Here is a 72,089-nt window from a genome sequence, read left to right as displayed (position 1 = left end):
CCATGTTGGATATAAATAAATGAGAACAAGAGTACCAAGCACTGCCCACCAGCCCAACCAATTTCATTTCACAGCGAAACTGTCACTAAAATATGTTTCTGAAAACATAACAGGAGAGAAACAGGCAATTCAGTCACGGAATCCTGTCTATATTTGATCAGTGCTTCTAGTTTGACAGTTTGACCGCAGTTCACCCAACAAATTTACCAACTGAAGGTTTAAACTCTGAAATCACCACATTGTTCACAACGATACAAAGTAATGTGTAATTCCATCCAGCAAACCACCCATTGCCACCTTGTGATTCTGTAGAAGATGTCCTTTCCAACATGTGCAGTTTTTTGTTCAAAGTTTCTGCACAGAGAACCTGGGAGTGTCACTACACTCACATCCCATTTCAGTCGATTTTTATCTGTTTACTCATAGCCCTCGGGCACAGAAACATTTGTCTTTATGAGTCACTGAGGTAGATGAGCAGTTTTTCCCAGCTGAGTAAAAAAATCATAGTGTGACTACAGCAGACCACAAATATTGTGAAATTGGACACATATGGAGCCTATAATCAAGACTATTCAGATTATTATCATTTTATTTATTTTTATTTGATTTATTTATGTTTGGCTTTTGCCTTTATTAAATAGGACAGCCCAAGCATAAAAGGGGGAGAGAGGGGATGACATGCACCCCCACACTCCCATGCCCGTCCAACTGAACCACCAGACAACCCATTATTTTTAGAGCTGATACTAATGTTTTTTAAAAGTGATTGTAGCTGATGTTTTGGAACACTATTTATCAGCAAAGGCTTAAAATGTGACAGTTTACTCAAGAATTTAGGAATTCAAGGATTGTGCTACTGTTTTCATACAGTACAGGATTGCACAGTGAAATGTAGCTGTGGCCCCCTCCACACTGCACACAGAAAAACTATGAACTCCTATTCAAATTAATGTAGTTACAATTGAATGTAAACTATAGAATAGGCCACAAAACACGATAAACAATGTAAAAGTAAAACTACACTCCAGCTTTTTGTAACCTTTGTAATGAACCTTTTGTAACATGAGCAAGCTAGCTTGATTTATTTCAAAACATGGAAAGAAGGCAATGAGCAACTTAAGGAGAAACGACCAAAAAATTAATGAGAAATTAGTAAAAATCTATCTAAAAATGTGCACAAAAAAGACTAGAAAAACAAAAGTTACAAAAAAGAACAAACAAAAACTGACTTTCTTAAAGAGTGCATAAATAAATAATAATACATGATACATAAGAATTAAATAAATATACATATACAGTGCGCCTGAATCTCAGGATTTTATTCATTTCTGAAGAAAACTAAATGAGATTATTATTTTTATCATTTATATTATTATTCAAGCCATTAACTTCAAGAGCACAATTAACAACAAATTAACACAACCAAACATCTTAAAGAACAGTGGCTAGGGAGAGGAAAACACCAAATTTGTCAAAAAAGAGGCCTATCATTAGGAATGAATAATTGTCAAAGAGAGAGAAAAAGAGACAGAATACAGTCAGAAAGTTGTATAAAAAGTTTGTAAAAAATATCAGAAAAACTCATCTGGAATGCAATATATAAAAATAATCTGCTCCAACTTCATCCCAATCCCAACAAACTTCCTGCACTTGTTGTGTTTGCTATTTGGAGTCATCTCATCAGACTGTCAGTTGGTCCGTACTGCTACTGTTATGCGCAGTCTGAGATATGTCCACAAAACATATTACTCAGGATGAGGTCCCATTGGGAGAAAGGTAGGGAATCACTGAACTAAATTATTGCATTTTCTTTGATTCTTTCTTTCTTTCTTTCTTTCTTTCTTTGTCTCTCTTGCTCTTGCTTCTGGCTTGCTGACAGATGCATGTGGAAGGTCTGCTGTGGGCTTCTTCCTTTAGTTAGCTTTCTTTCAATCTATCTTTTCTTTTTTAACACTGAGGTGAGTTTTCTTCTATTTTAGTGGTTTAAGTGGTACAAGTGTTGGGTGGTGGAGCAGGGAGGGGGGGTTAGTGTGCTTTGGGGAAGGAGGGGAGTTGGTGTGTTGCAGGCAGTGCTATAGTGGAGGATGTTTTGAAGGCTGTTAGCAAACAGTTAGGATGAGATAATCTTTCGTATGCATTGAGGATGAATAAGTCAAGTCTAGTCAAGTCAATTTTATTTATAGAGCCCATTATCACAAAACATGGTTTGCCTCAGAGGGCTTTACAGTGTACGACATCCCTCTGCCCTTAGACCCTCACATCACCAAAGGAAAAACTCCTGAAGAAGAACCCCTGTAACAGGGGAAAAAAAGGAAGAAACCTCAGGAAGAGTGGCAATAGCAATAATGTAAACAGATGCATGTCATATTACAATAACGATAGGTGCGAAATTATCAAATGCACTCTATGATGATACTGTGGGTCATTGTGGGTCTATGATGATAATGATAAGAGTATCATGCATATATTGAAATTCATGATCACAGCATTGGCACAGCCAGGACTGAGAGCACGATCAGGGCGAGCGGGGGGTACAGTATCAGTGCAGCCACAGCACGAGCACAACCAAAGGCAGTGTCACAACGCCAGCACAGATATCACCACGATCAGGCACAGCCAGGGTTGCGGCCAGGATCTGGGAAAGCTATGAAACAAGGGAGCAGGAATGCAACGGAGAGGCAACGGGATTAGCGTAATGCTGTTCAACAGACCCAAGGTGGTGAGCAGTAGAAAGGATAAGCTCTCAATGAGGATCCTAGAGTCATTGATCAGCAATTACGACTTAAATACGGTGTCTGCCTCCCTAACCAAAACTGGAAGATGGTTCCATAAGAGAGGAGCGTGGTAGCTGAAGGCTCTGGTTCCTATCCTACATTTGGAAACTTTGGGAACCACAAGTAATCCTGCATTTTCAGAGCGCAGTGATCTTGAGAGTTAGTAAGGAACTATGAGCTGCGACAGACAGGATGGAGCCTGACCATTTAGAGCTTTGTAAGTAAGGAGGAGGATTTTAAATTCAATCCTGGATTTTACCGGGAGCCAGTGCAGAGAAGCTAAAACAGGAGAAATAAAGCTATGGTGGTGTTTCTGAAGAAGGAAAGTTTGGTGAGCAGGCTGATCGCGAGTGGTATCTGGGTGAACAGGGTTATGATAGTCATGTCGCTGCTGTCAGCTCCGGTTACAAGGGTTGTTGTTTCCAACGTACCACCGTTTATTAAAGACGATACAAATGAATTTATCTCATTCAATGACAATTTGTTTTGATGAAGGACATGATGGACCTGTCTGGACTCTGTGATATGGATTTTGGGGTAATCTCCCTTTGATCAAGTAAATCATGGATATTTGTTTAATGTGCTTGCTGGGTTTGGGTTTGGGGAGTTTCACCTCTCGCCGGCCGGGCAGAGTGGGGAGGGGGATCTGCCAGGGTTGCCCATTGTCAGGACAGCTATAGATATTAGCCACTGAGTCATTTTTGTGTTTATTGAGGAAGAAGTTGATGGGGGTGGGTGATCCTGAGATGGGGATTGACAGGCTGATTGGTGTGTCTGCCTATACAGATGATTTGACCATTTTTGTCAGGGACGGGCAGGACATCAGGGCAATGGAGGTCAGCCTCAGGGTTTATCAGAGGGCAGCTTCAGCCAGGGTGAACTGGGACAAGAGTGAAGCACTGCAGTGTGGGACTTGGAAGGGTCAAGCTTTTCCACAGTTACCAGGCGGACTGCAATGAGGAGAGGATGGCCTTAAGCTGCTGGTGGTGTATTTGGGCGCAGGGGGGTTGGTCAGTAAGAACTGGGAGGGTGTAGCACAGGGAATGGTGGCCAGGCTGTCTAGGTGAACGTAGCTGTTACCTCACTTATCTTACAGGGGGAGGGTGCTGATCATTAATAACCTGGTGGCTTCCTCCTTGTGGCATCGACTGGCTGTTCTCACACACGCCAGTGGCTTACTGGCAGACATCCAGAAAAAACTGGTGGACATTTTCTGGTCTGGACATCACTGGTTGAGGGTGGCAGTGCTCTACCTGCCTTTACCAGAGGTGGGGCATGGCCTCATTGACCTTGAGAGTGGAATGGTGGCTTTTCGGCTACAGGCAGCACAGAAACTGCTGCACAATTCTGAGGTTTGCTGGAGGGGGCCAGCAAATGCGCTGCTGTGGAGGGCTGGGGGTTTTGGGCTGGACTTCCAGTTGTTCCTCATGGAGCTGGACGGACTGAACACCACGGGTGTCTCAGATTTCTACTTGTTGGTGCTGAAGGCCTGGTGTCTGCTGAAGAAGAAGACGAGAGGGGGGTGTAGCACCAGGGCTATGGGTATGGGAGGAGACTCTTTTCCATAACCCTCTGTTCCCTCTGCAATTGGTGCATTCCCCCACCTTAAGACTGCGGCTCATGAGAGGGATGGGGTAGAACCCCCCCCCAGGAGCTGGCTCTGCTGAGCTCCCTGAGGGGAGGTGCTGGGGGTTCTGCCGGACTCTGTGAGAAACAGTGCAGTGATGCCACGGGGGGGAGAAGGTTTCTGCTCTGCAGGTGTCAGCAGAAATTGGAGGCTGGAGAGGCAGTTCTTCTGTTGGTGTTTTATTCAAGAACGTTAAAAATCAAAGTCTTTCTTTCTGTCTTTTTTGGAACAGGGCTATTTTTTAAACACTCAGTGATGATATCAATAAAGATATGGAAATGGTTTGATCAGGTTCCAGTCATGTCTTTCAGGTGACAACATGTTGTTTGCACAAGATAACTGACAGTTTACAGCCCCATAAAAAGCATGCTGTAAGACACTCAGAGGGTTAGATGCTGCCGCGTCAATCAGTTCTTTGTGTGCGTTCCAAAGAAGTGTGCACAAACATGCTGCCTCTCGAGATGAAAGCAGATAGGACACATAGCTGCACAACGCTGACCAGTAGCCAAAATGAGAGCATAGGTGCACAGGGGAAGAAAAACAGTAGTAAGTGATATTGTGTTTGTTACCTGTTATTTTCCTCTGAAGGAGCTGATGGTTCCTCGCAGGCAGAAATGGTGTCATGCTGACAAAGCAGCACCATGTGACGAGTTAGATGAGAATGTGCTATGATTACTGTATTGGACTTGCTTACAAATTTGATTAACTTGTACTTTTCTTGAGTCTCCACTTAAAATATGGTACTTTTTACTTTCCTACGTCTACCTGACAGACGTTTGCATGAACCTGGCACATAAAATATTTGAAGAACTTAAAAAAGTTAAAGGTTTCATTTTAAATTAAACTCCCCAACAATTTATTCAAGTAAAGCCGCAACAATTTGTCGATTAATCAATCAGTTAAAGATCAACAATTAACTAGCGACTATTTAGACAATTGTTTAAGTCATTCTTTAAGTCAAGTCAAGTCAATTTTATTTATAAAGCCCATGATCACAAATCACAATTTGCCTCAGAGGCCTTCACAGAAACCCTCTGAAACCCGAGCATATTGGCTTGATTCTTTTCAAAAACATGGGAAGAAGGCAATGAGTGATGAAAGAAAAAATGATCCAAAATTTCACATGAAATTTGTAAAAAGTACCAAAAAATGATCTGAAAATGGTTAAAAACAAGCACAAACATCATACAAAAAAATAAAAAAGAAAGTTAAAAAAACAACATTACAGAAAAAGATGTGACTAATTTCATAATAAAAACATAAAAATGATAATTGAATGAATATGGTGGGTTGCTTATTGCCTTTTTTCCCCATGTTTTTTTTTTAAAGACAGCACCACCAATTTGTGTTCAAATGTTGAAATACTTACTTGATGTTTGTCCAAAAGCCATTAAACAAGATCACTTGCTCCCAACCTAGGGGTCCCGACCCCACTAGGGGTCACCAAAACTTTACCGGCGGTTATGAGGTGTGCTTGTTTTTAAGGTGTGTAAGAATCAAATAAATATACATATACAGTCGACCTGTATCTCAGGATTTTATTCACTTCTGAAGAAAACTAAAGGTGAGATGGAAGGTGTTGAAAGCAGCACAACAAAAGTACTGTTGCTGCGGATTTCAAAGGGTTAAAGCATTTACATTTCATGGCTCCGGCTTCACAAATGTGAAAATTTGTCGCTTTTTCTTTAAATTTATTTTTCAGTAATTTTAAAGGTTGGGAGTTGAAAAGTGATGTCTGCTGCTCTGATTTCCTTAGAAAAAGTTATTGCAAACTATCAATCCCAATTGCAAAGGACTGGAACCTGTGTGACCTGTATCTGTTCACAGCTAAAGTTACTCACACATTTTTTATAAATAAGTCAGTCAATAATCACCTTTTTCATCGTGTACTGAGCAACCCCAGTCTGATTCCTGCTGCACATGGAGCCAGTCGTCCACACAGCAGACAGACACAGTGAAAGGAGTAGGTTGCTTTGAGGTGCTGGATGTGTATTTTAAAATTAATCTGAAGAGTGAGCAAAACTCTGGCCCCTTACATCTGTGTGTAGGCCTCTTTTGTAAGAGTTGGAGTTAATGAATTGGTCACAAACCTTTACTGTACAGATTCGAGAGGCATACAGGCTTGTGCAGAGCTCTGAAATGAGTACTCCAGTGTAGCCTGAGGTGACAGCAGCCACATCAAACACTTGTGGCATGGCATCCAGACTGTGTGTGCATGCCATTGTGCGGGGCCACTTTTCATGTTAAAAACCCACAAGACTTTGGTAAGACCTCGGGTTAAATTGTGACATTTATTCTGCATGAGAAGGATGTCAGCTCCACTCTTATTTGTTTTCATGAATTATATTGTCATATGTTATGTTATTGTTACTATTATTGTTGATGTTGCTGTGCATCTCTCCCTTTCGCTCCCTCTCTCTCTGTCTGTCTTTTTCTCTCTCTCTCTTTCCTGTGTATAATTTTGTCATCTACCACAATTTTAATGTTCTTTACGACATCTATTGCATGTCTGTCCATCCTGGAAGAGGGATCCTACCATTTTTTCCCCCCATCACAGGGTTTTTTTGCGGGGAGTTTTTCCTTAGTTGATGTGAGGGTCTAAGGACAGAGCGATGTCATATGCTGTAAAGCCCTCTGAGGCAAATTATGATTTGTGATAATGGACTTTATAAGTAAAATTGAACTTAACTGAACTGAATCTTTCTTCATTCAATGAAGTACACATGGTAAATATACAGCATAAAACATTAGTATGAAATAATTTCCCTTACAGTTGATGAGTAGAGTAGTACAGTAGTTTTTATAGCAAAAGTGCATCAGCAGTTCTTATCATAATGTTTCCTTTTTACCAGCCAGGGCCTCAAATTAATGGTATACCAACTACAGGAAGCAGGAATAACAGTTCCTTCTCATTAGAGCTGGAGTCTGCAGTTATTTGGCATCACTGAGCAAAATTCTCACAGTAACATTTAAAGTTTTTACAGGAAAAGCAGCAAACTTTTACATCTGTGAAGCTGAAAACATTAAATGTTTTTGCATGTAAAATGATTTCTAGTTCATATTCATATCTAGCTCAAGTTTCTAGTTCTCTTAGTTCATTAATTGACTAGTAGTCAATCAATTTATTCTTCACATGAAGTCATGTAAAGTCATATTTGGGTCAATAATTAATAGATTATTCAACTATCATAATTGTCTTTAGTTCCAGCTGTAAATAATAAAGCATTATTGTAAACCACACATTTTGCTTACATTTATGTCTAATTAGTTATTGTACAAACCATTTGTGATACACTTGGAGAGTAAGGAGTCACAGAGACAGGGACTCAGTTCTGTCTTTGTACTTAGTATTTTTTTGTATATTTTTATAAGCTTATTAGAGTAAACTTCTTGCTGAGGCAATGTGACTATCATGCCATATCGTATCGTATCGTATCGTATCGTATCGTATCGTAACATAGACTGATGGACTTATGGTCTCCTACCCGCTTCCAGATATCAAAGCTACATTAGCTTTCTTTAAAAAATACCAAAACCAAACTACATTTTTAAAAAAAGTGGAAATGCCATCACATGGTTAAATACCTCCGTGCACCAGTCATGTAGCATCCATGTCTGTGAAAACATGGATGCGTCACACATGTCTTCCCCCTCAGCAGCACAGAAGATCTCTACAATCAGCTGTTTACAGATTAAAGTCAGCAATTCAGTATCTGACCAGATGTCTCTCCTTCTGTTCTGAGGTATAATGTTGAGTAGTAAAAAGAAAAGTGTTTTTGAAGAACATTATGACATCACAGTGAAGTTGACCTTTGACCTTTTGGAAATAATATGTCAGGACTTCATCATTATAGTCTATTAGACATTTGTGTGAAATTTTGTGAAATTTTAGTGTATGAATTCTTAAGTAATGGTCAAAAGCATGTTTTGTGAGGCTAATGTGAATTCTGGTACTTTAAGAAATAAATATCATACATGGGTCATAACCAGTAGAACAAAATTTATTATATCCCGTCTGGCAGCGCTGGTGCTCATTGATGATACCCACTGGGAATCAGAAATACACTGACAGTTTCCAGACTCATTCAAATTAGTCTGGTGATGGCTGGTTCATGGAATATAACTCACCTGTGAAATCATACATCAAGTCTAGCTATAATTAAAACAATATTTTCATTAGAAAGATTTAAAAAAAGGAAGCAGAGCCTGTCTGGATATGTTGAATGGAACATGCTCTACATGTGAGGAAAATAAACGAGCAGTCTGAGGCTCGCGGCAGTAAAAGCACCTCAGCTGAAACACTTAAAAGCATTCTTAGACTCCAGTTAAAACACCCTGCTATTTACAACATATAATTTAGTTCATGTTTGTCCTGTTTAGGTTGTGCTTTAGATTTTCTATAGGATCAACATACACACATATATAGTGTAGTTGGTATGTACTGTACATAAAGTCGGCCAATCATCCCTCAGCTCTCTGGGGTCTGTCAGGAGGAGGCAGTGTCTGGGACTGCACTTGTTTGTTCATGTCCTGCTTTCAGTCTGTCATGTGTGATGGAGACTGATATCTTACATGTTGATACTGGTATTTAGCACCAGCAATACTATAGGAACTGACCGCGACTGAATAAACTGGAGAATTAAGAAAAGACTAGTTTTAAAGGTCCAGAGTGGAGGATTGAGAAAGGCTTAGGAAGGCTAAATTCCAGAGCAAGATCCTGGTTAACTTCTACAGTGGAGCAATAGAAAGCATACTGACTGGAAACATCACCAACTTGCATGGTTCGTGCATGCCCCAGGATAGGAAGGCTCTAGAGCAGGTGATTAAAACTGCCCAAAACATCACTGGTTCCCATCTACAGAGCATCTGTGACCTCGGTGAAGTGAGGTGTCTGGACAGAGCCCAAAGGGTAGAAAGACAGCAGCCACCCCAGCCACAGTCTGTTCACCCTGCTGCCATCTGGAAAAAGATAGAAGTATCCACTGCAGAACCACCAGACTACAGAGCAGCTTCTTTCCCCAGGCTGTGTGACTCCTTAACTCCTCCTTCAATGCCAAAAAGATGTAGAAGGATCAAGGATAAATTTTAATTTATTTTTTAAACATAGTTTAAAAATGACAAATCTACCTTGTACCTTAAGGGGGAGATATTGGTAGAAATTGAATATAGTATAATTTGTATGTTTTCTTCATGCTGTAATCACCTGAAAATAAAAAAGGCTGTGTTCTCGTTTTTATGAAAGTGAGCCATTTAGCTCTCTACAGAGTGATTGACACTGAGTAATCCAGTGGGGCTCCACTGGTGCTGTGAGACACTTTGATAGGTTGAGTGCTTGAGTGTTGAGACAAACTGGATAAGATACCACCAGAGAAATTTCAATTAAAAAAAAGAATGTTAGGGAAAAACAATCTAACTTAAGGAATATTATGTCATTTTACTGAATTTGAATGAAAAATACTTAATACTGAAATTTGGATCGAGGGTACTCAATCAAGGGAGATTTCTGATTCTAATACCTAATTATCACAAATGTTTCCTGTATCAAATGTGCATGTCCCACTTCTGTTAACTGACATATATATGAGAAACACATGATAAAAAGTTTATGAATTTCTCTGTACCTGATTTTAAATCTTATACAGTTTCACTGGGCACTGGTGCTCTTCCTGTGCTGCTGCTCTCTGTACCTCACTGAAGCGTGTTGCACCATGTTGGCTCACTGCAGGCAAACCCTGATCAGCTGGCAGAGCCTGAACACAACACAAACTAGACACACTCACCATCGCCATCTGGTGAGCAGCTCTGTAAGTCACAGCTCTTTGAGACTGCTGTCCTGCTGTCCTGCATTATTAGCGCCCTCCAGTGGATCAGCCAGGGAGGTGAGCTGGAGTCAGCCTGTGAGCCGGATCCCTCAGTCCTCTGGCTCCCTGACAGGCTGAGAGGCGGCCCCCAGCTCTGAACTGGTGGCCGGCAACCTGTACCTGTTGGAGGGAGTGCTGAAACATCTGAAACATTCACTCAACTCACAGAGGATCACAAATCATCATCACTGTTCAAGTCAGTGTCTAAGAATGAGCATATAGATACAATCGCCTTTAATGGCTCTGTTAACAGTTAGGGTGAATTAAGGGTAACTGGGAAATACGGTCAACATGGACAGTATAACTAATGTGGTGGAAATTACAGTTTTTTCCATTCAGAGAAGTGAACAAATAAATGATAAAAAAAAAGCAGATGTCTTTTGTATATTTTAATGAAGTAAAGTAAATCAGGAAGGTTACCTCCGCTGAGATAAGGTGTACTGGAACAAGGAACGTTTGTCTCCTCTTTCCAGTCACAGTAAGTTTCCTCACATAGACATGAAACTTCTAAGGACAGTTGGTCAGATGATTAGCACAAGTTCATATGAGTTGACTTCAAGTCAAAGCAAAAGTTTATATAAGATGATTAAGGTTAATGTATAAGGTAAATATAAGGTGATTAATGAAATATATAAGGTAAAGGACAATTTTTGTCAGTACAAGTCCCCCTGTGGCCATACTATGGCCATAACTTATCTACAGAACTTGTCACAGTATCAGTAAGAGCACACATTTGCATGTTTAAGCAAACACTTCATGAGATGACAACTAGAAATTAGCATTAGCTGTTTTTGTAGAACATAGACATTCTGATGTGGATGAGCAAGCATGGGGAAATCATTATTTAAACTCAACCATCAAGGTCTTCATCAGTTTTTTTCATGATAGTGATAAGTGATAATAACAGTACACATTCCCCCTTTTGCACCAGATTTTGACCAGAGAGCACTTTACTGTGGAGTAGAGAGTGATTGGAGAACAGAGAGAGTTAAGAGTTTCAGTGTAAGAGTTAATTTCAATGGGTGTGTTTAGCAAGGCAACATGGAGGGAATCTTGAACCATAGACAGTAGCTGCATAAGCTGCAGCATTTCCTGTAAAAAAAAAAATTTGACTACCGAGATGGAGGCTGGAAGCTAAATGCAGCTAACAGGCCCAACGTGAGACACAACTTCAGCCTTTACTGCTGCAGCTACAGCTCAAAGACACAGAGCGAGTCCAGCTGCAACAGGACCAAAGTTAATAAAAAAATAAGCAGAGGGTCAGTCTGTGAAGAGCCTTTAAGTCAGTCGAGGCTCTGTCAGTTCGGTCAGTCCAGGTCAGTCTGTCGTGTGCACTGAGATTTAACCAGGAATTATGGAGGAGAGAGCTGCCTCTCTGTCTGACTAATTTGGAATCCATTGTTTACAGTACGATGTCATACCTTTTTTATACTTAGTAATAGGTTTTGAAATCATTTGGATGGTAGTTATGCATTTGGAAGAGATACATTTAACCTCTGCTGTGATCACATTGCCCCAAAAAGGTCACTTGTTGAATCCATTGCAATTTGCTTAAACCAGTTTTGTGACTATTGTTTGCCAAGTGTTGCAACAGTTCTAATGTATTTGTCTTACAGGCCTCTTTTTAATGGTGAACAGATCATTAAATCATAACATATCATTGAAGTGCACCTCCACCTGGCAAAGTTAGGCTTTTCAGGTTTCCTTTTTATCCTGTGTTTTAAATTACTGAACTTTTACAGAAAACCATAGCTAAACGGGTGAAGTATAATTTTGTTGTTGATGTTGTTTTTGAAAGAAACCATGAACCAGTACGGGGAATCTTTGTGCATGGAAATACTGAGAAACACGTTTGCCAAATCAGTGATGGAAAACTGTGTGGCTTTGGGTGGAATCACTAACAAATTGTGTATCGATTTGAAAGTATTGACACACGTGGATGGGCAGAGGCATTAACTGCCTGTAAATGCTGGACAAAACATCACTGTTTTGGCTGTCCGGTATCATGAATTTTCTTTACCAGAAAAGTGGGTGATCGCACAGGGGAGTCATGACAGGGAAGAAACGGTCAAATCAAAAATTAACATAAGATGATTAAGGTGAATATATAAGGTAAATATAAGGTGATTGATTTGAATATATAAGGTAAAGGACAATTTTTGTTTCTACAACTATATGAGGTTTATATAGGTTTATGAGGTTTTCTTAACTTTCTGAGTACTCTGTGTGTTTTACAAACCTTATCTCTAATTTATGTTATGTTGAATGTTAAATACAGCATTCATTGATGACAGGTATACATATAACAACAGTTGTTCTGTACCTGCCATAGAACAAAGAGCCATATAATACAGTAAAACTGTTGCAGCCAAACAACAAGAACGCATCTGTCTGGTCTGCCCTTTCTCCCCTGCTGTGAATTCCTGGTAGGAATGTCAGAGCTAAGCTGACAGACAGACAGACACCATCTTAAAAAGCAAAAGGAATGCAATATTTGACTCTTATATGTGCCTTCCCAATATTACTGCAGGATGTTTGCTTTGATCCCTCCAAGCTCTGTTCAAATCCCTTTCATTACTTGAGCATTTGAGCGGGCATACTTCAGACCAGGTTTGGGTGATGAAGGGTTAACGCAGGATGTTTTGGAAGGTTGTGGGGCCAACTGGGGGGCCACTGCTGGGAGCTGCTGTCCCTCTGGCTTATTAGCCCCTCATCAAGATTACTGCAGACAGGAGACTGGAGGGCAGGACAACAGATTGAGGCCTGACAATCTCTTTATACCATACAGAGAAAATATCATTAGAGCCGGGGTCAGCTGTTTGTCTGAGCGCGCACAGGCTTCACGGGGAACTCCGGGATTTAGCCTTACATCCGCAGAGTTTATTGGAAACAAAGTACAGTATGTTGCAGACAGCCGAGCATGGAAGACATCTTCATCAGAGCCAGAACAGAGCAAAGACCCTCGCACACACACAGGTAGTGAGGAAGGTCCCAGTTGGCGTGTAAATCACTTTATTGTGCTAATCAGGTATTAGAGACAGCCGGAGCAATTAGTGGAGTCACAGCAGAGATTTGTTTTGGCGAGGCCACTGTCAGGCAAGAACATTTCTCCCTCAATGAGAAACCGGAGGGATTTGGTTATGTATCTGGTGCTGCTGCTCTTTAAGATGCTTGAAGGGGTCAGAATCCTCTTACTGGGACTCCCACTACCCACACTAATTCCCAGTGGAGGAGGTGAACTGCTGTGTCGGAGTAATTGCAGCCTCTTTTCATGGCTTCAGCTGTCACTCTGCTACAGTGACACTCCATTTTATTTAACTTATGCTGTGTCGAGGCCTTTGACTAATAACATTCCCCTTGTAAGAAACATTTTCATAGTAACCTGTGGTCACAGATGTGGACTACCAAGGATATTAACCCTTAGGGACTGTTTTTGTGCATTTTACGCGCTTTTCATTCATCATTTTTTGATCATTTTGGCTGTTTTCATGCATACGGCATACATTTTGTATTGTTTGTATTATTATACTTGTATTATTTCTTTTGTATTTTTTTCTCTTATTCCTTGGAATTTTTATATTTTCCACTTGATGACTATTTTTTTTTTTTTACCATATTTGGCCTTATCGTGACATTGCAGTGGAATTTTCATCTCCCTATGACACTCTAGGTAGCTTTCTTCAGCATCTTAACTTGACGCTGTCATATGGGTGTGACAGGTTCCATCCGGCCACGCTCTCAAGTGATGCTGCCCATCCGCATATCATGTGGACGCAGTAGGTGCCGACCGTTCATCTGACTGCGTATAATAACACTGCAACCAGTTTTGTCCAGCCATGTTCTCAACTGATGCAATCCAGAGGCATATCATGCAAACTAAAGAGGGGCCTTTTGGCGTGGGATCGTAAGCCAAATGTTTTTTAAACTTTTTTTTGTCTGGCAATTTTATAATTTATTTAATTAATTATAATTTATTGCTGATTTTTGGGCCATTTCTTTTCAAGTTGCTTGTCACCCTCTGATGTTTTTAAAATAAATCAAACAAATGTGCTCAGGTTTGAAAGGGTCAACCTGGTGTCACTGAGAACAACAAAACTAAATCATCAGTATTTTGTTAAAGTTTTAATGACTATTGGTGTTGTAAGCATTGCAAGCTGCAGTGGCTGATATCAGGTCTGCAGAGCTCTAGATTTTCTTGCAATGTGATATTTTTGTTTTTTAAGTTTGAGTAGCCTCAGTGGGTATTAGCATAAATGCTAAGTTGGCTATTTGTCATTTTTTAAAAGCATAATTGCATTTTTAAAAAAAAGGGTAAACCACACCAATATCTATGCACCACAGATTTTTGGGGGCTTGGAAAGACTCTATGAAGTGTTTAAAGGAGGTAACTGGGGTTTGTCATGTTTATATTTACTACAACATATCTGTGGAGCATAACAATGTTTCTGCCTCAATATATTCTGGATTCTGGTGTTCAACCGGGAAACTTTTTCAAAGTCATCAAGAGAAAAACTTGCATTTAGTTGGATCCAGAGCTGGGCTGCTGTCTATGTGTACCTAAATGTGTGTAATGGTGGATTGGTTCTTAAATGGAGTTTGAATGCCTCTCCATCTGAGCCGGAGCAGCATTCTTTGTTGGAAGAGTTTAGAAGAGGGGGAATGAGGGGTGAAGTTAAGGGTCACAAGGCAATTGGAGCTCTTTTGAGATGCCATTGTTGTGTAGGGTCAGACAGGAATGGATGTTAAGATTTGCAGGGGAGGGAAACGTGTGTGTGTGTGTGTGTGTGTGTGTGTGTGTGTGTGTGTGTGTGCAGGGGAGAGGGAGAGAAGGAATGAGATGGAGTACCCACAGCAAATCTCCTATCTGAAACTTTATAAGGAACCCTATAAATTATAAACAGGCCCATCCCTCTTCTCTTGAGGAAGGTGGGAAAACATTTGCTGGAATTTTCCTTGATGAAAACACAGAATAAGGCATGACACTGTTACACACTCCCTCCACAAATCAGTGTCAATCTTGATTATGTCTGACATTGCTTAAGAAGTAAAATTCACTTTCCACAGTGTCACTGGGGTTGTAGAATTACGTTGTGGTCAGAGTGTTAATGGATGCGCCGCAATGGGCAATGACTGACTGTTATAAACCTCTATTACCATTCAATAGCAGAATTAGCATTGGCTGCCCATTAGCAGCCAGCGGCTGCTGTTCCCACAACTTGTAAAATACCACCCACAGTGTTTCCTCTGTGTCTGCTCTGTACCAGAGGAAACTTGACCAGATGAAGGTACAGACACAACAGTGAGTGCATCTTTCATCTCAGAGATCATACACAGGTTAACTGAATGTGAAAATTTTACTGTAATTCAAAACACACACGGTTCATTTTCTTATTTTTCCCCTCACTGAAACAGACATCATTAAATAACAGAGCCCTGTTAGTGAAGCCTAACTGTACTTTACCTTTGGAAGAGCTTACTGGACCGTATAAAACCCCAGACGATTTGCTGGCTGTATATGACTCCAGCAAAACATTATTATAATTATATCCAACATGTTCTAATCACAAGTTGTCACATATTGCTGCTCTGTCAGCAGACTTCTGAATCTACATATTATGGCCTTGGTATACTTCTGTGTCTGCTATTTATGTTCCGGGATTGCACTACTGTGAAATCAGCACAAGCACATGGTCGAATGATGCTGCACATGGTTATGTTTCGGTGATAACAGCACATGGCAACCAACCCTGGAACGTCAACAAACAATCATGCTGACACAGATAGTTAAGTTTGGGTAATAGAGGCACATAGTATGGTGTAGACCAGAACTCCCACGTGAAAGTCCAGGGTTTGTTGGATCCATCCACCACCCTTCCTGTCTGTCCTATAAGCACCCTTGCGCTCCTTGTATTACGTTGCGACAGGTTCCATCTGGCCGTGTTCTCAGGTGACGCCACCCCTGCATGTGTCATGTGGACACAGCAGGTGCCGTCTGTCCAGCCGCCTGCGTATATCAATACCAGGGTCAGTTTTGTCTGTCCAGCATTCTTTCATGGCTCTGTCCAGTGGAGTTTCATGCTGAAGCGAAAGGTGGCTTTAGCATTATGATCTCACGCCACAAGCACTGCCAAGGCGGTGGTATTTTACGAGTTAGGAATGAGAATGGGCTGGATTGGCAGGAAAAAAGCCAAATAGCACCGGCAAGGGCCAAAGTTGCAGGACACAGCGCAGTGACCAGGGCCATGGACATTCACCAATGATTTAACATTAGGTTTGTTCGAGCCGAAAGTCCTGCACAGAATCGATCACCCACGATCGACATGCAATGCATGCCGGTTAGATTTGTGTCTGAGCTCATCCTGACTTGCTCTGACGTCATGCAAAAATGGATGGTGATAATCTTGTGACATTGAGGCAGGCGCAAATTTTGCTCTCCACCGACTGTAAAACCGAGGGCATGATGGGAAACACTGGCTCTCAGCTGATCGAACAACTGATTGGTTTAGATGTTGACTCAACACTATGTCGTTTCATATAAACATTTTATTTTTGTTAAGTTTCAGAGATTTGGATTTTATTTGTCTTATTTGAAGGTTTTTTCCTGTTAACAGAGTACATGTTGTTGCTGATGGTGACATTTTGCAGTCAGAGAGATTAAATACATTCATCATGAACCATACAGAGAATATTGTATATTAACACTGGACTGTTTAAATTATTTTAAGTGGGATCTGAGGATTCCTATCAGTAGAGATGTGAAGCCCTGACTACAGGCTGTCTGACAGACCTGCACTGAAAGCTGTTGTGCATTTGACTATTCGGCTGATATTTTCCTTTATTGATGTAGTTTGAGGGTTACAGGTTTGCTCTGTGGATTTATATCCAGCAGCAAACTGATATGATGCTGATTTACAAGAGAATATATGTAAAATCAAGACTGAATCATGAACAGAAATGACAGATTGCCTGTTTAATGAATAAATTTGAGCTAGTCCAGAACACAGCTCCCCACCTCTTCACCTGCACCAAATCTTGGCACCTCATCACCCCAGTTTATAAAAAACCTTCACTGGCTCCCAGTCTCCCACAGGATTACCTTCAAGATCCTGGTCCTCACCTTCAAAGCCCTTCACCTTCTGGCCCCCCCTTACCTCACTGCCCTCCTCTACCCTTACCAACCCTCACGGTCCCTCTGATCCGCCTCCGCAAATCTCCTCTCCACCCATAAATCTATCCTCTACAACTTTTGGGGACAGATCCTTCTCCAGGGCTGCTCATAGGCTCTGGAACTCCCTCCCCGAAGAGATCCGTGACTCTGAGTCCCTCATCGTCTTTCAGTCCCACCTCAAAACCCATCTCTTCTCCTCTGCCTATTCCTGGCCTCCACCCCCCTCTTTTTTTTCGTCTTTTTGTTTTTGTTTTTTGTTTGTAAAGTGGCCTTGAGTTTAAGAAAGGCACTATATAAATGTATTATTATAGTACAGTGTCACTTCAGTACACTACAGTTATATATTACAATGTCATCATTATAATAACTGGAGACTGTCAACAAACTGATATTAGGATCTGATAAGATTTTAATGAATTGGAATCCAATCCAACAGGATGTGGGTGCTTCTGTGACTTCCTGTACAGACTGAAGGTTGCTGTCCAGGTGAGGTGCAGTTCAGCTCGAATGAGCCTATTGGCCGATGGCCGACTGTTGGCTTGGTGTGTCAGGGCCTTTACCCCTTATGTCCGGTTTAATCTGGCACTGCTGTCATATGATATTTATTCTTGATCAGTGTTTTGAAATGTTTCCAGCAGTCACAAAATTCTTATGAGTGTTGTGGGTTCTGACCTATTTCCACTGTGGCTTATTTCCATTTCTTCATGACAGTCAAGAAACATCAGTTCATACTTCTATTCTTCAGCAGAGTGTGAGTTGTTTGTGATGTTGTGTGAATGAAAGCCTCCTGTGGCTCACTCTCTAAGTCTCTGTATTATCATACAGTGCAGGTGGAAACAAAGAGGGAGTGCTGGCATCCTGTTAGCAGCTGTAATTTTCCAGGCGTGAAGTTTATAATTGCTTGTGACTGCATTGTGTTTTGCAAACATGTGTATTAACCCACAGATCTCTTGGCTTCCAGCAGACTGCTCCGGATGGCAGCGAGGGACAGATTGGCTTGTTGTCTGTTAATCCGGAATGTAGTTGTTGAGAGATGATGACCCTCTGTCAAGGTTTGTCTGCACACTGGAAGAATCTGGATTTATCTGCTCAGCTGCTCTAAAAGGAATACATCACAGGCTGAACCATCATCCAAGTGGTCAATTATGAGAACATGCAAACCTACTTAATCCTCATGTCGCCTAAAGATCATTAGATTGTCCTTGATTAATTTGGCCGGGAGGTTGTGGGATGGGATGGGTAAAAAAAAAACATGGGAGGAAGGCAATGAGCAATGAAAGAAAGCTGATTGTGGTCTGTTCCTGGTTGTGCCGATGTTGTGATCTTGCCTTTGGACACCTGCCTATCAACATATGCATGAGACTCTTATCATCACCCTCAACATCATCATAGAGTGCAATTAATAATTTCACACCTATCGTTATTGTAATATGACATGCATCTGTTTCTATTATTGCTGTGCCTCTCTCCCCCTCTTTCCCCCCTCTCTCTTTCTCTTTCCTTTTTGCCATGATTGTATTTCATTTGTTATTTACGACATCTATTGCTTGTCTGTCCGTCCTGGAAGAGGGATCCCTCATCAACCTCTACCGCTCTTCCTGAGGTTTCTTCCTTTTTTTTCCCCTCAGGGGTTCTTTTTCGGGAGTTTTTCCTTGGGTGATGTGAGGGTCTAAGGGCAGAGGGATGTTGTACACTGTAAAGAACTCTGAGGCAAACCATGTTTTGTGATAATGGGCTCTATAAATAAAATTTACTTGACTTGACTTGACTTGACTTGACTTGACTTGACTTGAAAGAAGAAATGACCCAAAAATTTGTGAGAAATGAGTAAAAAGTACAAGAAAATTACCTGAAAATTAGTAATTTAAATGAAACAAAACAAAAAACATTTTAAAAAGAAAGGGAAAAAAAAGAAAATATATTGTTTAAGAAGGAAATGGCCTGGAAAAAGTGCTCAAACATTTATGATAATTCTGTAACATAATTATGATAATTATAAATATAATTTTTTCCTAATTTTTTCGTTTTCGTTTTCCAAGACATTTTCCCTAGCTTTCAAAAATACTTTTTTAAAATCCACTAATTTCTTGCAATTTGTGGAATATTTCTTACCAAGTTAGTCATTGCCCTTTTCCCCCAAAGCTTACGAAAAAAAAAACCCACACAAATTCAGATGCTCAGTGTTTGATAATTCATTGCACCACACTTGCAGAGCACAAAGCGTACTCTTGGCACAGATGGAGCAGCAGAACATCAGGCACAGTGAAAAAGAAAATTTTAAAAATTTTCATTTACTTGCCTCTGCAGCAGCTGCTCCCGTCCATTATTCTGATCTGATCAGCTGTGATCAGATCAGAACAAACTCAAACTCAACAAACTGCGGTCAAGGAAAAAAAAAAGAAAAAAAGAGGTGTTACACCTGTGCTGCATTCACAGACCCATACAAGTACAGATGTTGACACATTTTACTCGAAGCCTGTCTACCAAAAACTTTCTTAATATGTAATTTAGGATCTTGTATGCATAATTAAAAGAGTAAAAATGATCAGACATTAGCCTCAAACTAAATTTGAAATATTGTCATTTTAGTTTTTTCAGCTTTTCCTTGACAGGTGGAGGAAGAGATGAACTGAGATCCTGTCAGCATCCTCAGGCCTCAGACTCCATGTCAGCCTATTTCTCTATTGTGTGTCTGCTTTAATGAAAGCAGCAGCCAGTCACTGAGGAATGTAAGGCTTATGGGGCTGCACTGACTCACTACTTTACACATTTGCATGTCGCTTGTTGAAGGCTGCTGCCCCCCCTCCCCCACTCCCTCGCTGAGTGTTTAATTAAACTTTTGTGTTGTTGTGAGCGCAGCAGGTTGGAGTTAAGCCTTACACTGGGATCAGGGTTGTGAATGGGGGTGGGAGAGTGTGTAGGAGTGGGAGTGGGGGTGAGCAAGGCATTCGTCAGCCTAACATAGAGGCCTCTGGCTTACAGATAGGCGCTGGGTACGCTCCCTCTGCCCCTGCTCCCTGTGGTGGGGGTGCAAGTTGAGTGAACTCAGGAGAGCAACAACTTATTGATCTCCAACCTTCACTTAAAGGTACAATGTTACAGTACTTCATTAAAAAGGATAACACTCAGTATGTTAACATGATGTTCGAAAAAAGGCCAATTTTTGAGTTAGTCTGACTGAAACTGGACTTGTAAAATACATGTAGTCATTTTAGTTGAGTTTTTGAAATCTGACTAATACACCCAGATCATTTGATTGGAATTTGAGCTATTCCATCATGTAAACACCTCAGTTGGACTTTAACTGGACTCAATGGTCTGTGCGTGCTCCTCGTCACTGAGCTGGCCTCCTTCGGTGGTTAGGGATAGGGACTGTTCGTCACTTATGAGGGGGGGAAGGGATGCTGCAAAATGGTCAGACTTTAAAAAAATGTAAGCACTGAGGAGGGACTTGTGTTTTTAATTTTTGCTTAGCTAAGGGACATACAGCTTGATGAAAAGGATTTTTTTATTTTATATTTGTTTTGAATAAGAAAGTCACACCCCAGCCACCTCCTCCTCTGATAAATAACGTATAGTTCCACAACATCAGCACAGAAGCTAAGTGATGTCCTGCAGCAAAACATGTGTTAGCTACCTAGAAAGAAATCAGCATCAGTTTAAGTGTACACTATATTTGACTATTGTCCCCTCTTTACTTTCCACAACAGCTGATGGAGGCAGCCGTCGAGCAGCTGCTCCGCTGTTCAGTGGAGTAAAATGAATGTTTTTCTCAGTGGAATCTGGTGTTTTTGATAGAACGGTTTTAAATCCCTGTCGGTAAGGGCTGTCTTATAGCAAGGTAGAGTACTGAAAATATTCTAAATATAGCGTACACTTAAACTGATATTGATTTTGCTCTTTTATTGTAAATCTATATGGTACAAAGTAGAAGGTAGATTAAATCTAGCTTCTACCTTCAACTCAACTCAACTAAAAACTAAACAAAACAAAGCTCAGCAGCTGCTCCGCTGTTCAGCTGTTAAATTAAACTTGACTGAACTTAACCAAACAAAACTGAACTAAACTCGACTCAATTAAAAACTTTTAATTAAATTTAAATTTAACTTTTAATTAAACTTTTTCTGAAATTAAAATCCAGTCAGGGCCAATCAGGGACGGTGCTGTAGCTGATGACAGGAAATGCAGGCCACAGCTTGCAGCAAAAAAAAATGATGGCTCTCAAAGCCACAAGTGCAGCATTAGTAGAGTAAACTCAGTAATAAGTCATGTTAATTCACTGATAAAGTCATTAACAACAATTAAACAACATCAAAAGGATGCACTTACAGAGTTTCTCAATGGAAAAGACTTTTTCGCTGTTCTGGTTTCGGCAACAGCTTTGGCTTGTGTATTGAGTATATTCTGACATTTTTTACACCAAGAAAATAATCTATCTCTATGGAAAATAATCAGCTGATTAAATGACCCAGAGAAGTCTTTGCTGTAGGTAGTTGCAGGCCTAAAATCGTTCATGTGTGGGATTTTCACTCAGTCAGTGAACCTGTGTCAGGATGAGTCCAATCCAGACTCCAGCTCATGTTTTCCTCCCCTCACTTGCTGCTGGGGTGATTACTCTGCTTTACTTCAGCCTAGCTTGGTCTCCCAAGTGACTCACACACACTCCAAAACACACATCCAAACACACACACACATCACACACACACACACACTGAGAGGCAGAGTCCCAGTGGTCAGGCATGTAGGTGCTGGAGCTCAGTGTGAGCAGGCTGATGAAGCGCTGTAGCGTGCTGGATGGAGAACATGTGGACTGACAGCATTGTTTTACACTGAATGGAAACCTCAGCAGCCACTTCATCATGGAGTTTGGAAGAGTTTGGTCCAGATATCAGAGGACGGTGCTGATCACCATGATGATGTTCAAACTGGGTAAGGCTCAGAGTGCAACATGTGCTCTTTAGAAACACAGCACCTATATATCTGTGGAAAACATAGGAACTGTGGGAGAAAACAAACAATTCACACATGTATCCACAGATAAAGGTGGAGTCCTTGTTTGTGTGTGAAGTGTAAAATGTGCTTTTTCAGTATATATTCATATGCATGTCCATGTATTGATGTGTGCTTACTGATGGACCTTCTCACAGAAGTAAAGATGGTAAAGATAGTTTGATAACCCATTATTTTATTTATTTTACATGTCTATACAAATAATAAAAGTCATAATTTTAAAAACAGGGTGCATGTAAATAGTGTTCAAATATTTATTCATATTCTTCAAATTAACCCTTTAGAACCTGGACTGACACAAGTTATGTTGTGCTGCATTTAGGTGCCTTTCTCAAGCATTTAAACCACTATAACCTGAGCGCACTTGTTTGATTTTTTTTTGAAAACTTGGGAAAAAGGCTATGAGCTACTTGGCAAATTTCAAATTTCAAATTGCAAAAAAACCAACAACAACAAAAAAAAAACAAACAACAAAACAACAAAAATCCAAAGTGTAAAAGGTGACAAGAAAATATCTGGAAATTTAGCTGTGGGAAGATTATTAGAATTATGTTTGATATAGATTATCAAAAAAAAAAAAAAAACAACTGAAAAATCTATATTTATATTTCCTATTATATATTTCTAATTATGTTACAGAAAAAATCACACCATGAGCTAATTTTCTTTCTTTTTTTTTGTTCTTTTGTTTATTTATTTGTTTGTTTTTTTGCTTATTGTCAGGTAATCCTCTTGTAACTGTTTTATGATTTAACTAATTTCTTGCTAATTTTGGGGGGCATTTCTTGTTAAGCTGCTCATTGTCTTCTCACCATGTTTCTGAAAGAAATCAAGCCAGTTTGCTGTTGCACATATGAAAATGAAAGTACATGGGTAAAAACTTAGAAATAAGCTAAAATTAAATGATGGAACGTAGATTTTACCTGTAATTAGAACTAAATAAAAAAGTTATTTTCAGGAAACTCTCTAGAAAAGTTAATAGAAATGATGGACCCATCAAATAATGCTCAATCTGTCATTTTACAGTTATTTGCAAGCAAGAAATGCATCTTTTAATACCAGTTTCAATTTTTATGTGTGGGTCAGTTGTGGAGACCACACTGGTTTCCCTGTGAGTCCCTCATGTGCGATGAATCTGCAGCTGGTCCCAGGGTGTGTGTGTGTGTGTGTGTGTGTGTGTTTTTCTGTGTGTGTGTCTGTGTTGGGGGGTTCTTGTTCGACCCCACCACTTTATAAAACCGTGTTGACCCATTTTTCCCGCGACCGTCATTTGTGTGAGGCGTCTGAAGCTCGTTTAAACAGTGGCGCACCAGCAGCAGGGATTGGCTGAGGGTGGCATTGTTGGAGATCACCATGGTAACGAGCTGAGCGTCCGGCTGCACTGCTACACAGCTTTTTTGTCTTAGCTTTGAATTGAAGGAGTGATGGGTAATAGGGAGCATGGCAAGAGACCTGGCACTCTGAGCTCTTGAGGATTTAAAGAAAAAGAGTGCAGAAGCACAGTACACAGATCTCTGTGAAGACAAGGATGCCTTTCTTTTATAATTAAAAAAAAAAGTACATCATTTACCAACTAAGTAACTACGAGGAAACAGTTTCAAAAGTTGAGCAGAGTCTGGATTTGAGTGGGAAAGGTTTTCATACTGCAGGACTGTTAGTTTGAATGAAATCAAGCCGAAACAAAAACTGTTTGAGGAAAAACAAAAGACACCAGAGGAGCCATCCTTCATGAGCCTCTTAACAGATATCATATCAAGATGACACACAAAAATATGGGGGTACATGAGTCTATAGCAAATATATGCAAAAGCTGAACCCTAGTACAAATAAGTATTCCACTTTTTAAGGCAAAACATTTTAAAATCAGTGGAGAGATTCAGCTTATTGCTCATAGGAACTCCTCTGTTTTAAGAGATAGTTTGGATTTTTTCAAAGTGGCATTATGTGGGGTATTTATCCATAGTCAGTTTATTACATTGTGTAGATGTAAGTCGGCCCACCCTGAGTTTGGAGAAGCAGGCTGGAATCTGACACGGAAGCCAAGCAATGCATTGGTCTAGATGGGGATCATAACATATATAACATAACCTATTTTAGACACAAAAAAGTCCATGTAAAAAAAAAACATGTCAATTTAAGTGTATGCTATATTGAGAATATTTCCACCACATTATCTTAATGTTAGACAGCCCATTTCAATGGGGGAGCATGGCTTCAGTCCCCCATCTTTGCTTTCATAAAAGCCACCAGACATATTGAACAGTAATTACATCTTGCTGAACACAGCAGCTGCTGGTCTACTGCTGTCTCCATCAGTTAGTTTGTGTTATTATCAACTGAAAGCGTTTGTAATAACACAAATAACACAAACTAACAAACAGTTAGTTTGTGATATTGTGTGACTTTGGTGAATGTGAACTAATGCTAAAGTCACACAACAACAATATGAAGTAACTGATGGAGCAACAGGTGACCAGCAGCTCCTGTGTTCAGAGATGTAAAATCACTGTCTCAGTGGAGTTTAGTTTTGAAGAGTGACATACAGCTTAATTACTGACTTATTTTCCTGTTTACAATCACTGACATTAAAGTACAGCAGTGAAAATATTTTCAATATAGCGTACACTTAGGCCATGTTTAGACAAGAACGGCCCCACTAAAAATAGAAAAGTCTTTCCTTTGTGTTTCTAAAAAAATCTGCACTCATATGATAAAATTGTGAAAATGAGCCTCATGTTCACAGATCTGTAAAAAGACATGAAAACCCTGTAGTGTGCATGCCAGGCCAGTAGCTGACGGTGAAACTTTGTAATGACACACCATAGAAGAAGACCACACACTTGCACATAAAGACAGAGCAGTGAGTATAAAAAGACAAGAAGATGATGGCGAACGCACACACGTGAACCTCATTAGAGTCAGCAGCACAAACACAGCTTGGTGATCTGCCACTGCTGTTTATGTTGCCCTTCTCCTTATGCATGGCTGTATGTCTTAAATGTAATTCGCATGCATGAAGTGCAGCCATAACATCTCCATTCTCAAAGGATCTGCTTCATACTTCATTCAAGAACAGTAAACGTAAACGGCCCTTTGAATGGATTTTTACATTTTTTGGTAGAACTTTTTAGGTGGCTAAAAAAAATTCTGGGAGCTAACCCCTCCACAGCAGTACATTGCCTGCTTCTCCAACCTGGGGGACATGCTGACTGACAACTACTGTATTTAACATACTGACTATCAATAAGTATCCAATACAATTTCACATGAAAAAAATCTGTCCCTATAAGGGACTGTCCCTTTAAAGGATGCCATCTCCAGATGACACACACAGAGGAGACAAGTGCATCCTGGGCCTTTGCTTTAAAACTGAGATTAAATCGAGGAGGACTCTGAGAAATATGAGGGTACATTAATCTATGGCAAATATATGCAAAAGCTGAACCAGTTTTTAAAAGGTATTGTACTTTTTTAACATAAAAAGCTTTCAAATCACTGGAAAGAGCTAGCTGATAGCTCCTTAACTCCTCGTTACTCTTAATACCAGACAAAACACATTTGGAGTTTCCAAACTCGATAAAGCCGTTGTGTGAGAGATGAAGCAGTCTATGCAGCAGCTCACAGGAGACAAAAGGATGTGCCGCTCGGCCTGGCTCTGTGTGTAACTGTGACTGATTCGGAGAGGATTGCTGTTTTTTTTCGTATAAAGCACAGCAGCCACCTGCTGAGGAGCCTTTGGAGCACAAAGATGAATTTAGGCGGAGCTGCTCGTCTCTTGTAGTGGTTCAATAAAATTCCTCTGAGTGTGTGAGTCAGGGACTTCCCTTTCTCTGTGATTCATAGCTCTGTTGCTTCCTCTACCCTGCAGCGAGACTCTCTGTTCACTTTGTGTCACTGTTTTCATGACTTGGAGTAAACACTCTCGCTCTCCCCTCTGCCTGTAGCACCTGCCAAAAGTGAAAAAAGAACCATCTCATTTAAGAAAATCTGATTAGACATGTTCTTTTAAGACTGTTCTCAACTTTAAGAATTTGGTTCTCCCAAATTACTATTTGTTTAGGTTTTGACATATTTCAAAACAAGTCCAGAGTTATATTTTTCTTATCGTCAACAAATCCCATGGAAAGATCATAACCAAAAATGTGTTGTAGTCGTAATACTTTCTGACTTCGCTATTCTGTCTAGTGGCTCTCAGTCCCAAGCCTGTTGGTTTCTAGTGAAGACATACATCTCAAAACTTTCTCTCTCTCTCAAAACAAAATTTTTTTTCTTCTTCTTTTTGGGCTGTGGAACTGGTTCATTGACAGAAGTATTTACATAATTACTCAGCTAGTTGCTATTGGACCTTCTTTCAGTTGACCTATTATGTCACATATCAAACAAGTTAGTGAACAGCAAATGGTTTGCAAGTCAAATAGTGAAACCATGGACAACTTTTCTGTGCTGTACATTTCGTACATACTCCTCCCTTTACTTGGTACCTTCATCTTGTTTTATTTTCTTCTTCTTCTTTTGTTTCACCTGGGTTTCTTCTATGAATTTATGCTGTTCAATTTCCGGGTCAAAGCCTGGCGCAGGTACTTTGGAGCATGCATAGAACACCAAGGCTAGTTGAGGTCTGATTGAGGCATACACATAATTGACCCCCAAGGGCATTATCTGGGTGTGTTAGTCAGACTTCAAGAAATTCGACTTAGTACAATTTTAGTGGGACAAAAATGTTTACATGTATTTTAAAAGTGCAGTTTTAGTCGAACTAACACAATAATATACCTTTTTTTTTTACATCATGTAAACCTGTTGAGTGTATGTGTAATTGTGTGTTCATGGTAATGAAGGAAAATGTCAGACGGTGCTACAGTGGGCACAGTGATGTTATTTTTAATAGTTTGTGGACAGCAATGGAGCTCCAGAATATCTTCAGGTTTATTCTTCAAATGGCTGTAACGCAGCATTTGAGGTGGTTAACTTCATTTCTTACCTATCTTGCAAAAAAGGAAAATAAGGCGGTTATTTTGCCAAAGTTTAGTTTGAGGTTTTGCTCTGTTTGATCCTGCCTAACAGTTAAACAATGTTACTTCCTAAACATTGCTGCTGCAAACAGATAAAATAACCTCAGTAGGAGGCATGGGCCATTCAGATTGATGAGCAGTGAAAACTTTATCTCACAACATGAAATTTTGCCTGATGAAGGTCTAGTTACTGAAACATTGCAATAAATGCATATCTTTTGCAAGATAGAAAGTGTGCATGAGTTGGTCTGCATATAGTGTCCATAATAGGATGGTTTGACAACAATGAACTTCAGAACTGAAGCATAGAAACATCTCATTTATCACAGGGGCAACTGAATGTACACACTAATCTGTAAAACTAAACAAGTATATTTGAGTAAAAGCTGTTATTGCTTAAGTCCACATACTAAAGTTAAACATTTATGTTGTCCCTACTTTTACTAAAACTAACCCCAGAATGTTCTTTGTTACTACGAAAATCTTTTAGCATACTACTTATTGTTTGGTTATTTTCAACATAGTTTCTCGATCTGGATTGTCCTGCGCATGTTCCAGAAGTGATAAATAAGATAGTATGCCTATGTTAAACTCAGACAAAGACGTGTCATTGGTAAAATGCAGCTACTTGTAACTGCAATTTATGTATTCAGTTTTTTAAAATAAGTACTGGAAAATCCAATTTGTGTTAAAATTAAGCAATGGTTTCAATTACAGAGGAGTTTGTACAGCTTTACTGAGCTTAAAATAGTTAAGTAATTTTAAAGTGAACAATGCTTTTACGTAAAATTTAATATTTTGATTCAAAGGCGATACAATGTTTTAAATTTATACTTTTTTGTAATGGGAAAACAAATACCTAATGAATAGTGCTTCGGTGATGTTACTTTGGCTTAGAAAATTAAGTACGAGTCACTTAAAAATTTCTAGTAAAAGTTGCTTAAATAAAATTGTGTCTGTAACTTAAAAAAATTGAGTTGGTTTTACTTAAAATTTTCATTGGAATCAGTTTCAACAATTCTTAGTAGTTATTTAGTTACTTAGTTATATTAACTTATGAGGTTTTACAGTGTACAAATAAGGATAAGATTATATATATATATATATATATATATATATATATATATATATATATATATATATATTAACAAGCTGTAAGTAATAAAGTTAGTTTAAATGTTGGTCTGTTTGTACTTAATTTAGATAGATTTAATATAACAAGTAAACTGCATCAAACAGGGATGAAGCAATAGGGACTAGTGGTGTGTGCATGTTAAAGCAAAGCCCTGTGAAGAGTCTGTGAGGTCTCTGGAGGGCAGTTTGATCCTGACATCATTCTACCCACCAACAGTCAGAGGTTCTGCTCAGTGTTACGGCTCAACTGAGCTGCTGGTACCAGTCAGTGTCAGGGATCTCCGCTGTCTGGCCATAACTATGATCTATGAAGTGCTCAGAGATGGGGGGAGGGGCAGGGGGGAGCTGTTATCAGCGCCCTGGAATGTGTGAAGTGTTGATTGGGTTTGGATGGAGTGAGCGGTGAAGAGTGAAGAGATCCTCACTCTTGGTCAGGATTCATGAGATTACAAGTAGCGCAGGTCAAAGTGCATGATTCTGACTGAGTTCAGCTCCTCATGCCAATCCAGGAAAAGGATTTTGGTTCTCTTAGACAGGGAGGTGAAGGAAAACAACAATGAGAAAAAGTAAAAGATGATCTCAGTACATGTAAGAGCAAACAGGGGGAGGTAAAAGAAGGAGGTGATGCAAGACTGAGGAAATGACATGTTTGAAGATGAGATAAAGAGGAAGAAAATTGCATAAACAAACCACCTTTACCATGAATCTTAGGTCAATTAACACATGTGAAAGCATCTTGCTCACTTTTTAAAAATGGTTGATCCAGGTTGCATAGAAAAAAGTCATGCTATTATTGTATAAACTCTGTTAAACACAGTTTGCAGTGTTATTATCAACATGTTCACACCTCCACACAAACTTGTGAAATTTCTCTGACGGTTCTCTGTGGAGCAGTGCCATAGGGTTTATAGTTAAATGTATAGAAACTGTGAGATGAATAATTAACAGTTAGCAAATTTTTATTTTATTTTTTTTAATCATTGACCTGTTGACAACTGAATCACATGTATCCCTCCCACCTCAATGAGTAGAGTGTCAAGTGTGCCACTGGGATATTCATAGACTGAGCCTTTTAGGCTATGTTTAGATGAGAACGACCCTACTAACAAAAATAGAAATTTATAAAAGAATGCATTCATAAAAGAAGAATGCATTCATTCGTTGATAACCTAGTGAGAACGTGCCTCGTGTACATGAATCCCCAAAACTTATTTCGCCACTGAGGGGTGGCATTTCAAGAAAATTACACTCTGAAACCTGATTTCAAAAGTTTGCAATTTCAGTCCAGGTCTTAAACAACAATTCCAATAAGAGCTCAGACATTTTTCAAAAGCCAAAAATAAACAGGAAACATTTCTTTTTCAGTCATCATAAACTTACTGGTCTGATCACTTCACCTCTTTCTAACAGTGTCAACATCAGCTTGTAAACGCTGAGTTTGGACTCATTTCCAGCATTCAAATTAAAACAGAGGAAGCACAAGCAACACAACACTTCTCTGGATTCACAGGGATGAAAAGCATCAAGCAGGTGGGAGGAGTGAGAGACTGATGAGAGGAGGTAGAGTTGGTGTTAGAGCAAAGGAAGGAAGTGATAGCAGATGCTTGTGAGAGGAACTGGGGGTGTTAAAGTGGATAGAGTGGGAAATGTAGGTGTTGCAGAGAAGATATAAACACATTGTTGCTGGGATGTTTTTGTTGATGACTTGCTGGCACAGGAACACATTGTTTGTCGATGATTTTATCTGAAGCACCCCGCAGTACCATCATCCCATTCATCTCTCCAAGGTTCGCCTCCTGTGAAGTGTGGAAGCATTCAGGAAGTGTATTGTGTGAAGTCAGAACTTTAGTCTGATGGAGATGCTAATGAAAAAGGCCATGCCAGTCGGATTTATTCTCTATGGACAGAGAATTAACCCAACAGGTTTCAATTCAACCATCAGATACCTTTAGTACACAGCTGACATTTGGATGTTGGGGCCACTCAAAAGGAAAGTTCATAGAGTTTCTAATGGTGCATTTCCACTACATGGTACCGGCTCTACTCTACTGTACTCACTTTTGGTATCGGTTACTTTTCTGGGGGTCGTTTTCCATTAGAAGATAGTACCTCCTCAGTGTAGCTGGTTGTTATAGCAAGGGCGTGGGACACTTCAGTGACGTCAGTTTCAACATGACACACACATACGTGCAGGGTTCGAATTACACAGTGGCTGTCTCTCTCAACCTCAGACCAAAATCCAAGCAAATGGTAAAACTAGGCAGTGCTGATTGAATATTAATCAAGGTTATGTTACTGCACTGCCTATTTCTCACCTCGGATGTTTTCAGAAACATATTTTATTGCCCTGTTTAGCAGTAATAGCTAGAGTTTGTAAGCCGGTAGTGGGCAGCACGTGGCTTCCTGCACAGTGAAAACTGAGGTATAAAAAACAGATATCAAACAGTAAAACTAAGCACAGATCAAATATAAACCAAGATTCTGTCACTGAGTTGCTTATTTCTCTCCTCAAATGATTTCAGACATATGTTTTAGCCTACTGTTTAATAGTTTCTTACCGGCCCGCTGCCATTGTTTTACGCATACACGTTTGCATAATGTCACCCACCAGCAGCTTTCATTGGTCTGGTGTGGTGCAGTGCATTCTGGTACTTGTAGGTTTTCTACCTCTTTAGCAAAAGTCTCTCTTTTCTCTGGTCATGTAGGACCTTTGTCAAAGGTATTCACATCTTTTTACTGCAGAGACATCCCAGTTTCATTAAAAGCCCATCTGTCTAACAGTGAATTACTTCTTTAAACTATCTACCTCTGAACCAGTGTGTTGGACAGATGGACAGACGTCAGACTGAAATAAAGAAGCAACTATGTGGTTCATGTTTTATAGTAATGTTTTTCTAAGATAATCACTGCCTTTTCAGTAATATCACTGTTGTTCTGCACATCACAGCGAGAAGTTCTCAACTGTGTACAAGCAGCAGTGGTAGGAACTTTCATTGACAACCCTGACAGCTGCTACCTTAGTCAAGTAATAAGTTTACTTTTAACACCATCTGTTGTGACCATAAGTCCAGAGGAAAGAGGGGCTTGTCACCTTTTGCACCGCTTAAGGTCAGAGTTATAGGTAGACCACCGTATAAGCCGGGGGGTAATGCAGCTAAAGCTTACGAGGAAAGGGCAGTGTATTGTTGGAGCCAGTTGGCATGCCGTTCTTTCACTCACTTCTTACTGAAGTTCTCATTCACAGGTGTGTACTTTCATGTTACATGAAATATTTGAAGATGTCCGATGACCTATATTCTTGGGGACATATTAGTTCAACTACTGGTACAACTACTTTAGTGTTTTTCAGTGATGAGAAGGTTACTTTTGACATGTAATAGGTTACAGATTACTAGTTAGCCTGTCAAAATGTAATAATATATAATGTGTTAAAATGTAATAAATAATACAGCTAGCAATCATTAATTAATCAAAGTAATGTAACTATTACTAGTAGTGTGAAAGCGCTTTGAGTGGTCAAAAGACCTGAAAAGCGCTATACAAGTACAGCCCATTTACATTTGATTACTCTTCTAACAAATGTTTTCAACTGGGCAATAAAGCTGAAAAATGTCTGGAAATAGTCTATGCCAAAAGAAGGCATTCCTGTATGATGAAAAGATGCAAAGCTACAGAGTGAATGTTTTATTCTCTCTCTCTCTCTCTCTCTCTCGTTTTATATATATATATATATATATATATATATATATATATATACAACATATTCAGATGTAACCCCCTTTTAATCACCGGCATTAAGATTAGTAACTATAATCTGGCTACATACTTTTTCTCAGTAATTGATTACAATTCCATTTTTTTTTGTAATTTAATTATATGTACTAATCCCCAACATTGGCCACTCCTCATGCGTTAATGAAGTTCAATTTTATTTTGATGGCACTCTTGTCTTAAGCCATCGTTGGGAATGTAAACTTCTCAGACTTTTGATCATTCAAACTGAAGACCATCTTGCAACGGGACCATAGCACCATGTTAAAAGAAGGTAGTTAACACTGTACATTAGGAAAAAGGTACAGCCTGCACACTTCATGCCACACAAGTCTATTTTAGACAACATTTGATCCTGCTTGGATCTCGTCAGGTCAAAGGTTTCATCTTTGCAAACATTTTACCTGACGAAGATCCAAGCAGGACTGAAACACTGTCTGAAATAAACTTGTGAGGCATGGAGTTAGTTTGCAGGCTTTACCTTTTTTCACCAAACCACCACCACATTAATGATTTATGATGGCTGCTTCTCTACTGTCAACAACCCTCCTACTTGTGGTGCCCTTTCTTGGAACATACCCATCTTCATACTATTTCACCTGTGTGTTTTATGACTACATCTTGCACACTTTTGATGCTACCACGTTGAAAAAATCTGTCTACAGAAAGACAGACAGACAGACAGACATAAACGTAGAAAAACACTGCAACAACTGCTGCTGGTAGACTCCACTACGATTGGTTTCATCATGACGACATGATCACACACACACACACACACACACACACACACACACACACACAGAGAGAGAGAGAAAGAGAGAGAGACTCACAAGGTGAACACAATACCAGCCCTGGTGTTTTATTGTTAACCAGGCACAGAGATAACAGCTTGTCACAAAATTTTCATGTACTATTCGGAAGAAAAAAAAGGTCTTTATTTCAGCCTGCATTAACTGAGTTTATTTACCATGTGGGTGCAGCACAACAAACTGTAAACATAACACTGGCATATTATCACATAAAAAAAATAATTTCACTAACATGTTATGCAACAGTTGCCTATCTACACCTCCAACAGACACAGAGTTGGGTTTCTGGCCTCTTGGCAAATGTTACTGCAATATATGGGGCGGCTGTGGCTCAGATGGCCACCCTCTAATTGGAAGGTTGGCCAACATGTTGAAGTATCCGTGGGAAAGAAACTGAATCCTAAATTGCTCCTGATGGCTGTTCCATCAGTATGTGAATGTATGGAAGGTTAAAAACTGAGCAGCAGGTGGCATGGTATGGTAGCCTCAGCCACCAGTGTATGAATGTATGTGTGAATGACTGCATGTGACTCGAGTGCGAACGCACTCTGAGTGGTCTCACAACTAAAAAAGGGCTAAACAAGCGCAGATCCATTTACCATCAGCATCCATATACTCTCCTTTTAGCTCCGTTTTGGTCTCCACCAACTTGGATAAATATATCTGTTTCCATAGCTGCTATAAGACTATAGACTAAAGACAACTGCCTGAAAGTGAAGCAAACAGTAAAAAATGCACAAAAGCTCAATGAACTCAACCTTCAACATATTCTACTAAAGAAAAATGTTGCTTATTGCACCATTAATTGCATTAATGGTGCAATTATTGTCTTCTTTCCCAGGCCTCCTGTGCACAGCAGCGGCAGACAAGTGTTTGTCATCTCCCTGCAGTAATGGTGCCACATGTCTGGACCACCTGGGTGACTATGTGTGTCTATGCCCTAAAGGACCGGTGTGGTACATGGGCAAAAACTGTGATGAGCTGTATGACGCCTGTATCATGGCACCTTGCACCAACTGCACCAGCACACCAGGGACTGATGAGTACACCTGCCACTGCCCGGACGGCTTCACAGGGCTCAACTGCACAGAAGATCTAGATGAATGTCAGAGAAACCCCTGCACAGGCATCCAGTCATACTGTGTCAACAGAGTCAATAACTATTCTTGCCACTGCCCCCTGGGGTTGGGAGGGGAGGACTGCAAGGATAATGTGACCACTTGCTCAGAGGAAACATGCCATAATGGTGGCACCTGTGAGGACATCCCTGACACTGGGCACAGGTGCCAGTGTGCGGCTGGGTACCAGGGGAAGAGCTGTGAGGAAAACATTGATGAATGCCAGTCTGAACCCTGTCAAAATGGAGCCATCTGTAAAGACGGGGTTAATGCCTACCAGTGTTTCTGTGTGCCTGGATTTCAAGGCTACCACTGTGACTTGGACATCAACGAGTGTGCCTCCCGACCGTGTCAGAACAATGGCACATGTCAGGATGAAGTGGATCATTACAGCTGTGACTGCTCTCTGGGCTTCAAAGGTAAGCCACTGTGTGTAGTAAGTTAGAGTTACAACTAGGACAACGAATGATCCACACCGGGAATTTTTTTTTGTACTTTTAGTATACATAAGATGCCAGAATGCATAAAACAGCATCAAAGTTGGGCTTGTTTATAAACAAAGTGCCAGTGGAGGATCCCCACATCCACCGACAGAGGTCCTAGCTGAGGCCCTAATGTCCTAAAATCACCTAAAACCCTACAAGTTTCCTAAAATTCTGTTAATGTCCTAAATTCCAGGAAATATCCAAAAACCATAGAGATGTCTTGAAATTCAAGAAACATCATGAAATTCTAGAAACCTCCTAAAACACGAGAAACATCCTAAAATCGTAGTACCTATGTCCTATAATCCTGAAATTTCCTAAAATCCTTAAAATGTACTGAAATCTTAAAAATGTGCTAAAATCCCACTAATGTTCTATAGTCCTGAAATATCCTAAAATCTTAGAAATGTCCTAAAATCTGAGAAACATCCTACAATCCAAGAAATGTCCTAAAATTACAGGAATGTCTCAATATCCTAGAAATGTCCTAAAATCCAAAAATGTCCCCAAATCTTAGAAATCTGAGAAACTCACAAATATCTGACAGATATCCTAATATTTGAAATACTTTCCAAAATCCTAGACTTGTTGTAAAATCTGAGAAAGTTCCTAAAATCCCATCCCAGAAATGTTGTGAAATTCTAGAAACTTAAAGTCATCATCAGGGTCTGGTGTTTCAATTGGTTCTGTCTGAGGAGGGACTGTATGAAAAGAGGTTGCCTGTCTGTTTTTAAGCAGCATTAGTGTGTGTTGCAGTCCTTCATCTGCAGCTGACTTCTTGGCAGCTGCACTGTTATTCTGTTGTATCTGTATGTGTGCTAAGATAATTAGGTGTGTTGCCAATCTCAGTCCCTGGCCCACTGCCATCTCCGCTCCCCTGCAGGGATTAATTGTGAGGTGGAGATCGATGAGTGCGAGGTGCATCCCTGCCAGAACGGCGCCACCTGCCGAGACCACGTCGCCATGTACACGTGTGAGTGCATGGCCGGTTTCCAAGGCCAAGACTGCGAGGTCAACATAGACGAATGTGCCAGCACCCCCTGTTTGAACGAGGGCAAGTGCATAGATGGGGTCAATAGGTAGGATTACATACACATGCACCTTCACACTGTCTGCCAACACATGCAACTTTAGTTCAGTGAGAGGGATTGAGGTTTTTCTTGAATGAACAGTTACACTGGAACATACATATGGACTGGAGACTTTCCTCCTCCAAAATATGACTTCACAGGCAATTTACAAGCAGAAATTACAACTTGTATTTGCATTTTTTTTTAGCCGGTAACCTCTCATAGCAGTTTGTACAGGAGCCACAGGCAACGTGGTGTAAAGAGGCCCTAACTTTGCTTATAGTAGGTCAGGAGGTTTATGGGCCATGTAAACACAGGACTTTCACCCAGGAGAGTTGTGTTCATGCCTTGTTGTGAAACCAAAAGTCAAGGTCAGCAATGTAATTTATTTTATTTATTTTAACAATGTAAATAATGTGACATACTTTGTTACAATAAATGTCACATTTAGAAATGTTAAGCCAAATCATGATCATTTTCTTAACCTAGACAAGGAATTTTGTTGCAAATGCTTCAGCTAAATAACATTAAGCACATGAAACTGCAACGATTAATGGTCATATGCAAACTATTCTGTCCTCCACCAGAGGGGGCGCTAATTTCACTTCTTTGGGTTGTATTACAGGGTAGAAATGTATAAATTCTGTGGTTGACTGGGTTTGTGAATTTGTTGTAATATTTGTGAAATGAAGGGGCTGTTAACCTTTGAACAAGTGAAAAAGGTGAACATTTTCAGAAAAAGGGAATATGTGGTATCAGCAACATAGCGGCAATATGTATTTCATAAACTGTCCGCTGTGACCAGTCTGACTTGTTTCTTTTGTTATTTGTTACTGTGCATGTGTGATACCAAAGTAGTTTTCTCTCTGTGAATGAAATGAGTTTTCTAACGTAAAAAAGAATACAAATTACCTTGAGCTCAAACTGCTGTGAGACTGAAAAAAAAGAATGATATATATATATATATATATATATATATATATATATATATGATCTCAAGATCAGATCATATCACCCTACAAAAACACAGAAACAGTGGTCATAAGCAGAAACCAAACAAATAGGAATGGCCTCTGTCATAATGTTTCTAAAGATAATTATGTTAAAAATTATGGTCCTTTATTTATTTATTTATTTTTTTTTCAAAATGAAACATCTATTAGGCAACACTTTGTCTTTATATTAAAGTACTGTTTCTGACACAGAATGATGTCTTCAGTGAGATTTCTGACTAGGAATGATGTGAAATGTGATCAAATGCCGAATTCTAACAAGGTTACTCTCATACACTGAGTTAGACTCATGGTTGTAAGAGATTATCATCTTATCATATAGAACTAAATTACATACTTAGTGCAAATACATACATGGCTACATGACTTTCTGTCTTTGTCTGTGTTTACCCCCCCCCCCCACCCCCATGTTGAGCCTGATGAGGCTGATGCGTCATCCAGCAGCGTGTTGTGTCAACGTGACGCTGCAGCAGACATTAAAGTTGACCAGGGATAACAATTAATCCACTTACTGTCAGACATTGTGATGAGTTATTAGATGACTGGAGGTGCTGAGAATACCTGGGCAGTAACACAGGAAGAGCAGGGAGTGGGTATGATGGGCAGAATATATATTTACACTTTGGGACAAGAAGGTGACATAAAATGGTCCAGAAAACAGTGCAGGTTTGTGCAGAAGTATGAAGCTACTGGATGCCACTCTGATCAACCGATCATCAGCTGATCACCCTGAGTACCAACTACACACACATTTTATATCTATAATATAAATATTTAACATCAGCAGCTCATCTAGGTTTTTATGTCCTTCAGGCATGGTTGTAGTTTAGTTAACTGGTTGCTTACTTCAGGCTTGATTGATAGATAAAATTGTGTATCATCTGCAAAAAATGGAAGTTTATGCAGTTATTTTTCATATTGTTACCTCAGAGAAAGTGAATAGAACTGGTCCGAGCACAGGGCTCTGTGGAACCCCATAACAAACTTAATCATGCATATAGGATTCATCATTGATAATAATAAAAAATAATAATAAATAAGGTCAACTACCATGATGAGCAAATTAAGAGTGAAGTTTTTCCTTTAATTGGATGAATCAGATGAAATATTGCTGTTTTATTTTTTTCACACTCAACTTTTGTAGAGGTTTTGTGATTTCTGGTTAATTACAGTGTTTGAAATTAGTGCGACAACATTCTATCTGTCGATTTAAAATCTCTTATTTCCAAATATTCTTTTATCTATATAAATCACTTATCAAGTGGCATCATTGATGACTTGGGAATGAGAATAGGCTTCTGAGATACAAATTTGTTGCATGATCCTTGTGGTGCCATTCCACCTGCTCTATTCAGGTCACCGCATCCTGTGGTTTCCACTTCTGTTGACAGTGACAGCTGCTCAGCAAAATTAAGTAGCATTGCAATCCATTTCTATTGGCTATAGGCCCACAGTCCTTTTTCTTTATTTTTCCTTGCTCCACTAGAATATTGATCCATTGATGTAAAAAATTACATTTAAAATGTGATTAATTTTAATAACCTTTTTCACAAAGTAATTTTTTTATCAAAGATGAACCAAACACATGCGAAAAAAATACACATAATCATCTTTCTCTTCCTGTTGACATTCACAGTAAAAGACAGGCTTATTTGTCTCTTTGTGCTTTCTCAGCTATAAGTGTGACTGTGAGGGGACGGGCTTTGTAGGCGACCACTGTGAGGAGGATATTCCTGAATGTGCGTCTGATCCCTGCCAGCATGGAGCTGCCTGTTTGGAGGGGATCAACGAGTACAAGTGCCTCTGCTGGCCAGGTACGCCCTTACTCTGGGACACAAATCTACACTTTAAAACAAACTCCCAAACATTGCAGCAGTCACACATTAATCCACTGTTACTTTATATATAGGCATCACACTCAACATAATGTCAGAAATGGGTGGAGCGTAGCCAAAAAGTGATGTAAAAGTGCTGTAACTTATCAAAAACAAGAATACATACAGGAGTAAAGGTACTTATCAAAATAACTACTAGTTAAAGTATAAAAAATAGTTACTGAACAACATTACTTGAGTAACGAGTAACTTAAGAAAGAAAAAAAGGACAGAAAAACAGCACATTACCCCCCCACCTCTAGTCTTTTATTAGAACTGGATACACACACGGTCTTGTTCTGGTAATAGTGAAGAGGTGAACATACACCTGTGAATCACCTGGAAGGATTTTTTTCTAAAAATCTACACTGTATGAACGGTGCCAGAGCTTGGTCCGCATTGCCGGCAGTAAGTCAAACTCATTTCCGGTGAGGGTTGGACTCCGCTAGGGCTGCCCTTTCACCGATTCTGTTCATAACTTTTATGGACAGAATTTCCAGGTGCAGGGGTCCGGTTTGGTGACCTCAGGATTGGGTCCCTGCTTTTTGCAGGTGCTGTGGTCCTGTTGGCTTCATCAGGCCGTGACCTCCAGCTCTCACTGGATCGGTTCACAGCCGAGTGTGAAGCGGCCGGGATAAGAATCAGCACCTCCAAATCCGAGGCCATGGTTCTCAGCTGGAAAAGGGTGGAGTGCCCTCTCCAGATCGGGGATGAGATCCTGCCCCAAGTGGAGGAGTTTAAGTACCTCGGGGTTTTGTTCAGGAGTGAGGGAAGGATGGAGCGGGAGATCGACAGACGGATTGGTGCAGCGTCTGCAGTAATGTGGACTCTGCACCGATCTGTCGTGGTGAAGAGGGAGCTGAGCCGAAAGGCAAAGCTCTCAATTTACCGGTCGATCTTCGTTCCTACCCTCACCTATGGTCACGAGCTTTGGGTAGTGACCGAAAGAACAAGATCGCGGGTACAAGCGGGCGAAATGAGCTTCCTCTGTAGGGTGGCTGGGCTCTCCCTTAGAGATAGGGTGAGAAGCTCTGTCATCTGGGAGGAGCTCGGAGTAGAGCCGCTGCTCCGCCGCGTTGATAAGAGCCAGATGAGGTGGCTTGGGCATCTAATTAGGATTCTTCCCGGACGCCTCCCTGGTGAGGTGTTGAGGGCACGTCCCACCGGTAGGAGACCTTGGGGGAGACCCAGGACACGCTGGAGAGACTATGTCTCTCGGCTGGCCTGGGAACGCCTCAGGATCCCCCAGGAAGAGCTGGACGAAGTGGCTGGGGAGAGGGAAGTCTGGGCTTCCCTTGTTAGGCTGCTGCCCCCGTGACCCAACTCCAGATAAGCGGAAGAAAATGGATGGATGGAGTATGCTGCAATAAACCTACCAAGTACTCCTTACTCAAAATGTCATTTAAAAACATGTAACAAAGTAAATGTAACTAATTACAACCCACCTCTGGATAACATAATCCCACTGTGAACAATTCATCTGTACATTGCAACAGTCACCAAGCTGCTGCTTAAACAATAAACTAAAATCATAAAGGAAAATAAATGCTGAAATTTTAAGGGGAAAAAAAGCTAAACTGTGCAGACATAAAAAGCATTGTCGGGCTGAAAGTTTCCCACACATAAATCAAACCAAACAAAAGAGTTGGATGATCTGAGCCTTGAGCTTACAGGAGCAGAGGGGACGACTGAGCAGGGCTGTGCTCTGCAACATGCAGCATTCATGGTAGAGAGCTAAAATCCACAAATCTGAATCTTTCAGGGCTGTGATGAATTATGAAAAGTGATGCATGAGCACACTGTGACAGAGAGATGCAGATGTCAGCAGTCTGTGTCAGATATTGCTGTCATAGTTTGTGGTTGTGTTTGTGTGTGTGTGTGTGTGTGTGTGTGTGTATGTGTGTGCACGGGTGTGTGTGCGTGTGTGTGTGTGTATGTGTGCACATCCTAAAAGTATAGTTATACATATTACATTATACATATTTCGCAGGTGGATTTTGGTTTAAAGAAGAGTGTCAGATTTTTCTTCAAATAATATCCTCACATTAAATTACTATTTGTTATTCTGTCCTCACTGGCTGTGAGCTCTGTATGGTCTGGGGACAAAATCCTCAGTCCTTTTTAGTATCACAAACTATTTTCAGGGAAAGGTGGAACTAAAGGGGGCTTGAAAATTGGCAGTATGACTTCACATCAAGTCTCCAGGAAGTGTGCCAGGCTGTGATGTACATTTTATGTACTGGCCAAAGTGGAATTACAATGACAGAATGGCACTATTTAATGAGTTTGGAGTGAGAACAGGCTGCTCTTTGAAGTTACTTGTGCATGTGAGGTTTGTGTAAAGGCAGAATTTTCATTCAGACATGTATTTGTGTGTATGTGCGTGTATCCAGGTTACGAGGGAGAGAACTGTGAGCTGGATATCGATGAATGCAAGCAGAATCCCTGTGAGAATGACGGCGAGTGTTTCCAGCGCTCAGATATTCTGAACTATGGGATGCTCCCTGAACTCAGCAAAGACATTTTCAGCTATGAAGAGGCAGCTGGTTTCATCTGCCACTGTCCACCAGGATTCACTGGTAAGCCTCTTCACAACTACACCCCTTCAGTTTCTTGACATATTGCTCCATTAACTCACAATAAAGTAATGAGGGCATGGATCTGAACCTCATGAATATGTTTCATTTGCAGGAGACAACTGCTCAGTCAATGTGGACGAGTGTGAGTCTGCTCCATGTCAGCACAGGGGAACCTGTCAGGATCTGGTCAACTCTTATCAGTGTGTGTGTCCAGATGGTTTTACAGGTAGGAGACACCTCTTATCTGCTCTGCTGCTCTTATCTGCTGACAAACTAAACCGAGCTGCTCTTCCTCCAGCGACACCCCATAGGGTAATGCCCTGTCCTTGTGACTGTTCATCCTCACTGTCTGCATGAGTCAGTACAAGGACCTGCACACCCTGACACTGTCATTATGGTAACATGATGTTAGAAAACACATCAGTCCAACTGAAATCATGCAAAGTCAAATTTCTTGGGTTCAGACTAACACACCTAGATAATGCGGGTGAGGGTTTCTTTACTCTTTCATGTATACGCCTCAATCTGACCTGGCCTAGGTGTTCTGCATATGCTTTGTAGTCAAACGGTATACATTTGTAAAAGAAAGGCAGGAAAAACTAAAAAAAAAGAAGACAGGAAGACAACAAAACAAGTAAAAGGTACCAAGTTAAGAAAAGAGTACGCATGAAATGTACATCAACAGGAGCACCAACTCACTTCATCCCCGAACCAAAAGGGTGAAGTTCACATGTAAGTCTATTTACCATTGACCATTTTGTCTAACTGAGATTGTCCTCTTTAATGGGATAGTTCCGAATTTTTGAAGTGGGGCTGTGTGAGGCACTTATCCATCCACAGTTTATTACATACAACAGATGTAGGTACGCATGCTGGAGTCCAACATGGATGCTAATCATGGACTATTTGGTTTGTGTAATTGTGTGACTTTGGCACAACAACAATCAACAATCCTTCAATTTTTAGGGAATTGCATTGTTTTATTGGCAGACTTTTTGTAGACTAAACCAGTGGTTCCCAACTGGTGGGCCGGATCTAAAAGTGGGCCATGGATCTATTCTGAATGAACCGCAAGTGATTCATGAACATTAAAGTTTGTAAAATAAACACTTTTTTTAAAGTACAAGGAATTTCTGGCACAAGACTTTTAGTTTGAGGTGCAAAATTTTCAGTTTCAGTTTATTTGTGCAATATTTGTTTCATTTGTTTTTTTGTCGGCCAAGATTTTTCTGTGTTTGATTAAACGTTCATATTTCCTTTTTTTGCTAATTATATGCTTTACCTCCTCATGCATTTCCTTGAGGGCTGCTGCTCACTTTCTGAAAACTACGCTTCATGCATTCATCCGAAATACCTATATCTGGCTTGACATAATTGTACCCCCTCATCCTGGCTTGGAAAACGTGCAACGGAATAACTCAAGAGGCACTGATGAGACTAGATCAAGCCTCACTTTTTTCAGTATTCTGGATTTCTGAATTCTGCTTTTGTGCAGTAGCCCCCAGGTCTCAGAATCTCCTTTGTCAAACAATAAAGGTTTAATCTTCCTCCTGCTGACCATTCCTCATGGCCAGCCAAGTTTATTAATTCCTCATTAAAGGAGATTTGTCACCGCATCACTCAAAAACAGGAGGAGCAGCACCAAAAGCTGACCTTCAAACGCACAATCTGGATTTACAAGTGAGGAATTCGGCCAGACGTTCTCATCAACAACACGCAAGGCTCATTGAATTTGCTAACAGAATTACGGCTGCCTGTTGTGGAGGGCACAACAGAGCGGAGGATAGGATGGGATGAGAGGGCATATGGTACGGAGGAGCAATGCAGAAAACAACAAAGCCAATAAAAGGTGCCATATGTCGGGCGTCCACCCTGGGTATTTAACGGGGGTCTCCTATGAAATTTGCCGGGGGGAGGGGAGATTACAGCAAAGCTGCTTAGGAACCTAATTAAAGCCTGATGAAAAAAAACACCATACAAAACTTTGTAAGCACAACAAGAGCCTTTTTCCAAATGATCTGCACTTCATTTCTCTGGTATGCTATACTGTAAACATGTCACTGTTGTGCAACACCCAGTAAAGAGAGAGGAAAGCTCCATGTGGCTCCAAAATATCTTATTAACTTTGTATGGCACATGCGCAAGAGGTCGACTTTCCACGAGCATGAGGTGGTCATTACAATAATTGGCTGTTTAGCCAGTGAAGATGACCCCCCCATCCCTCCCGTGCCGTCCTTGTTGTGTTTGGGCTGTGCTTAGAGAGTTGAATCTAGAAGTTTTAGACAGTGGAAGCAGAAAACGTTAGGGTAAAGCACTTCTGGGTTATTATGTAGTTATCATGTCAGCGGGAACATGTGTATGAACTTAAAGCTTGATTTTGCAATTATTATGGAGCCCCTATGTAGACATGGGGGAGATAAAAATAGATGAATGAAAAATAAGAATAATTTGCGTCTTGACGAAAATAATATTCTCTTGCAAAACATCCTCCAAAGATATACTGTGGTATGGCAGCTGCCATCTGAAGTAGTGTTATTATACCTCAAGGGCGTGAGTGAAATGTTTTGCACATTTTATATTTAGTTTTTTTTATTATTATTATTATGTTAGTATTAAAAAATTGCAGAAACAACAAGAAAGAAAACAACGTATTTATACATGTTTCAAGACTTTTGCCTTGCTCAAAGGCCATCCATCAGTAAGGACACTGAAAATAGAAATCTTGGTTCATTGGCTGAATAATTCTAACAACAGATCTAAAATTATGATCAAGTACAGTGTATACCATTGTCAGCATTACTCATAAACTGTGTCTCCAGATTTCCAACTCTTAGCTCTTTTTTATGCCCCTCAGCTGCTGATGCATGGGCCTGCAGTAGGCAAAATCCCCTTTAAAATGTCATATCAGCAGATAATGTGAAGGAATGCTGTGAATATTGCCATCATGAAAGAAGACATCTGAGATAAGTCACATGAATAAAGGCAGAACTACAGAATACACATGTGAACAGTTTGACTAGAGCAAACTGTTATTTTAATTTGAGAATTATAATAATATAATAATATAATAATAATATAATATATAATTTAAGCAAAACAATTTCAGTGAAATCTGACAGAATGTCATAATTATATATATATATATATATATATATATATATATATATATATGTATATATGTATGTATATACAGTATATATGTATTTATATATAAGATTTATCTTTGATATATATATATCAAAGTTAAATCTTTATATTAATGTATTCATTTATCATTTATTCAATGATAATAATAATCATTGTAACAAGTTGACTTTTTCTAACATCATGTAAACATACTGATTGTTGACTAATTAAATCAACCAAGGTTGAAGTTTGAAATTAATTTCTGATATTAAAATTGTTTTTCCACTGGCGCTTACCTCTTTCTTAGTCACTAGTAATACCAGAGCACACTGTAACATACTGATGTGTTGGATCTAACTGTCTTGGGATCAGTTGAGGTTGAAGTCTTTCCATAAACCATAAATCTCAAGTGATATTATCTGAGTCATTGGTGGATGAAGCCGACTAGCTGCAGATCCATCTGGGTCTCATGTGGTCACTGTGCTCAGGCCTGAAACCTTTAACCCACAGCACCTCCTGCAGGTTCACTCCAGCACTTCTTGCCGATAGTGGGCGGGGCACCAGCAGGCCGGCACATGGAGCAGGGAGGAGCAGGGAGGAGCAGGGAGGGGATGCAGCACTGCATTCCTCTCGTCAAACACTGACAGGAGCCAGCTGGACACTAGAGGCTTACTGCTCTGCCCGGGCTGGGCTGCAGACAGGAGAGGAGCAGTGGGTGTGAGGGAGGGATTCGGGGAGGGATGGAGGAGGGAGAAAGAGAGGGAGGAAAAGAAAAGGTAGGTAGGGCTGCTTTGTAATCACTTCTGCCTGTTCGCCTGGTACAGAGTGGAGGAGCTCCTGCCTTGTGAGCTGGAGAGAGCTAGACAGAGAGAGAGAGAGAAAGAGAAAACCTGGTTGTGTCACTTCTGTCATCCAGCTCTGTGAGGAGTGTGTTAGCTGTTGCCTCAGTGGATCATGGGGGGAGGCAGATTGATGCTGCTGCTGCTTCTGTACTGCTGCTGCTGCTGTGGGCCCTGGTGGCTGACAGGTACAGTATGGTACAGCACTTTATTGCTACATTAACAAAGAAGAAAGTTGCATGCTTGTGTATGAGGGTGGAGTCTTGGCACAGAGGGGACGAACAGCTTTAGGGTTCCTTGGATGAGTATTTTAAAGGACTATGTTAATGCAAGTTGACTGCTGCTGCTAGGGCTTAATGTTGAATGTGGGTTGATTGGATGGCTTTAACTATTGAAACCAGGCAGACAGACTGTGCAGGGTGTGTGTGTGTGTGTGTGTGTATGTGTGTGTGTGTGTGTGTGTGTGGCACAAGTTTTTCTGACACACATGTAGTGCCTCATTTCAATGTCCAGCTAATACAATCAGGATGACAGACATTGGTTTAATTGCATTAAGGAAATCTGTGCAAATCTAATTGTCCCCTAATTATGCTGTTAATATGTATTTCTCCCACTCATTTCCTCATCTGCAAATGATACTGATGAAAAAAATCATGCCTTGCTTCAACCAGTTTTGCTTGGTCATTTGTATGGGTGCGTGCACGCTAAGCTCTGTATCTGATTAAGTAATTTACTCTAGTTTGACTTTCCAGGCTCCCAGTGCATTGCACTTGTTGTTTGATCGATTATCAGATTTATGTGGTTGAATTATTCATAGATATGACTTCCATTGTCATCCATGGTCTCTTTTGGCTCTTTAGGAGGAGTTAAATTAGTGTGGCTGAAGTAAGTTGTAGTATTAAATGTGAATGTCTCTCCATGCAGGTGTACACTGTGAGGTGGACATCAACGAATGTGACAGCAATCCCTGCCAGAATGGCGCCATGTGTGAAGACGCTGCCAACTCCTATAGGTGTCACTGCCCCATGGCAGAGCCTGGCCAGGAGCCCTGGGGTGGGCTAGACTGTGACGTCCGCCTGATCGGCTGCCAACAGCACCAGTGTCAGCATGACGCAGGTTGTGTCCCCGTGCTGACCAATGATGGAGAGCACAGCTACACCTGCCTGTGTTTGCCCGGTTGGTCTGGAGAACGCTGCAACACCTCCACCACCTTCTCCTTCAACTCCCAGGGCTATGTCCACATGCAGCTTCCTGTTTCCCAAAACAGGACGAAACGAGAGACTAATCATGGGCTCCACATGCAACTCAGATTCAAGAGCACTCTGCCAGACATGGTGCTGTACTACCGCGGCAGCAGGGACCGCTTTCTGTCCTTGGAGCTTGTTGGGGGTTCCCTTCAGGCCAGGGTCAAGTTCGGGAAGCTACTGCAGGTCATTTATCCTGGCCCAGTCAACGACGGGGGATGGCACCAGGCCACTGTGACCATGGACGAGAGACTGGTTCTGGTTGTAAAAGGACCTGGCTGTGAGGAAGAGTGCCTGGTGAAAAATGAGGGCTACAACCATCTGATCTTTCTCCAGCCCAGCTCCTTTCAACAGCTATATATTGGAGGGGCACCGAAGGAATATTTAGCCCACACATCCAGTGGAAGCGGCTTCATCGGCTGCATGGAAGACCTTCAAGTTGATCACAAGCTGCTTTTGCCTCAGGACCTCATCAGAGAGGAGAACCAGGGCTTCGAATTAGGATGCAGCAAAAAAGATTGGTGTCAAGATGACCCATGCATGGAGCGTGGGCAGTGTGTGGACATGTGGGTTCGCCCCAGCTGTCAGTGTCATCGGCCATACTATGGAGAGAACTGTGAGAAAGGTAAGTTTACTTACAGTGTACCTTTTAGGTTGGCAGGAATGCAATGTATACTGCAAAAGCACGAGCTATAGGCCACTCGATAGATTGCTAGTAGACTAAGAACAGTTAGAATGCTTCTATGTGGAAATTCTTTTTTCATATGGCCAATACCCAACACAACCTTTGGTTTTTGAATTCCACTCAAAGTCAGGGTCCTGTTTTCAGGGAAGGTATAGAATCTTCAGTGTATGAATGAAATCTAATTCCCTCCCAATGATCACTCTGCAAAGACCTTGTCTAGACAAATCTGGATATATAAAAGCCTGAGCTTCTTTATCACTTCCACTATGTAAGTTGGCTCTTGCAGCTGTTTGGGGCTACTATAATGCCAAATTACAGTTTGATGCAAAAAACAAAACATGTAAATATTAGGCTTATTAGGCAGTATGTAATATTTTATACCTTCATACCTTCCAAATGTCAACAGGGTAAACAAATGGTGAGTGTGCTACTTACTTTTGGCTCTTTAGAATAGTAAATACACAATAGAAACCCACAAAACTTTAAGAAAAGTAATACTCCCTTACCTATTTTCCTTATTAAACAAAGTAATACAACTGTACACCTTTTGAATTTTAACTTTCTCTCAGTCATGGGAGACTAGTGAGGCTTAATTTCCTCATTGGCTCATCATAAAAGATTGTTACCCGAGTCAAATTATGCCATGCTCAAATCATGTCTGATCAACTACAAATGATTTACACAGGAAATCTGGATCAAATGTTAAAAAAGCACTCCAGCAGATGAGTATTGCACTGTCATGAAGCTGAAGCACCACATAAACAATTAAGAATGGTAAAGGCTAAGCAAAGTTATTTAAAGTACTTTACATGAGATATAAAAATCAAATCAATGCAGCAGAGGCCAAGATATCCTGACATTTATTTCCTACAGTAAGAACCAAGCTCTAGAAGTACTGTCTCCTGCACTCTCCATTCTGCACTCCTCTTACCTAAACTTAACCAATCCAACCAATGAGGGTAAAAAGAACTAGCCACTCACAGAGTGAGCAGGGCGGGTCATTTCTTTGCTGTCCTTGGATTCACAAATTTGCTTTCTGGCCAATGCAGGAATTTCAAAATTTCTGTTAAAAAGCTGTACTGTTCAAGCCCAAGCAGGGACACACTTCAAGACTGATTTGTCTTGAAAATGCCCCTACATAGCCTCACCAGGCATGTAAGACTAGAAGATACTGACAATTTCGTGTTTTTCTACCCATCCTCAGAGTATCCATCCTGGACCTTTGGTCATGAGAACACCACCAGCTACATCGGTTTCAACATCTCAGAAAGCCATGGAGAAAACTTCACTATCTCCTTTATGATGCGCTCTCTCAAACACAGTGGTCTGCTCCTGCAGCTCCGTCGAGAGGAAACACCCTACCTGACAATCTATCTGAAGGAGGGCACTGTTGCTATTTACAGCCCGCACACTACATTGCTGTCAGAGGCCAAGTTTGTCACTGACGGCAACAACAATTTAGTGACTGTAAAGGTTCAATATGGCCATGTGGTCTTCCCTAAAGCAGGGTATCAGCGCGCCTTAGGGAACGTGAGTGTAGAGGCAGGGGATGTGGTGTATGTGGGTGGGCTCCCTGCAGGCATGAGCTTGAATTCTTGGGGTAGACACATCAAGGGCTGCCTGCAAGACATTCGGCTGGACAACAAGCATTTGATCACTGACGATCATCCAGGCAGGGTGGAGTCTTACCAGGCAAGCACAGTGGAGAATGTGTTGCCAGGATGCCACAGTGATGACACATGCAAGGTAAAAGAGAAATGTATAGTCTGCTGTTTGATTATCACTTTAAGTACAGAATAAACAGCAATTAGACAAAATGTACGATCAGGAAATGTAAAGAAAATCTGAGTTGACATTAGGTTTTGCTATGTTGCTGATCATTTAGTATGGGACTACAATTAAGAATCTTTAAATTTGATATTATTTTTATTATTTACCACCACAGCCAAATTATTTTTATACCATGGGTCCCATGCTAAACCCAAGTAATATTTCGGTCAGGGTTTTTTTTTACCTAAACTCTATACATTTTGGCATTGTACATTTCTGCAAACTGCGCACAGGTAACATTTGTACCTTTCATCATATCAATGTTTCTAAAGCGACGTGGTTCTCATTATGTGCATTAGAGCTGACTTACTCATAGTGAGTAGGAGGAGATGGTGGATAGAGTGAGACCTAGGTGAGATGGCTGCCAAGCTACAGACCTCTCTGCAAGACCAACAAACAACAAATCCAGTTAATTTAATGAGACTTCAGCGACATTTCCAATAGTGATTGTAGCATCACAACGTCTGTAGCGTCATTTTAAGCCAAAGTATGAGCTTTTTCTAACCAAAACCAGGTGTATTTTGTGCCTTGACATAACCACACATTTACCACACTGTTGTTGAAAAGTAAAGTTTAAACAATTTCACTTCATAATAACTTTCAAATGTTACATATCCAAAGTTTGCAGAAATGTACAATTTCAACATTTATTTTGGCAATTACATTTGCTAAACTACTGCTCAACTATCACGACAACTACCTATTACATCTCTACTATTTCAGCTTGTACTGTCTACTACTACTGCTTCTGCTACCACTACCACTACTATAGGCACTGCTACTGTAAAACTAACAAAGAAAAAGTTCGCATACATTCATGTGGAATCTGCATAGTTTGTTGCATTAGAAATAATTACATTTTAGGATGAGACTTTATAGTCTCTTTACTTTATCATGATGAGTTGTTCAGTAATGTCTTGAGTCACACTCAAGCAGGCCATGTTGTTACCATAGATACAGAAACACAGATACTGCTAGTAAACAAATACATAATTCTTGATTTCACTACAAAAGTGACTGTGACTCACTTAATTCTGAACTGAATTTCATTAAATGTGTTTTGTTCTAAACACCAGAAAGAGAACATGATAGGGGTTACTTGTTTGAATTAATTTCAGTTACTGAAGATAATCAGGACATCCAACATATCACAAGGTGGGTTTAGATTAACCCTCAAATCGTGCAAATTGAAATTGTGAATATAAAATAAGCCTAATGGAAACACGTCAATCTAAAAAAAAACCCAAACATTTATCACAAAAAAGCATGAGTTGGTATTTCAGATGATTCGAAAAAAACTGAAATGGAAACACTTTTTGGCTTTTCTAGCTCACATGATGCTATGGCAATGCCCTTGTCAGTAGGAACTGGCAGCCTCGGGCATGATGCAGCAGGTTCTACAAGAGGTGTTATTGCATTACATAAGTCTTCAAAAGAGTGGATCATCCAGAAGTTTTAAATCCACCATTCCTCTGTGAAATCATGGACTATCACCTCCCAGAAATCCCTCAAACATGGCCACTCCCATGTATAAGGGGCTTTCCTTTCCATTATCGTGCGTATAGAACGCCTGTTGCCCTGGATTGTAAATAATGATGGCTAGTGTGGTGGCTGCAGTAGAGATAAAGCTGCTAATTTTGATCATCCATCACTATGCTTCTTTGAATGTTATTGCCAGAGGAGAAGTCACATAACTCAACTCAATGGAAATGCATTCATCTCACAATTGTGGTTTTTCATCGTTTGAAAAATAGAGCTGAAGTTTTGGTTAGATCTGTAATGGAAACCTGTCTACAGACTGACGAAACTGTCAAATTAATAACTGTAACACCGACCAATGCTAATTGTGTTAGTGCCAAGCAGTGCCATCTGATAGCTGGGCTGAACTTGCCTCAACTCTATTAACATTGGTCTGGCTATGAGTCTCTCAGATCTGTAAGTTAGCGCTCAATCCTCTCTGCAGCTTTTACCTGTGCCGCCGCATCAGGTGAGAGATTTTACAAGTAATCATCTATCCATCTGTGTTTGTCTGTGTGCAGGATCAGCCCTGTTTCAATGGTGGAGAGTGTCAGATTACCTGGAATGACTTCAGGTGCGACTGTCCCGTTAACTACTCTGGCCGGCTGTGCGAGACACGTCTGTGGTGTGTCGATAATCCTTGTTTTGACAGAGTGCGATGTGTGGACCTACAGGATGGTTATGAGTGTGAGTAATCCTTTGCAGTGATTATCGCTCTCTTTATCAAGGAGGGCCAAGTCAAGTCATGTCAGGTCAAGTTTATTTGTTCAGCTCTTAATTAGACTTGCAGCCTTGAAAAGTGTCTAAAGTGCCATTTAAGGACAACCGGCAAACTTTAGACCCTCACTGACATAAATGGGAAAACTCCTTAGTACAACTACATGACCCTAAAGAGCCTGACTGCGACAGATGCTGAGCAGAAAGATTATTCTATGAACCACCGAATACAGATATGAAGTTTATGGTTGATGCATTTTCCAAGTAGCTGAAATCAAATTGGGAATATGAAGCAACACAGACACAGGGGAAATATGATACTGACAACAGATTTGAAAAATGAAAATCATTTTACTTGTTGCTTATTCTAGTGATCATGATCAGTGGGGCTTTAAACTCTGTCCTTAATTGTTGGTAGTAGATTTTGGACTCATTGCGGATGTGTTGTATGCATAATTTTAAAACACTGCTATTCAAACAATTTGTCAGTGATTCATTTTGGCATTCACATAAAGTTGATAAAAACAGATTAAAAGAAGAATAGACAAAGTCAGTAGCTGATGATTGCCTGACATTTACTTCCTATGATAGATCAAATTGCTACAATGCCTGTAATGCAGGTCAATACTTATGTTAGACCTCGCCTGGTCAACGCTCATGTTTTCTCATGTCCCTATTGTGTTAATGCTTTTAATAAAAAATACTAATCCCAAAACCCAAACGGAGAAATTACCCCTCTTCCCACTGCAAAGAGTTGCCAATTCAACTCTGCATATGGACCAAGTATTTGATTGTTGTGTCTAAGGTATGAGGTATGCAAAAGTCACATTTCAACTGCAACACATTTCACATTTTAACAATCCTCGTGGATTGTGAGAATTGACAAATTAAGATATTAAAATTAAAAATGAAACTTCACATCTGGCTTGTGTATGTAATAGGAGAGGTTACAATCAGTTTGCCGCACTCAAACATTGTTCCAAATTTGTCTGCACTGAGTAAAAGAGTAAATGAATAAGTAAGAGATATAAAAAGGAAATTTTTACTGGCCTTCATGCTGTTTTCTATTGTTTAATAAGTTGTTTTCCAGCCTGCCCATGCTATTGACTATTATGTCACACCAGAAAAACAATACACACAGAAAGGCGAGCTCATCTGCTGCAGAGTCATGCACACAGCTACGCTCTATTGCCAATGGGAGAGGAGTCTATAGCCTATTTTTAGCAGTTTTACCCATGTTTAAAAAAATTGCGTACATGCACTAATTATGGTGCAAAAGGGGTATCGGACTTCAGTCAAAGCAGTCAAAGAAGTCAAAGCTCCTCCAGAGCCACAAAAGATATTATATACCATTTCCACAGCCTGAGTGGTACTCACCAAGACAAGTAAACTGATTCTGTGTTTAACATTAGTGTAGTGCCCCTGCAGCCTCTGTCTCATTCCTTGTGTTGTCAGTGTCAGAAGGTTGGGGAAATAAACACAGCTTTTATTAATCCCATTTGTTGCTGCTCCATTTGGTAATCCAGATGTGTGTGTTATGAATTTTCTGCTGACAATTTTTATTATTGACTTAAGTATGATCAGCTGTGTCAGCCAACTGGCTAACACATCTTTTGAGTGAACACCTGAGTAGGCCGTCTTAAGTGAGTCTGCCAAATAAACTGCCATAAAAGCAAGACTGATACACAATAAACACTTTACTGTTTTTATACCGATATAGTATGAGAAAAAATAGTGCTAAATAGCTATAGATAATAATGGATTCACTTTGAACAGCTGTTTAAGGTTGATCTGATGCTTGGCCTACTTTTGGAAAGTATAAGAGTTATGTACAACTGTACAACTCATGATTGTACAAAGCAACTCAAATAAGCCCATGCACAATAACTACACCAGTGTTTCTTTATACGGTTCGTATGATATCCCACAAAAATGCACACAACAGTTTGTATTATATCCTTCGAATTAGTGCAGGCAGAGTTATGTAATCAAGGGGATAAGTTTTAGGTCAGTAAAGTTACTGTGAAGAGGTTTAGGAAGGTAACATGGTGAAGACTAACCTTAAAATGACTCAGAGTTTAATCAAAGTTTACAAAGCTCCGAACACCTGTCTCCAAGGAAAAGTCCAATCCAACCTACCTCATCACAGACCTCTTGTGACTGCTTCCTTTTTTTGCTCCTGCTAGTGCAGTGATCATGTAATCACAGCCTTCCAAAATCTGTGGAATATGCCAGCATCATTCCAAAGTCTTCAAATACTGCCATCAGAGTGCCTTTGGCATTGATCCAGATGGCAAAAGCTACCTTTTGTGTTCACTTAATATGCTGCTGGATGGCGTCAGGCCTGTAACGTAATATAAAGAGTGCGAGGGCCCTATACAGCAGGCGGGAGGGGAGGTGAATGAATCCAACACACCTAGGACTTTCATGTGGAAGTCCGGTGTTCGCCTCCCATCTGAATGTGATGGGTTTTTTTTCACACACCTTTCCATGTGCCTCCGTACCCTAATCCTAACCATCCATGCTAGTATGTGCTTTTGTTGACATCTTGGCGGTAGTTACCATGTGCTTTTGTTGTCTAAACATAACCATGCACAATGTAATCCCACCATGTGCTTTTGCTGACATCACGGTAGTGGCATCCCAGAATGTTAACAGTGGAGACAGAAGGATACATAGAGCATAACATGTAAACACAAAAGTTCACTGCAAAGAGGCAACATGTGACGACTTGAGATGAGAACGTGTTGGTTTGACTTGCAGAATGATTTGTCGATATTATTGTAGCTGATCAGATCAGAGTGATGGATGAGAGTAACAGCCTTCTACAGAAATGTTATGACTTGGGATGAGAACGTGTTGGATATGTACTGGCTCATGATCACATGGGATATGTACGAACTTGGAATGCAATACCTTTTGTAGGACAAAGTAAGAACAGTTATGAGGCTAGCCTAAATTACACATATCTGAACCTTATACCAAAGAGTACTGTGGTGACTTTTCTTAAGGGACAGCAGATCAGCAGGAGGTTTTCTGTCAATGCATCAGTCGTGTAACATCTACAAATGACTCTTAATGTCAAAGGTTTTAAATGAGCATGTAACTTGAACACAATTCTTGGATTCAGTAACGTTTCAAAAGTGCTCACATAATCTTCTCCTCCCACAGGTTTAACTGAAGCCATTTTTCAGGACAACGCCCTCCAGTATGTTGCCAACAGCTCCATGCTGAGCCCTGTAACCAACATCACCATGGATATACGGACACGGGACAAGAACGGGATCTTGTTTCGTGCTGAAAGCAGAGCTGAAGTCTTCTGCGTGGGTCTTCTCAACTCCTCCCTGCTGGTCAAACTGGACAGCGGGGCGAGTGCAGAGCTGATGGCCTTCACCAGTGACAGGGCTGTTGCAGACGGAGGGTGGCATCACATCCAGCTCACCATGGTCGATCCCACACAGTTAGTGTCCCGCTGGCGCCTAACTGTTGATGGGCAGAGAGTTGGTGGCAGCTACAGTGTTGGTGGCAACCTTAACTTCCTCAATGAAACCAAAATCTGGCTGGCTGAGAAATACACAGGATGTTTAGGGGAGGTGAGAGTAGCTGGAGTCTACCTGCCGCTCATAAATGTGCCAGACGCCCCTCAGATGAGCCGCTTCTCCAGACTGGGTGGGCATGAGCCAATCATTGGATGCCAAGGTGCTCCTATTTGTGATTCCCAGCCCTGCCTTAACCAGGGGGTGTGTCAGGACCAGTTTAATGAGTACAACTGCAGCTGCAGTGCAGGATGGGAGGGGGAGCTGTGTGAGATGGAGATAAATGAGTGTTCTTCAGTACCCTGTGTCTATGGTACATGTAAAGACCTTCTGGCAGACTACCAGTGTGACTGTGAGCCTGGATACACAGGGAAGGACTGTCAGGACGAGGTGGACAACTGTCTGGAGTTCCCCTGTGTGAATGGAGGAACCTGTGTGGACACAGTGGAAGTTCACACATGTTCATGTCCTCCTGGTTACATTGGCAAACGCTGCCAGTGAGTACAGTACATTTCTTGTCTTTCTACAGCACATTTTAGGTCATTTAGCTATTGCTCATATACAAAAATTACAGGACACAAAATCCCCCCAGAGATACAAAACTATTACAAAAAGAAAATAAAATACCAGAAGAGACACAAAACAATCACAAAGAGACTCAAAGGTCTTCAGAGAGACTCAAAGCAATCACAAAGAGACAAAAAACCCCAAAGAGACACAAAAGGCTTTCAAAGAAACACAAAAAACCCCAAAGAGACACAAAATGCCTACAAAGAGACACAAAATGCCTACAGAGACACAAAATGCCTACTAGGAAGCATAAAATAACTTTATAGAGACACAAACCACCCACAAAGAGACACAAAATACCTTTAGGCACAAAACAACCACATTTTATGCCTTTTAGCTTTTGCATATATACATAAGAACGGCCATACATGACCTTTTACCCCCACAGTGATCATGTGATTAAGCGGAAAATGGTTTTACTCAGTGATTTATTTTTTTGTGCAGTCCATTCACCGCAGTGATAGTGATCATTCTCTTTAAGAAATTGTTAATCTGAAAACGTTGACTAGTGCAGCTTTGAGATCACAATTCTTAATCCTAATTAAGGTGTCTTACAAAAAATTGTTATTTCTACAAAAAACTGTAGTATTTTATCTCAACACAAAAGATATAATTAAGTTATACCAGTACGTACTAAGTACTCACACCAACTCAAGTTTTAATGAAGACAGAAACCCAATCATTATCATATGACTGAGAGATTACATGTGCAATGCTTAGTTGCACCTTCACATTGCTTTTATGTCATTGGCCACCCGTGCCCTTTACCTGCATATGTCACTCAAATGAAAACTAAACAACCACAAAGGGACACACAAAGACGATGAAGAGACACAAAATGACCAAAAAGTACACAAAACTGCCACAAAGCGAAACATGACAACCACAAAGAAAAACAAAGTGACTACGCGTAGTCATAAAATTAGCATGGAGAGGAACAAAATGCTTTCATGAGACACAAAACTACAACAAAGAGCCGAAACATGCCCTCTAAGAGACCCACAAATAGACACAAAATGGCTTTAAAGAGACACAAAAATACAACAGAGACAAAAAAATGCCCCCTAAAAGACGTAAGCCAACTACAAAGAGACAAAATGTTTTCAAAGACATACAAAACTACCATAAAGAGACACAAATTTACAACAAAGAGCCCTTAAAGAGTTATAAAACTACCACAAAGAAATACAAAATGCCTTCAAAGAGACACAAAACAAACAAAAAAGACACAAAAGTACCATCAACAAAACAACATGATTACAAGGAGATGTTAAACAAAAAAGAAGCAAAACCACCATAACGTCTGTCTGTCTAGTTCCCCAGTAGAAGACTTAGTGATGCTTTTTGCATGTCTGTGTCTAGAGGACCATTATCCCATAATACTCTGTGTACATACATATTAGAGTGCAATAAGTATGTGTGTGTATGTGTTCAATAGATGGCGTTTCCCTCCAGTGGCTTGCGATGAAAACACGCCATGTCTTAATGGAGGGGTTTGTATTGGAGGTGACATTGGAGGCAACTGCACCTGCAAGCCAGGATACACCGGAGCCAGGTGAGAGCAGCACGCTGCACATTCCTCACCACACACACCTGGGGCTCAGGGGAAAGTGTGTCTGGACCATATCCAAGTGTAAAGGTCAGGAGAGTGTGTGAGCCGCTGCTCTGTCAGTCAGCATTGTGTTTAAACCCTTCTGATGTGTTTCAGGTGTGAGACAGAAATAGACGAGTGTCAGTCTAACCCCTGTCTCAACGGGGCCACCTGTCTGGACAGACTCAACCACTTCCAGTGTGTGTGTGTGCTGGGATTCAGCGGCACCCTGTGTGAAAGAAACGTGAGTGACAGACACATCTTTTCACTGACACTGGCTTTGACTTCATTCATTTTTACAGCACTCGTGCTAAATGAGACCCTGAATCTGAGTGATGGAGTAAAGATTAATGGCTTTAGATTAATGAAGCCTTTCGCTGCCACAGGAGCCATCATCTGCAAACAGAAAACAACAGAGAAACTGTGCATCAAAGTACAGTTTAAAACACATGAGAACCTCCCCATATTGGTAACATTTCAGGTTTTCTAAAATAGCAAAAGGTTGTACAAATTTCAACACATAAGGGAGATTTGTACACTTAAAAATTACTAAAATGAGTTCATAGTGTTGTAAAGTAAGTATTAACGCAAATACTCACAAACTACAGTAAAGAAAATGTAATACAAATTATGGGACATTGTTATGTAAGTCTGTGAGTACATATATATATATATATATATATATATATATATATATATATATATATATATATATATATATATATATATATATATATATATATATATATATATATTTCATTTCATGTTATCTTGTGAAGGGGCTCCAAAGTTAGGCATCATTTTTGGTGAGGGAAAAGTTGTAATTGACATTTGTCAAAGTTTGAATAATTTGAATAATTCTGTACACTGAGGTCCGTAAACAGTCTTGAAATTAAATAAATTAATACATTACAGTGCTTGAGTGGAGTGGATGAGGGGGCTAATTTGGACAATTTTGTCCCCTCTCCATACTTCCTAATGGCTGGCCTGATGGCTTGTTACAAAATGAGTTCACTTGTTCATCATCTAGATATTTGTCAAGATTCTCTGCAGGAAGCTGTCATACTGGAGGAGAATAAATCATACAAACTTAATGTGTTGACTATAGCTGATCTGTAAAACATGAGCAAATGATTTATTAACCATTAAAAAACCCATAGGGCAGCATGGTTTCGTTGTGGTTAGCACTGTTGCCTCACAGCAAGAGGGTCCCTGGTTCGAAACCCGGTTGGAGTGGGGTTCAGCCCTTTTGTGCAGAGTTTGCATGTTCTCCCCGTGTCTGCGTGGGTTCTCTCCGGGGTCTCCAGCTTCCTCCCACAGTCCTAAGACATGCAGCTCAGGTTGATTGGTGACTCTAAATTGCCCTTAAGTGTGACTGAAAGCTTGTACAGTTGTCTGTCTATATATATGTGTCGGCCCTGCGATAGTCTTGCGACCTGTTCGGGGTGTACCCCGCCTTCCGCCTGATGGTAGCTGGGATAGGCTCCAGCCCCCCCGCGACCCTTATGAGGACAAGCGGTTACATAAATGAATGAATGAATGAATAAAAAACCCATTAGTTAAAACTGTGCCATGTTAAACTGGTAGCAGAGACAGTATGGTCACATATTCATGAAATTATGTCCTGTGTTTGTGCAGAAAGAGGAGCAGAAGGAGCGAGTCCCCTGGCTGGTGGTGACTATCCCCCTGACCACATTGTGTGTGTTACTGGCCATCCTGGTGGTGTTTTGCCTCATCATGACAGCACGGAAGAAGCGTCAGTCAGAGGGCACGTACAGCCCCAGCTCACAGGAGGTAGCTGGGGCCCGGCTAGAGATGGGCAGTGTCCTTAAAGTGCCCCCAGAGGAGAGGCTGATCTGAGGCCTGCAACCCCGCCTCACAGCCTCACAGCCTCACAGCCACACATCCGGTGGCAGGGCCTTCCTGCCCTTTGAGGAAGTGATGGAGGATAAATCTGACTGATCCTCCACCTGGGAAAGTTACTGATGCTGGAGTCTCACAGATGGACAGGTTAAAACTGTTTCCTGATCACTCAGTCTGTCCTGCTGAGGAGAGGGGACCTGGATGGGCCCTTGGAAAATTGAGTCTTGTGGACAGTCTCAAGCTTGATTAACATGGGACCAGAGTCATGTGAGGAACACATGTACTAAAGAAAAACCCAAACACCTGTGCATATTAAGGAATGTATTCACACTGGCTGAAAACACTGAAACTCTCTGACACCCTCCACACAGTCATGAGTAATTCAAAATTTATGGTTTAGCAAAGCAAAACATTCAGACTTTTTGCATGGCAGGAGGAAGACACGTGTAAAGGGAGAAGAAGACGTGTGAAACCAATTCTGTCAAATGACAGAGTTTAGTTTGCATGAATATAAACTGCAAAATATTATCAGGGGTGCCCTTTTTTACCAACATACTCCACTCCTTACGCCAACATACAGAGACCTCCTATCATACATATATTATGAAAAGAGGTGTCTGTTTGATGTTTTTTTTTTTTTTAGGAGACAGGCACTTATTAAAATTCTGGCTTTATCTTGTTAGAGGTCCCTTGCTGATCCTGCATGACTTAAACTCTTCTGCCATAATGCCAAAATTTTACCACCTGATTTCTGCTTTTGTCCTCTCGTACTGCAGTAAATCTCTCTGAAAATTGGAACCAGCAGTTTCAGTAGAGGAAGGAATTCATTTTTGATTCAAACCTCATGTTCTCCTTTGCTGAATCAGAAATTCTGAATTGATACAATCTTGCTTTGAGCCCCAATGACTTCAGGTGTTCGATGTATTTGGAATCATTCTTCCAGTACCCTTCCATCATTTGTCTGTAGGCTTATTTCAACTTTTTTAAGCTGTTGCAGTTTGTTCATGAAAAGATGCAAACAGTCAAATGATGGAACATGATCCCAGAATTGAATGGCCTTCATTTATGAAACTAATATGGGACGAAAAATGGGCGCACGGTCATTTCCATGCAAAGCTTGACATTTTTCAGTTTGGATATAAGTCGAGGTTACGATTAAATCTTGTGTGAAGTCTCAGCTCGCAAGTTTGAGTCAACGCGGAGTTGCAGCACAGCAGAGGAAATCTGACAGAGTTTAAGAATTGTCATTAGACCATATTCTGACTGACATTTATGTATTTGCAGCCACAAATTAATCACTTAAAAATGACCACAGCAGTAATTTCTTTCTATACTGCATTTTTCCAACTTCCTTTAATGACACTTTTCAGGCTGCCAAACAAAACCAGTCAGTTAAATTGGACCTGGGAAGTCAGCATTTCATATCTCCATGCCATAACCTCTTGGGGCAAGGCCTCTAAACTCAGAATATGGGGGTGGGATATGTAAACAACTGTTTGCAGCTGTCACGATTCATCAGAAGGTTTCATGACTCGAACAAACCATATTGTTAGATTTCTGTGCTCAGATCTGCCTGGTTTGTATGATAGATTGATTAATGAGGGTCACTGTGTGGATGGACATTACTGCAGCCTCTGCAGAAGTCAAACACTGTTGTGTCAGTATTTGCTGTATTATATTGTCGATGTGCACTGGCTAACTGCTCTGCTCATTCTTTGTCACTGTGTAAGTATGCTGTGAGTGTTTTATCCTGGTCTTTGTTTAGAATGTGCTGCAAAAGTTGAAGTCACTGTATTTTCCTTTTTGTAATGTTTTTAAAGGCAATGGTATATTTATTGAAGGTATCCTGTCGCTGTGATCTAAGCTGTCATATTAGCATTTGTGGGTATAGACTACATTCTTCAAATGTCAGAAAAAAGAGCATTTTGCAAAGAATGTCTAATTGAATTGTAGCTCATTTAAAGGCCTGGTGTGTAGGATTTAGTGGCATCTAGCAGGGAGGCTGCGGCATGCAGTTTACTGAAACATCTTCTGTGTGCCATGCGTGTTGAAGAATTACAATAGCAAATGCCAAAATGCATATTACCCTATTTAGAGCCACCATTTGATTTGTCTGTGCTGGGCTACCCTGAAAACAATATGGTGGGCTTTGTGGATGGGGAACCACTCATTTTGTTTCAATTAATCAATCAAATTATATTTATATAGCACATTTCAAAAGCAATTAAAAGTGCTTTACAGTTTGATTGAAAAAAACAAAAACAAGAACATACGAAATGCAGAAGTAAAAAAGTGGATCTTAAAAAATAGAATTAGTATAAACCACAAAATTGTGATAGTGAGACATTTGAAAAAGCATCTCTGATATGTAGTTTGGTTCAAGGCAATGCAATGCCTTATAAAATAATAAAACAATCAATTCAATGTGAAAACTAACAGGCAGATATAAACATCTCATCCTAAACTGGCTAAAAAACTGCAACTCATATTTTGAGGTGATTATATACTGATGAAAACTTAGTTATGAATATTATACATTTCTGCCAATATATGCCCCTAAACCCTACACGCTGAGCCTTTAAAGGAATAATTCAACAAATTTAGAATTCTGTTCATTAACTTTCTTTACCAGAGTGAGATGAGAAGGGTAAAAGTACTGAATACATGCTCAGGGGAAAAAGAAGAAAAAAATATGCCTATCAACACATTTAATGTTCACTGTCATATGTAACATGCTGGAACAGCCTCTTGGCTGACAGCAGCTGGGTGCAGTGACTGTGCACAGTGCTCATGGAGGTTACCAGATTTCTGTCACATACAGAAATACTGGCCGGGTAGATGAAGTGTTGTTGACCTTTAAATACTTCTAGCACCAAATCCAAAAGTTCTAATTTTTTTCCATTTACAGTGTGTTAATTAGTGAGCAGGTGTTTCATTGTTTCCCCTTGTGTTCAGTCTTTATGCTAAGCTAGGCTAACCCCAGCTTCCATGCATGTAGATGCGTACGATATCTGTCAGAAAGAAAGCAAATAAGTGTATTCTGAACAATTTTGTCATATTAATCAGGATCAAGTCAGTGTTTTTAATCATAAGACTGCCCTAGATGTAAAGGAGATAGTTCTTCATTTGAGTTCAGAATTCTTCAACTTAGTGGTTAAACTTTAACGTCACTGTACTCACATTTGTACTCCAGGAAGTCCAGACACCCACTCGCCTTTCACTCTGTACTCACTAGAGCTTCTAACTTTGTTAAACCTCTCAACCAGGATGACTTTACAGGTAACCAAAGGTGCCGATGTGATATAAACTCAGACTGGCACACTTTACCAGTTTCATGATGATGGAAATAGAACATTTCGTGAAAGAGAAGTGAGAAGTGAGAAGTTACAGCTCATAAGAATAAGAATGATACAGGTCATTAAATATAAAATTAAATGTAACTTTAAAGGCATAATATGTAGGCTTTTCATCATGATCTGGCGTTGTTGGCAGGATTGGTGCCAATGGCCAACAACAATTACTTTATAGATTATAAAGTTTATCTTGACTGTATTTTTTCTGATCTACTTCAACTGACCCAATATTGTGTAAATGTAGCTAGATCTGTTAATGACCAAAAGTATGTGGATACCCCTGTTTTCAGTGTTTGGTCTAGGCACCTCATTTCCAACGCAAAGGATTCTGCTACAGCGTTCTTTTTTGCCCCATTCCTGTTTAAAGATGACAGTGCCCATTTGCACAAAGCCATCTCCACCAAGAAATGGTTTTCCAACTTTGGGGTGGAAGAACTTGACTGGCCTGCAAATAGCCCTTTCCTTAACCCTTATCCAACACCTCTGGGATGAACTGAAACATCCACTGTGAGCCTGACCTGATCACCCAAGATAATCGTTGGAACTCACCCAATGTTCTTGTGGCCAAATGGGAGCAAATCCTTGCAGCCAGGAGGAAACAGGGTGGAAAGCCTGAAAGCAGAGTAGTACAGGCTGTTATAGCAGCACATCAAAGCGTAGGATTTTTGAATGAGATACTCAGCAGTTAGAAATGGGTGTAATGTTCAAATGTCCACATATTTCTGGACATGAACTGTATACATATACATAACGGGCAACCAACAATTAAGTGACAATAGAAAAAATGGATACACACAACATTCAAACGTGACCTCCCAGCATACTGCTGAGGATGCAGGGTTGTTTCCATATCTAACGACTACCTGTAGTGTTTAACAATGCTCAGAAATAACTTAGAGCTCCTTTAAAACAACTGCAGGAACATTTGGGTGTATGCAGGATGAGATGAAAGTATGTGCCTTTATGTTCTTCTGCATTCATGACACACAAGAATACCATGGTCAGTTTTTATGCTACGTATTCAGACAGCTGAAAGCTTTTGTGTCGACTGCACTTCAAAGAATTGAAAGGGGGGGTCACTGAAAGAGAGCTCACTGAGAGAAGTGTTCAGGGACGCAGCGCTGCTCAAATATTTAAATGTCAGAAACACTATGGTTTTGTTCAGACATACAGTGTTAAAAAGCGAGATGTACATAGACAGGACGGATAAGTATCCCTGCTGTGTACAGAAGGGTAGTTACTTTACACTGGAGTTGTTTTCACTAAAGCTGTACTGTGTACAGCACACTGCAGAGCAGAACATCAGGGGTTCTTTTCCAATAAACAGGATTCAGTTTGTGGGTGATACTAATGGGTCAACCCAGGACTTGTACTGCAATTCACTCACTACATACCCCTCTTTTTAATATCTCAATTTTTAAATAAAATTCTTTATTTGTACTCAGAACACTTGTCTGTATGAGGAGGATTGTTTATAATCATTTTGAGCAGATAGGGGAAATGACGCTGTAATTGGAATCAAAGTTGGCAAATGTGTCAAACACTGTTCAAGGAAAAATAAAACATTTAGTTTTGTAAAAACTGACTGATTTTCTTATTATAATTTTGCACTTAAAAACTTAAACAAGGTACAAAATTTTATAAATTGTGCTGGTGTTCCCAGTAACCCTCTGAAAACTGAGCAAGTTGGCTTGCTTTCTTTCAAAAACATTGGAAGAAGGCAATGAGCAATTAAAGAGGAAACAACCCATAAAAAAGATTTTTTCTCTAAATAACAAGAAAATTGCCTGAAAATTGCACACACACAAAGGCAAATAAATTACCTTAGAAAAGTGCCTAAGGAGTTAGGGTTAGGGTTTATATATGTCATACTGATAACTAAAATAATAATAGGTTTTTTCCCTAGCTTTTTTAAAAAATAATGCTCTAAATTCACTTATTTCTTGCCATTTGTGGAGCATTTATGTACTAGTTGCTCATGGCCTTTTCCCCCATATTTTGAAAGAAATGGCACAAAATTCCTCAGGGTTCAAAGGTTTAAATACTTACGAAAGGGGTCGGAAAGCAGCACATGAAAAGTGGAGACTCTTCTGGTTTCAGAGGGTTATTATAATAATCAGAGATCAACTGAATGAAACAAATTCTCTTGTATCTGCAGTTTAGAATCCACCTTCCAAAAAAATCTGTCATTCCCAATTTCTTGTGGTATGTGATCATGTCTATGTTCATGCATCTTCAAAATAAATAGAGTAAAAAGGCTGCAATGAAACATAATGTCTAAACTGTTGGAGAGTTATACAAAACACTGTATTTTGGCTCAATTTACCAAGGGGGGTTGATATACACAAAATGTCTAATTTGCAAATAATACTGTGTCTGATGGAGATTTCATTTTGTTTTCACTTGGGAAAACAAAACAAGTTTATCATTTATATAAAGGTCATAGATGCAACATTCTATTTAGACAAAAAAATCGTCCATCCATCAAGGGGAAATGAATATTTGTACAGCCATATCTATGGTTTTGCATGTATTTGCTTAAAGTGAAATATATTGTTTCACAAAGAGAAAGCAATATATGATTTACCAATAACAAGTACTCAAAAAAGACTGCTAAAAAAATCAGATTAATTGAATCTTTTTTTTCACTTTTCACAGCTGCTCTCTCTCTCTCTCTCTCTCTCTCTCTCTCTCTCTCTCTCTTTGAAGCTATAATGGTGCATTCCTTTGTGTCTCTGAGCAGCTCCCTCCCAGGCCCACTGCTGACTTGGTCAGTACTTCTCCTCCCTAATGATGGCAAGTGAAGCAGGACAAGCATCCTCCTCCTCCTCCTCCTCCCTGATCTCTCAGTGTGGGGGCAGAGAAGCCAGGAATGCTTGCATGAAACCCTGAGATCATCCTACTACTCTACAGGAAGTGAGAAAAGGCTAAAGAAACACATACATTTATCAGCCTCAATGGAAACGTTCTGCCATTATTGAAATATCTGAAGCTGGGAAATGATGTAACACGAAGATCACAACCTGGACATTGTTTGTTGGAAGACAGCCAGTTGTTTTAAATGTGAGTACCACTTACTAAATTCCTATCACCTCCATTGTGTTGAGGTGGAGGAGGGATCTTAGAGACAAATATATGACATCAGCAAAAATAAAAATATCCACATGGCTATACCTTTTCCTCAACAATATGTTTTGTAATTACGGTGAACCAACCTTTCGAACCAAATTGCTGACTCACAGTCTTTGTAACTTTGTCTTTGTTGCACTTTTTAAATTCTGCCTTTTTCGACTCAGTGGGTCTACTCTAGTCCAGCTCCATCATCACTAACTGAGACACAGGAGGTGACACACTGAATGGTAATACTGAAAACTAAAAGCAAGGGTGTAAAGTAATGAAGTAATAATATTGTATGACCTACATTTACCAGACTATATTTCCCCTAAGCACTGTAGCTACTTACTACAAAATAGGGAAATGAAGGGGAGATGAAGGGATGATTTAAGGAATGGGAGAGAGGGATGTTTTATTGTTCTTAGGCCTTCCTTTATTTTATTTCTATCTGTCCATATTTTATTGTTTTTGGCATATCTGTTCTTGCTATTTGCTGTCTGTTGTGTTTGTTATTATTTATTATTTGACTGCTTGGATTATTGTGCAGTATTTGCACTTATTCAAATGTGCCTATTTTAATTTATTCTCTTGTTTTACTGTAAAGTACTTTCTGATGATGAACCACCTCCAGATGTGCTCTGGCTGATCCAATTACAATCTGATTTTAGTGTGTTCTACCTGCAGTAACACAGATCCAGATAAGATACTTTTTACTTCATTTGCATCCACTTTTTCTGTAATGAGTTTCATGCAATTAATTTTGTCATTTTTAAGTACAACGGTACTTTATACCAGTAATGCGTTGAAAGATGAGCTTTGTAGTATTCTATTTCTTTCTGTCTGTCAACAAAATCCCAAAAACAGACCAAATACAACAATAAATGCATCTACTAACTAGTATTGTGTGTGTCACAAAGCCTGACAAATATTTTCCTTTGTGCCACAGAGTTCCAGTGTTGGCCAAAAACTATTAAAAACACACCAACTGGGTGACATGTTCCTTCATGAACACACGCTGCAGTTTATTTTGATTCAGTCCCACACACACTGTCCTGCTGCCATGCATACTCACCAGAGCACCAAATGTGGATTTCTCTGCTCCTGAAAATAGTCTCTAACAAACTCACTACTAACCTGTTTGAGCAACATTTGTTAAAAACCTTTTAAGTCTGTGTAATGAGTTTGTCACACCACAGAAAATGTGGCATTAACCCCCCAGCCAAATCTAAATGATTAAAAAAATGTCAATTGTATAATAGTAGCTTTGAGAAATCATAAAAAAAGAGCAATATTTTCTGCACTGAGATGCTGGGTGTGTGTCTGCTGTAGGAGCTGAAACAGAGATTAAGCCACTATGAAATGATGGCCATTAATCAGGAGATAAGGAACACACCAACATGTTCTCATCCCAACTCGTCACATGTTGCACCTGTCAGTGGATTTCCGCGTCTACATGTTACATATTAGGTTTCTTTCTGCGTGTGTTGTTAACGCTCTGGGATGCGCATGTGGTGATGTCAACAAATGCGCAACAGCACGTGGTTATGTGTAGGTAACAACAGCACAGATGGTAAGGTTTAGGGGACGGAGGCACATAGCAAGGTTTAGAAAACAACATAACATTCAAACAGGAAGTAAACACTGGACTCCCACATCTAAGAATTATAACCTGGCGCCATCCTAAAGCATTTTAAGCGCATGCGACAGGTTCCACCTGGCTTTGTTCTCAAGGGATGCTGCCTGTGCACATATTGGGTGGATGCGTAGATGCTGTCGGTCCTCCACTAGCGTATAATAACACAGTGCCCAGTCTTGGCCAGCCATATTCCCATCTGGTGGCGTTCCATGCACTCGCAAAAGGTTTCTTCCTTTGTGTTTAACATAGGGGTCTATGGCTGCTTTAACACAGATATGGCGTTATAGGGCTGCGACAATGTTGACCCTTTACACTGCCCCTGCACTTTTACAGAAAACCAACCCACGGCGACATCATTCTGCTCCTGTGTGTAATTACACACTGCATCACAGCATCCTGTGATCAAAGGAGGCATGGCGTTTACTACACAAGTGTCCGTCTTTAGCATAACATGTAATATATGCATTGGCAACACTTTCTAAACAATAAAAACATGTTTATCACAATCATTTAGCTTCTTAGCAGCGGATCTGGTCCTCTGCTCAAAGGGTAAAGAGCTCCTGAATCTCACTGTTTTCTCAGTTTGTGGACATTTACGGCTGCTGTTATTCTTTGAATAAGCTGCTACAGTATGTCAAAAACTGTTTTTAAAACCTCCTGCAGTGGGTTCACATACATTAACACACTGTCAAAACGTCACATTTGCTCCGCCAATGGTCACATCATTCCAGCTGTTTCTGCCACAGGTTTCTGCCTCAGAGGCGGGACCACTCCGTCCCCCCTCTCTGTAATCGGACGTTACATAGAGAAGGGTGAAGCAGCATAATGGTTTGATATTCCCACCTTGAGCAGGCAGTGTAGATGTAAAAGCAGCTTATGATTTACTCGCTGCTGGAGCCAGCTTCAAGTGGCCATCAGCCTCTGTTTGTTTGGGAGTGCACGGTGTAACTCGGGTTTAAAATCATTATTAGATCAACTTACAATTTGCTGTCACCACACGAGAATGTCAGGCCTGTCCTACACGTCCTTTGGACACTTTGACATATATTGACATTTTGCTATACAAATAAACTTCATTATAGTGTCTCCCTCCCTGGCCCTCAGAGAAGGGTGCACGGTGCACCCTCCCAGCCTGCCCCTCCACCCCCACCCTCATGCACCTCCTCCACCCATCTTCCCCTCGCTCTCCCTGACTGGATGGCTGGCTGGCAAGTGACAGGACTGACAGACGAGGCCTGTTCCTGGGTTAGTATCATGTCGGCAGGGAGCGAAGCCTCCCGGAGGTGTCAGCCATCATAGTGCCAGCTCCAGGTCTAATGAGGGAGACTGCCGCCTCGGCATTCCCTCCACGGTGTCAGGAATCGGCCGACAAATCAGCGGTGCATCACGGGCCCAGCACAAATGATATGTTGACAAATGCAGATATTTCACTTTTAATTGACACTAAGAGACAGAGATGATCCAGCTGCCAGGGCTTCTGAGGAGACAAGGACAAGACAAGATGGGAGGGAGGTATGGAGAGGGAGAAAGAGAGCAGGGATGGGGGAAAAGGGGGGGTTAAAACAGTGTTAGAGAAGAGAAGATAATGGAATGGGCCTTGGAAGATGTTTAATATTTGCGCAGGGTGTCATTTTTTCTGTGTGTTATGGTTGAGGGGGAGAATAAAGGGGGGTTGAGATTAGAGGTGTGTGTTTCTGAGACTTGTCAGTGCTGACAGCCGCTGTATTATATGGCAGCCTCACAGCCTACTGACTCCTCTAAACCCTAACAACATTGCCTATTCATTTAGCCAGGTGGGCTTTCTCTGTAAAGTCCCCTATCCCAACTCCTCCTAACAAAGGCTTGATCAGGGAACACATGATATTCTGCTGTATTCACTATTATTGTCTGCTGGCTGATTATTTTGGAGGATATGAAGGCCTCTCTTTAATAATTTACACCACTGTTCATAAAAGACAATTCGCAAACACTGAGTTCTTATTTTGAGGACTATGATGAAGTTTTTAATATGGTTTCATGCATTCAAGATAATATAAAGAGATCCATACATTTTCAAACAATACTACAAACACAGATAACTTGTTTACCCAGATTTTAGACTTTTACATGTACAGCTAAATTAATAGATTATTGGTAAAGCATATCTTATGTATTTTAAACCAAAGAAATCACAGTACAGTCTATATCTTGCACTCTTTGAGAAACACTTTGCAACAATTTCATTTAAAAATTGACACTTTTACAAACTGTGGGATTCAAGGGGATATATTGGCAGTACGGAGTATCATATATTAATTACATTTTCTTTAGAAAATAAGAATCATTGTGTTTTTGTTACCTTAGGATGAGTCAATTATATCTACATATAGGGAGCAGGTTCTACTGTATGGCCCAACACATTCTCAGCCCAGGCTGTCACATGTTGCAGCTTTGCAGTGGACTTTTGCGTTTACATAGTATGTTTTGGGTATCCCTCTGTGTCTGCTCTTTAAATTTCGAGATCTTGCTATGTGGTCATGGCTGTGCACATAAACAGCACATAAAAGCCTAAGTGAGGAAAGAGGACAAGGTGAGAGTGATTTTCAGAAAGTTTACAAAAGTCTCACCTGCAGAACAAACATGGCCAATAGTACCAGACATAACACACTGAGACTGTCAGATGGGTAATGGTAAACTTAGAAAGCCTGAAGCAATCAAAAAAAAATTCAATTAACCAAACAAATGAGCTTTACTTTTGATTAAAAGGCATCAACAGAATCAGACATCCAATATCTGCTATTGCAGAGGAAGGGGGGGCAATAGGTAAAGGCTCTGCAACCTGCTTTTTTCTTCATCACATATTGTCACTTTGCAGTGGACTTTCACATCTACATATTACGTTCCAGGTATCCTTCTGTGTTTGCTGTTGATGTTCCAAGATGCCGCTACCATGATGTCAACAAATGCACATGGTGGGATTAATCTGCATGTGGTTATGATTACCCATCAAAAGCACATGACAACCAATGACGGGACGTCAACAAACACACATGATGGCACAGATGGTAAAGGATTAGGCAAAAGAGGAACATGGTAAGGTGTAGAAAAAGAACACCATATTCAGACGGGAAGTGAACACCAGTCTTAAGCTTTAAAGTCCAGGATTCATTGGATCCATACACCACCCCACCTCTGCACCCATAGGGATCTTCATGCTCCTTATATGACTTTGTTACTGGCAGCATTTGAACCTGACACCATCCTTTGCATTTCAAGTGCACATGACGTGTTCTGTCTGGTCATGTTCTCAACTGACGCTGCCCGTCCGCATATCATGCTGCTGCAGTAGGTGCCATCCAGCCATCTGCCACCGTACAATAAAACTGCAACAGGGTCTGTCACACTACGTTCTCATCAGATGCCGTTCAGCAGTGTATCATGTGAAAGTGAATGTGGCTTTTGGTATTGGTATCTTACACTGAAAGCACTGCAAAAGCTGCAGTATTTGATGACATGAGAACAGGCTGGGTCAGGATGTAGTGCAGGCCTTCCTCTCATTGGAAGGTTAGCGATTTGATTCCCAGCTCATCCAGTCCGCACGTTAAAGTATTTCCTGGGCAAGATACTAAACCTCAGATTGCTCCGAATGGCTGAACCATCAGTGTGTGCGTATGAATGATTAAAAAGCTGAGTAGCAGGTTTCACATACGGTGGCATCGTATACCAGTGTGTGAATGTGTGTGTCAGATGTCAGATGTCTCCCAGTCGGTCATGAAATCTCTGAACGATGTTATGCTTCAGTGATTCCTAGGAGGGAAAATAAATAAATAAATGACACATGGCAAATACGGATCGCACAGTGACTATTTTTTAGCTGGCAGCTAAGATGGCAATTTTAATCACTCTAATTGATGCTAAGTTTACACTCATCTGCAATTTCTGAATATTTCTGCTACTAATATAGGTATATTGGCCAGGTGCTTTGCTATGTTTATTTACTGAAGCTCCAACCTCTATAGCTAGCTAAATCCATTTTCCATCTCAGTATCATCATTATTATGGTATCATTTATCATTTCAGTGCTGCACCTATACACATTATCACATTATCACCTATCACATTATATGATGATATAATCAAAACTGCAAAGTTGTAAATGTGTTATGTCTTATCATGCAAGCTAGTTATCTACAGTATTTACTTATGGTCTGCTAGCAACTTATTATACTGCATATATTTATAAAGGGATTTGCAAATGAGTTACTGGAAGATTATATTGTAAAGCAGTCATTCACAAAGACTGTATAGGGACCCACTGATAGGTCGCAGGAGATGTCATTTGGGTCACCAAATCAATTTGCATTATTTCTTCCATAACTTTCAGGTAAAAAATGACAGCCTGCCATGTTAACTTAACTTAACTACACTTATTTTGACTCATCTGTATAATTTTTTTGTGTATATTGTTTTACTGATGCAAGGAAATAAAAACAACAACAGTTATTTTCACCTGAATTACTTTATTTGTTTTCAGGAAGTATTTAATATGTGTATGTTATCAATAACATCCACAAAAAACGAAAGTGTGATTTATCAATCATAGAAAAAATAGTGAAGAATATTCATTTTGGTTATCTCATAGTTTATGGATACAGGTTATTGAAAAAAGTTTGGGTAATGCTGATCTAATGTTACTTGGATCATATAATGGATGACGTTAGACAGCTAATGATCTTTGGTTGTCTATTAGCATTGTATAATTTACTTGTTGGCTAATACTTATGCTACGTGCCACATATAACAATGTATATCCATAATGTCATATCTATAACGTACCAAGTTTTCCTAAATCGAACATATGTAATCATGCATGCTAAGACACTTGGACTCTCCGCTTTAAAATAATTAAACACTGCTTTAATATTAATCTCTGCTCTCTCTAGATGTGGTTGGGGCAGAAGACAGCTCCCGGGCCAATAACTGGACAAAAGTCCAGGCTGCTACCTTGGCATGAGGCGACAGACCCTGTCAAACAGTCATTATATTTACGATAATTTCAACTTAATTGCAAGATGTTAACTTAACCTTATTAGCATGCATAATGCTACCATAGCCTGTTGGCAAAGCGTGCTGGCTGACACTATTATAGCCCGTTAGCTCATGATGCTAGAGACACAGAA

The 72,089-nt window shown here is 40.3% G+C and overlaps 1 protein-coding gene across 1 annotated transcript; it reads left to right on the top strand.

The window, feature by feature from the left end:
• The first annotated feature begins 22,075 nt into the window (after positions 1 to 22,075).
• Positions 22,076 to 63,763, top strand: LOC121944829 (protein crumbs homolog 2-like). The gene is made up of 13 exons (XM_042488745.2): positions 22,076 to 22,359; positions 34,011 to 34,706; positions 35,656 to 35,851; positions 38,530 to 38,669; positions 41,123 to 41,308; positions 41,421 to 41,534; positions 46,198 to 47,142; positions 48,407 to 48,948; positions 51,072 to 51,237; positions 54,439 to 55,300; positions 56,812 to 56,928; positions 57,082 to 57,208; positions 58,603 to 63,763. Exons 1-13 carry the CDS (start codon positions 22,290 to 22,292, stop codon positions 58,822 to 58,824), a joined length of 4,383 nt encoding a protein of 1,460 aa, XP_042344679.1. The 5' UTR covers positions 22,076 to 22,289; the 3' UTR covers positions 58,825 to 63,763.
• Positions 63,764 to 72,089: the final 8,326 nt, after the last annotated feature.

This window comes from Plectropomus leopardus, chromosome 4, assembly GCF_026936395.1.
Source record: "Plectropomus leopardus strain MGB_pleo_1.0 chromosome 4, ASM2693639v1, whole genome shotgun sequence".
NCBI lineage: Eukaryota > Metazoa > Chordata > Actinopteri > Perciformes > Serranidae > Plectropomus > Plectropomus leopardus.
Note: the sequence above shows the minus strand (reverse complement) of the source record. Positions and strands in the feature narration are given on the sequence as shown.

Excerpts from the sequence above, each read along its gene's own strand:
- LOC121944829 (XM_042488745.2), top strand. The coding sequence starts at position 22,290 with ATGGAGTTTGGAAGAGTTTGGTCCAGATATCAGAGGACGGTGCTGATC. Across the intron at positions 47,143-48,406 it reads TGGAGAGAACTGTGAGAAAG|AGTATCCATCCTGGACCTTT; the intron begins GTAAGTTTACTT and ends ACCCATCCTCAG. Across the intron at positions 51,238-54,438 it reads CCTACAGGATGGTTATGAGT|GTTTAACTGAAGCCATTTTT; the intron begins GTGAGTAATCCT and ends CTCCTCCCACAG.